Genomic DNA, 70,611 nt, shown 5'->3' on the forward strand with positions numbered 1-70,611 from the left:
TATCATTCAAGTATCATTTTTTATCATTCAAATATTAAAAATACTAAAAATATTTTAAAAAATCATTACCATGTTATATATATCTAAAATTAATTATGGAAAGAGAAGATAAATACATCATTTTCCTTTACATTTTATGAATGTGAATTTGGTGACTATCATTAAAATTAAGTTTAAAATAAAAATTAAAAATTTTGTTACCAACAACAAAAAAGGCCCTTCAGGTACCACGAGCCCAAAAGGCAAGCTCAAGGCTTTTGTACTAAAACATAGGCACGTAGTCCAACCAGGTCGTCATTCACTCCATAAAAATCAATGAAATAACAAAGTTGCTGGGAGGAGATTATTTCACACACTGGAGCAACATTAAATCAAAATGAAGCTAAAATGAATTTCACATAATGATAGGACCAGTCACTGTAATCACCGACGAATAAATATGGCTTTATTTTCCTGTTCTAACCAAATAATGTTTGTGAAAAATGAGAAGAAACTCTTTTGGTGCAGCAGCTAAAAGCCTCACCATCTTGATTTTGAGACAGCAAGTTTACGGTGTAAAGTGAGATGCAACACTTCTATCATTGAGCAGTACTTCCTGCTACAGGAAATAGGGGTAACAACCTGCAAGAACAATAATTCTAGTAAGGAGAACAATTTCTCCAGCCACCATTCAATGTTGGGACATCAGATCCACAAACAGTATCTTCATGAAAGGTAATCAACTATCAGCTGTTGGTTCGGGGGGTCCTCTTGCTATGGGCATTCCACCACCGAAATCAGCTCTTGGCTTTGCATAATCCACAAAAATAGTGCGTCCATTCAGTTCCTGCATGTAGTAACCTGTTATTTCTTCATTTCTATTCTAAAAAGAGTTGAATATGAAGGAGAAAGGAAACTAGGGCTTGCCTTTCCATCCATCTCAGTTCTGGCTTTCTGGGCTTCTTCTTCTGAAGCAAAGGTTACAAATCCAAAACCTTTTGATCTGTCTGAGACTCTATCCATTACAATTTTAGCTGGCAAAAGAAACTATGTCAAACACCATTTGAACATGTATTTACTATCTTAGAATACGTTGGCTCAATGTTATTGAATGAGTAGCCAAAGTTACCTTCAACAACTTGGCCATATTGAGAAAAATGCTCTGATAAGCCCTTCTCAGTGGTGTAAAATGACAGCCCTGGAACATAGTAAAATGCATACATGAAAAGTTAAACATAAGAACATATGAACAGAAGTTGCAAAAAGCACTTCAGGTATTAATGTACAAAAGTTAAGATAGACTTCATTTATAATTGACTGGTAAAGCTATTCAATTTCTGCTCAAAGGCATACATTGATTCTTCAAAGCCAACAAGTGACTAAAAGTTCACTTCTAAACAACAATGCAAGAGAGTACCACCCTCCTGTTAGGCTGAAATCTGACTTAGTAAACAATTGACTGTTACAACCGGTGATCTCTCCCAAGTGGCATCAGGTGGTTCTTCCAAAAAGGTAAGTGACTGAAGTTCACTTCTAAAAAACAATGCATGGGAGTGCCATAAGTCCTGTCTTGCTGAAGTCCAATATGGTAAACAGAATCTATTAATAGGCAATAAAGTCCTTAACACATAGGTTGTCATCTTGCCTGGATTTTGATCTAGCACCATTCTAAAATCAGCATTTCTTATGAGTACAATGTGTTTGGTCAGTTTATTCCAGCCCAAACCACAAACACCCAGAACTTAACTGAAGCTAATGTGAATGGAAATGAACAAACCCGTCAGAGGACAGGTTGGTACTAGATGGTTCTAGGTTTTGGTATTTTCAAGCCAAGCGTCCAAAACCTCGGTGTGTGTTTTATCTAAATCTATATTAATGAATACACTATTAACTTAAATTGTATCTTGTTACATATCTTCAGAAATATAGTACTTCATTCAAATGACTTGGGGGTTGATTCCAGGATTAACAAATGTACCAACCCAATAAAGCACCAATGGAACCTTGTCTGTCATTTTCCAAGCCTAGAATCAGACTGAGGTGATGCAGAAGGAAAGCAAACTGACCTGACATGGTTCTACCAGTCAGTTTTCCTGCTTCTCTCAAACCATTCTGCACCTAGCATTCTTTACAATGGCTTTTGCATACTCTTTTTCCTACAATCAATCTATTTATTATTTGATAAAAAAGAACAATTTTTTTTGTCACAAGAGAAGAACTGAACCAATGCCATGTTTCAGGAACCAGACATAATTAATGAATATTCTCACACAATTTATCTGGGATAAGGTAATAATTCTAGTATTTTTTATTTATCTTGCAGACAATCGATTCATGGACCTTGCCCCATAATTAGACAGGAGTTACAGGGTCAACTCCTCTATGTCTCCAGCTAAATAGTGGCTTTTGGCTCCTCTATATAAAGATTAAATGCTTTAAAAATATAAATATAAATTTTATTTTATTTTCTTTCCTATTTTCTATAATGAAACGAACATGAAAAAATTTCATTAATATTTTTTCTTTCCTTACTGTTTCTCCTTTCCCTCAACGTTTCTAAGGAACCTCAAAGAATAACCATACAAAGAATCTCAAATATGTTATGCAATTTTGAAAAATATATGCACAGTGGAAAGAAGAAAAAAAAAACAAACAAACAAACTTGAAACACAAAAGGTAGACTTGAATCAGGAAAAATAAAAAATAAACCGACAACGGTAGCAAAATTTACAAGAATGAGAATAAATAATGAAAACAGAACACTTCGAAGTTTGCCTCTTAAGCAAACGCTAAATAATCAAAACAAAATAAATCAATGAACAAATGGAAATTTTAACAAGCGTTCTTCGATTATGAATGAGAATAAATTCTACAAGAATGGATCAAAACAACAAAACTGATTTTACAGAAAAAAAAAAAAAAAAAAAAAAACCAAGAATAAAAGAAGTAGAGAAAGAGCACCTCCAACGAAAAGCTTGGAAGCGATTCCTCTGCAACAAATGAGAAGGGCTGGAGGAAGGAGGAAGGACGGTGATAAGTTAGTGAGGTTTCTTCGGCCGATTCGGGCAAACGCCGCCATGGATGTTTAATGCGAGGGAAGTGTCTAGGCTTGGGCTTTCAACTTTAAAAAGGGAGATTCTTGAGTGTAAGAATCGTGTGGGAAACAAGTGTCCTAGGGGAACACGTGTCACATCTCTTCTAATTCTTCGCTGGCTGCTCATCCAACCGTCGGACCATGATCACGCTCTTCCTTTCAGGGAGAGTAAACAATTAAATATGAATACGATAAAATTTTAGTAGTTTGTATCTTCTTATCTCCCATTTATTTATTTATTATTATTTATGTAGCTTTAGATTTTTGGTTTTAAAAAATAAAAATTATTAGTTTTACTATATGATTAAATTTATTCGAGACGAAGTGATCTTATTAAAAATATAAATAATTTTGAAATTCAAAAATTTAATTACATAAAAATATATGTGAGGTATTGCATTGAAGAAATTGCAACGGTCTTTTTGCTTTCTCAAAATGATTTAAGAATTACACGAAACCCTAAAATAACACATCAGATTTTTTTTGGTTACTCATCCTTTTTGTGAATCATAAATCTTTATAGAAAGAACCTATTAAAAAGAAACAACAAAGTAGCATGACATTAAAATTCCTCTTAAAGCATGATAGAAATATCAAATAAGCCCTTAAAATGAGTCAGAAAGATACTATCACAAAGGCGCCTCTCCCAGGATCAGATGCATTCACTTCCAAACGATCATGCGCCTTCAAAATCTTCAATCTCTCACAGGAAGTTCCTTCTGTGAGTGTTAAATGTGGTCCAATCACTATTTCAACAACTTGATTACTTAATTAACGTGGGTTTGAATACACAACTACCACATTCCACAACCTAAACTGACATCATACAGAGAACTGGAAATTGAGAAAACACTATTCCTACAATTACTAACATTTGATTTATAGGAAGATGAAGAAACAGATGGGGCCAAACAGGTGAGTACCGTTCTTCCAACTCTTCCAAGTGATCCAGCAACCCCCCAGCACAGCAAACATAAAGGGCTTATGACACACTGATGCTTTAGCAGTTCCCTTACACTGGAAATCATTATCCTACCATTAAATCTAAAGACTTAGCAAAAACGCAGATATATGCAGAACTAATCTTACTTGCATTCTGTACTCCGTGAAAATCTGCAGAGGGAAGGCATCACCAAGTCTTTAAACTACTCATGAAGTAAGCAACTTCAGCAACGCTTGGTGGACCAAGTCAATGAATTGATTGTCCTAGGCACAAAACAAATCCAATGAAAATGTCAATAACTGAGAAATTTCACATACAACATATTAAAACTGTTTTAAACCCTGAAATCAGAACATCCAAAAGAAAAGTAAGCACTCTCTGGCAAGATAGGGAGAGAATAAGAAATGAAACAAAAATGCGTTTTTTTTCAAATCTAACCATTCCATCTAGTTAATAACATTTGGAATACTGCTCAAATGGCATCTGGAATCCAGTAGGCAATGTCCATAATTGACTGATGAATAGACATGAAAATCCACATGTCTGCTTGCCTGTACACCCCTACAGATCAAATTTGGTTCCAAAACTTGTTCATCAAGGTAAGAAGATGAATTACCATTTGTCACCAATAGAAAAACTTTTCCAAAAACCCTTCCGGGAGAAAAGATGCCAGGAAATTGTGTTAAGCTAAGACATTTTTCTCTACTATTATATTGTATATGCTAGGGCTCTGGGCTCAATACTAACGACAATGCATTTTTGAGCAAGTTTTTTCAAACATATTCAAAGAATTTTTATATATCACAGTCCTAACCTTTTAATAAAGTACCATATGTTGTGAAAATAGAATAATTAAGCCATTTCTTATATGGCCTACTGGAATATGGGATCCATTCACACATGGCATATAATCACCTAGAAGACAGTATGATGCATTATGTTAATTGATTATAATGCTTAGCCAAAATCATATTTTTGGCTCTCTATGAATCTGACACCATTCCCATGTTTTATTTGACACTTATATCTGCAGCAATTGGCATAGCATCTATGATGGATGGACTTGTTAGAAAGGTGAAGTGCAATTCCAGCACAAAAATCATGTAAATCAAAATTAGAAAAAAAAATTTACTCGAAAAACTCAAGGTTACAAGAAGCTTCCATTAATTGTCTCAATGCCTTGCAACATTTTGACTTTAAAGAACACAAAAAAATTTCTTCCAGTAAAACATTAATTAATACTTATCAATAGAAGAAAGCAATACATGGTTCAAGCCATTATCAAAAAAGCTGAAATTTCCTTTAACAAAAGAGATGGAAATACCTGTTAGAAAGGTGAAGTGCAATTCCAGCACAAAAATCATGTAAATCAAAATTAGAAAAAAAAATTTACTCGAAAAAATCAAGGTTACAAGAAGCTTCCATTAATTGTCTCAATGCCTTGCAACATTTTGACTTTAAAGAACACAAAAAAATTTCTTCCAGTAAAACATTAATTAATACTTATCAATAGAAGAAAGCAATACATGGTTCAAGCCATTATCAATAAAGCTGAAATTTCCTTTAACAAAAGAGATGGAAATACCTGTTAGAAAGGTGAAGTGCAATTCCAACACAAAAATCATGTAAATCAAAATTAGAAAAAAAAATTTACTCGAAAAACTCAAGGTTACAAGAAGCTTCCATTAATTGTCTCAATGCCTTGCAACATTTTGACTTTAAAGAACACAAAAAAATTTCTTCCAGTAAAACATTAATTAATACTTATCAATAGAAGAAAGCAATACATGGTTCAAGCCATTATCAATAAAGCTGAAATTTCCTTCAACAAAAGAAATGGAAATACCTGAGCGAGCAATAAAAGAGCATCACGAACTTTGTCTCTGTTTATAACCGGTCCATAATTTGGAGAAGGAGAAGAAGTAGGAGTAAGAGAGGCTGGGGGAGCAGGTGGTGGAAAGGGTTGAAGCATTGGAGCACCGTATGGGCGTTGCAGATTCAAGGGAGGATGAAGACCAGCAGTTGGCATAGACGAAGGCATAGGTGGCATGATCAATGCGGACGAGGAAGAAGGTGGTGCAAAGAAAGAAGAGGGCTTCACGAGGTTAGTTGCCAGGTTGCTGCTGCTGATTGGGTCTGGAGTTTCATGGATAGGCAATGGCGGAGTGGAAGAAGCTGACCGAGGTAGGGATGGTACTTGCAAGGTTGGAACCGGGGAAGGAACGACACTTGGTGCGTGGGAAAATGAAGGAACAGTTATAGACGGCTGATAAGATTGTCCTGAATTTGCCACATTTGAAGTGTTACTTCCGATGTTCATAGCTGCCTGCAGATATAGAAGTGGGGGATTTTCTCTAGTCAGAGACACCAAAATGAATGATGTTGTAAGATTTACTCTTTGGAACATCATAGCTGGTGTGCATTTGTAAATGATAAAAAATATATAAAGAAAGAAAAGAGAAAAAAAGAAAGTTCAGTAATCTAATCTGATTTCCACTTTCTTTTTCTTTCCTTTTTCCCTCTCTACTTCATTCCATGTTGAATGATGCATGTTGTGCATTGGGAAGTCCAATGATCAATGATGTAAATTTTACATGTATACTCTCCAATAAAAGGAAATTTTCCAAATCAACAAAAGCTTTTGGTCCCATCTGAATCATCGCCTCCACAGCTTAAGTTCTGAAGATCTCAGAACATGTGCAAATGCATTTCATATACAGAGGAAAATAGACAAAGGCCAATTTGATTAATTGGAAATAACCTATGAGATGGGTATTAAATAAATATAGAATTTTTTGCAGACCTAAGATAGGAGATTTAAGAAGGAAAATTAATTATTCATTTTGATAGGAATGAGAAATATCAATAAGTTCTGAATGATTGAGAAACTAACATTATCATAACATCCACGGTCATTTCACTTAAAATAGAAAAAAACTCCAGGTGGTATAAAAAATTCTCATGTCTTAAAAGGACTCGATGGAATGATGTTGAGGTAGAGTACATACACCAAAGAAGTTTACAAATGTAGAATCTTCAGGAGCATCTGTGGTGGCAGAAGCAGTTGATGATGGCTCCAGCATGCCTTCCATGACTGCCATTGTTGGAACAGCTTCAAGTTCCTCAAACTCACTATATTTTAACAAAATGAATGAGAGGAAGAATTAGATATTGAGATTAAAATACAAATTTCCCAATAAACATAATCAATTAAAGGACACAACTATCAGTAACTGTCACCTGATCAATGAAGGACACAACTGCAAACAACTGTTATCTTGTGACAAAATTGTTTTTGATACGTAAAGATAGATATGCATAAATTAGTAATAGAAAAAGGTACACCAGAGTACACAAGACATAGGACACAGGACTAGAGTATACAGGATGTATACAAATAGTGCCTAAATTATCTTGTGACACAATATAATCCAATAGAAATCTAAATCCTTTGGTTCCAAGTGTACCTCCTGATAGAGACTAAAAGCACCAATTTTGAATCTTCAATGTACAGGATAACAGATATTCCTATTCACATCAAATTAGTATTGCCATTCTTAAGTTTTATTTTATCATAAAATTATTCACATTAGCTTAGTTCATTCTATTTAGGATTCTTGAATTGCTTATAAACAGGGCTGAGTACATCAAAGAAAAAACAGTTAATATTATTTATTTAGAAAAATTACTACCTTTCTTTTTCTCCTTACTTCTTTATATTTCTCATTTAATTTTTGTTTTTCTTCTCTTTCTTATCTAATTCATACTTCTTTTCTCACCTATTCTCTGTTTCTCCTCATTTTTTGCTATCTTGCATCAATTTGGTCTTAGAATTTTATTTTATTTTTTGATAGATAAAAAAAGATGTATATAAAGAAAAGAGGAGACACCAAAAGCAATGTCCTCAGAGCATACAGAGAGTATACAAAAGAAGCCAAAAGGCTCAAACCATAGGGGGAGGGATAGAAACAAAAACATGACCTGCCCTTACTTAGAGCCTAACCAATCAATGAAGCTTACAAGCGAAGAAGGGCTCAAATCCATAGACACCCTAACCCAAGACCTAAGGTTACATACAAAAGAATTTTTCAATCTTTGGAGTGAAAACTCCTCATTACTAAACACTCAAATATTCCTTTCCTTCCATACTTTCCAAAATAAACATAAGGGGGCCATTTGCCAAGCCTTTTTACGAACTTTACCCATAAAAGCCCCATGCCACCCAAGAAGAGTTTTCTTCATTGAACAAGAAAGAATCCAAGCCACACCAAAAAGGGAGAAGAGAAGATTCCAAAGAACCCAAGTCTTTGCACAATGAAGAAAAAGGTGATCCACCGTCTCTACTTCAGAGAGGCATAGAAAACACCTATTAGTCAAAAAGTGCCCTCTCCTTTGAAATTGGTCCAAAGTTAAGACTTTCTCCCAAGAAGCCTCCCAAGCAAAGAATGCCACCTTAAGAGGCACACTCGCCCTCCAAATACTACCACTAGGGAACAAAGGAGAATCTCCGGGCTCCAAGATAGAATAAAGATACTTGACCGAAAAGGTGTCATACCTCGAAGCTATAAAAATCACTCTATCTTCCACCTCCCTATGCACCCTAAAAGCTTAGATCTTTTGCAAAAAATGCTTCACCAACTCTACCTCCCAATCATTAAACACCCTTGAGAAAAGAAGGGTCCAACCACCCCCATCACCATCAAGGTTCCAAACATCCGACACCCAAGCTTCCTTAACATAGAAATGGGAAATAAGGACAGGAAGAACTCACAAAGTGGCTCATCTCCACACCACTTGTCCATCTAAAATCTCACTCTCTACCCATTACCCACTTGGTAGGCCTACCTACCACTCAAATAAATCCACTCCTTCCTAATTGCTTTCCATAATCCCACACCATACCTCTCATTCACTGCACGGGAATGCCACCCCTCATCCTCTTCACCATACTTGTGATTGATGACTTACTTCCAAAAGGCCTCTCCTTCATTGGCAAACCGCCAATTCCACTTACTTAAGAGAGCTTATATTCATCAGAGCTAGATTTCTCACACCCAAACCACTTTTCTTTTTTTCCAAGCAAACCATGTTCCACCTAACAAGATGCAGTTTCTGCACAAGAGCTCCACCACCCCAAAGAAAATCCATTTGAATCTTTTCTAATCTCAACCTCAATTTTCTTAGCATGCAAAAAAGGGACATGAAATAGATAGGCATGCTAGATAAAGTGCTTCGGATTAGAATGAGTCTCCTTCCTTTTGAGATATATTGTCTCTTCCACATTGCTAGCCTTTTTTGAAATCTCTCTTCAACGTCATCCCACACCTCCACTGATTTGAAGGGGGCCCCTAAAGGCATACCCAAATAGCAAAAAGGGAGACCATCCACTTTACACCTCAATTCCAAGGCCAAGTCCTCTATATTATGCACCCTGCCCACCGATATTAACTCGTTTTTTCTCAAGATTGATTCTCAAACCTAAGCAAGCCTCAAACCACATGAGAAGTCAGTTTAGATAAGTCATCTAGTCTCAAAACGCCTCACAAAACACCAATGTATCATCAACAAATAACAAGTGCAAGATTAGAATCCCCTCACCACTCCTACCCCTCACCCTCCAACCAGATAAGAAGCCCCCACTAATAGCCCTCCTCAACAGACAACTAAACACCTCTATGGTTATGACAAACAAATAAGGGAAGAGAGGATCTCCTTGTCTCAAGCCCCTCGAACTTTGGAAAAAACCGGAAAGAGATCCATTTACTAAAACAGAAAATTTCACAATGGAAATGCAACATTCTATCCATTTTATCCATTTCTCCCCAAAGCCCATCTTTCTGAGCATTGCAAACAAAAACTTCCAATTCACATGACCATCTGCCTTCTCTATATCCAATTTGGTCTTAGAATTAGATCAATTCAATATGCCTATCTGCACTTATAAGCTTCAATCGTGGGAAGTGCTCTTCAACAGGAAACGTAGAGCTTGATTATAATAAATATATATATATATATATATATATATATAAAGAGAAAGAAGAAAAAAAGAAGAAGAAAAAGATGGTGATTGTTTCTATGCAAGAAATTTTAATCATAATTATTGGTCGAGATAGTCCAAATTAATCGAAGACTAATTAAACAAATGATAAAGTATATTCTCATCAAATCTCGGTTAATATCTTTCTTTTTTTTTTTTTTTTTTTTTTGATAAATAAAGAGATTGTATTAAAAACCACCGAAGCAGTGGCAAAAAGTACAAGAAGGAGAAAAGAAAAAGAAAGAAAAACACCCCACGCTCCCTAGCAGCCTGCCAAGGAACGAAGAGCCACCCTATCCACACCCTTAACGAGAAGCCACCCACCCAACAAAATCAACTAAGGTCGAGGGACCATCTTTTATAGACCTCTTCGTCTCCGACCAAAGAAAATAAACAAAAGAAGCCTTGAGTCTTTGGATTGACAACTCCTTTTCCTCAAAAGCAACTTTGTTCCTTGTCTTCCAAACCGTCCAAAAAAGGCACAAAGGACTTGCTTTCCAAACACCCTTCCTCTTCTTCCCCACAAAAGACCCATTCCACCCCGAAAGCGTCTCCTTAACCGTGGCAGGCAGCACCCACTGCACCCCGAACATTGAGTAGAGCAGCACCCAAAGAGTTCTAACCTTTTCACAATGAAGAAGAATGTGATCAATTGATTCTTCATGTTTTTGACAAAGATAGCATCTGTTCGCTAGAGCCCAACCTCTCCTTTGAAGTTGATCCAATGTGAGAGCCTTTCCCCATGTTGCTACCCACCCAAAAAAACTCACTTTAGGCTGCACCGTAACTTTCCAAATAGCCGACGATGGAAAGGAGATTGGATGTCCTGATACTAATGATTTGTAGAGAGACTTAACCGAAAACATCCCACATTTAGTCTCTCTCCAAATCACCCTATCATCCACCCCTTGCTGAATTTGCTTCCTATTTAAGGCCACAAAAAAACTGCACACCTCTTCCAACTCCCAATCATTAAACGGTCTAGAAAACAACGGGCTCCAACTTCCCCCACCCTCATTGCACCTCCAAACATCCTTAACCCAAGCATCCTTGGAAACAGCCAATGCAAATAGAGAAGGAAAAGAAACACAAAGGGGTTCATCCCCACACCAAATGTCTTTCTAGAATTTTATCCTTTTCCCATTCCCCACAACGAAAACAAGCCTACTTTTCACAACTTCCCATTCTTTTCTAAGAGTTTTCCACAAACCCACACCATGCGTCTCCCCCCTTGCTTCCTTTGAACTCCATCCCCCTTGCTCCTCCCCATATTTTCCCCTAATCACTTGGTTCCAAAAAGCCTCTCTTTCCATAGCAAATCTCCAACTCCATTTGCATAAAAGAGCCTTATTGAGGATAAAAAGACTCTTGACCCCCAACCCCCCATTATCCTTCTCAAGGCAAACCAGCTCCCACTTAACAAGATGGATCTTCCTCTCAAGGGCCCCACCTCCCCATAAGAACTCCCTCTGAATCCGCTCTAACCTCAGTCTGACTTTTCTAGGCATAGAGAGCATGGACATAAAGTAAATGGGCATATTAGCTAGAGTACTCCGGATCAAAGTAATCCTGCCTCCTTTGGATATGTATTGGCTCTTCCATCTAGCCAATTTTTTCCTCATTCTCTCCTCCACACCGTCCCAAACAGCCCGCGACCTATACTGCGCACCTAAAGGCAAGCCCAGATAAGAGGTTGGGAGACTTCCAACCTTACAACCAATAGCTGCAGCCAACTCCTCCACATTATTCACACAACCCACCGGAATAATCTCACTTTTGTCAAGATTAATTCTCAAGCCCGACATGGCTTCAAACCACATTAAAATCCAATTTAAATGCAGCAATTGCACCTTGGTAGCACCACAGAAAACCAAAGTGTCATCAGCAAACAAAAGGTGTGACACATTAACTCCCTCACCACCCCTACTTCTTGCCTTACAAGCAGACACAAAGCCCCCAGCTACTGCCTTCCTTAGGAGACTACTAAAAGCTTCCATCACCAACACAAAAAGATACGGAGAGAGAGGATCCCCTTGCCTTAGACCTCTAGAGCTTTGAAAAAAACCTGAGGAAGACCCATTCACCAAAACGGAGAAGCTAACAGTGGAGATACACCACTTCATCCATCTAATCCATTTTTCCCCAAACTGTTGGGAATTGTCCCAAATTCCTAATTAGTAAATATTCCTTTTTGTAAAGAATATTGTATAGAATATTTCCAGGTTGATATATTATTGTAATATTAGACTTCCTTATAGAATAAGGAAGGTTGTTGGAAATATCTCTATAAATATTCTAGGTCATGAGGGGAAAAAGTTATGAGATGGAGATGGGCCTATAGAGACTATACGAGGTGGATAGAGATGTGAGGAAGAACGGGAGGTACCTGGTGGAGCGAGAGGGCTCGTAGTAAGGTATGGATACAAGGAGTGGGGAAACATGGGATGTTTCGGGAACCCAATAGTTGTATCTGGTTCTATCCTCTGTAATATTCTCTATTGTATAGTGGAATTATTCTCTCTCATCCGTGGACGTAGGCATGGTTGGCCGAACCACGTTAAAACCTCGTGTACCGTATGTGTGATTGTTTTATCTTTGTGTTCTTGAACTAACATTGTTGGCATCAAAGCTTTCGCTGGCACTACAATTGGTATCAGAGCTTGGGTTGAAGATTTCTGGAAGAGTAAAAGATCACAAAGCACACAAGATGAAAACAAAAGGAATTTTCACTGAAGGTGGAGTCAATTGCTCTTTCGTGGTGATATGATACAAAAAGGTTTGTGTCATGGAGAGATTGAAGATTAACTTCATGTAATTTGGTCCAAGGCGGAGATTGTTGGGAATTGTCCCAAATTCCTAATTAGTAAATATTCCTTTTTGTAAAGAATATTGTATAGAATATTTCCAGGTTGATATATTATTGTAATATTAGACTTCCTTATAGAATAAGGAAGGTTGTTGGAAATATCTCTATAAATATTCTAGGTCATGAGGGGAAAAAGTTATGAGATGGAGATGGGCCTATAGAGACTATACGAGGTGGATAGAGATGTGAGGAAGAACGGGAGGTACCTGGTGGAGCGAGATGGCTCGTAGTAAGGTATGGATACAAGGAGTGGGGAAACATGGGATGTTTCGGGAACCCAATAGTTGTATCTGGTTCTATCCTCTGTAATATTCTCTATTGTATAGTGGAATTATTCTCTCTCATCCGTGGACGTAGGCATGGTTGGCCGAACCACGTTAAAACCTCGTGTACCGTATGTGTGATTGTTTTATCTTTGTGTTCTTGAACTAACATTGTTGGCATCAAAGCTTTCGCTGGCACTACACAAACCCCATCTTCCTCATGACTGAAAACAAAAAGGACCATTCCACTTGGTTAAATATCTTATCATTTGGGAATTGTGTCCACCTTCAGATTTCAATTTTTCAACTAATGAAGCTACCCTCAAGCCCATATTCTTTTATTTAACTTCTTTAATTTTTTTTTTCTTTCCTTCAATTCCTACACACAGAGACACACAAAAGAGAGAGAGAGAGAGAGAGAGAGAGAGATCCTTCATTAAATTTGTTATTTCCACATCAAATCTTAATAATTTTGATTAGTTTGTTTATTATGATTTGAGAAGTATATCAATATATTCCTTAAAATTAAAATAAAAAAATAAAACTTTTATTTTATAGGTTTAAAAAAAAAAAAAAAAACTCATCCATAAATCTCATAATTTTCAATATTTTCTTCCTCTATGAACTCTAGTGAATCACAAAATCCATGGCAGCATTCTATAAACCAACTCTGCAGTAAACTTGAAAAGAATTTTGTTCTAAATTTACCAAACTACATTCCAAGATAGCTAGACAATTCTCTTAATTGTACATCAATTTAGGCTACGGCCAACTAAAGGCATCTATTTGAATCAGCTTTTTCCTCCACCCTAGGATAAAATAGGGGAGAGTCTCATGTTAGAATGCCTACTAATACTCAAAATCCTATACCTAAGGTCTTGCTAAGGTCTCTTATCCACACATATTGATGTACAATATAAGAACCTTAGAAGACCTATAAAGGGAAGTAAAGTCCAAAAGTCCAGAATGTCACATTCAATGAGAATCCTAATGATGGACTAGGGGCCACGGGTCAGACTGACTCATTCATGGGAGAACAAAGGAAGGATTTCTGTAGGCAACAACACCATTGGATCATGGAAACTTTTACCAACCTATTAGGCATGCACCGTAGACAGTTGTCCAGACATTCACATGATGATTTAGGTGATAAAGAAGGTTTAAGTAGATTGCCCTAGTTATCAATGGTTAGACCCTTATGCTTTTCTTGATTGGTTAGCTGACTTGAGGATTATTTTGAATATTATGACACTTCAGATACCCAGCCCCCCTTTGCCACAATGAAGCTAGTTGGTTTTGCAAAGTAATATTAGCAAAATATCCAGTCTAATCTAGAGGGTGCAGGTAAGGGACCAATTATCATTTGGGTTGAAATAAAACAAATATTTGAAAGAAAAATATCTCCCTGCATATCATTAGAGGTGGTTAGATCAGTCCAAAATGTGACATTCGATGAGAATCCTAATGATGGACTAGGGGCCATGGGTGAGAGTGGCTCATTCATGGGATAACAAAGGAAGGATTTCTGTGGGCAACACCACCATTGGTTCATGGAAACTTTTACCAACCTATTAGGCATGCACCTCTTAGACATTTGTCTAGACATTCACATGATGATTTAGGTGATAAAGAAGGTTTAAGTAGATTGCCCTGGTTATCAAAGGTTAGACCCTTATGCTTTCCTTGATTGGTTAGCTGACTTGAGGATTATTTTGGATAGTATGACACTTCAGATGCCTAGCCCCCCTTTGCCACAATGAAGCTCATTGGTTTTACCAAGCAATATATGCAAAATATCCAGTCTAATCTAGAGTCTGCAGGAAAGGGAAACAATCATCATTTGGGTTGAAATAAAACAACTATTTGAAAGAAAAGTATCTCCCTGCATACCATTAGAAGCAGTTAGATCAGTGGATTAATCTTAAGCAATCATCATCCAAGTGACAAACTACTTAGCTCATATTAAGGAGCTTCAACTGAGATGTGAAGTGAGGGAGGAAGTCCAGGTAACTATGGCAAAAAATCCTTCATGGGTTGAAACCAAAATTATAAGAGGTTGTAAGCTTTCATTGCCTTGATACTAGAGAAGCCTATCACAAGGGTTTAGAAATTGGAAAGTATCTTAAAATTCCTCATCCAGGATGCATGCCTTCTCAAGTCAAGGAGTCTTATCAGTCCAAGGATCATCTCATCATAAGTAGGAAACAACATGAGGACTGGTAATATTGTAAAACCTGCCATGTTGCTCCATGTGGAAGCAATAACATTGGCCAAGAAGCAACCAATGAGAGGGGAAGAGAGTCTATATTAAGTAATCCTCAGTCTAGTAGTTCTAGCGTAGAATAACACCATTATCATGGAAGGGGTCATATAGCTTCATGGTGTCCACATGGCACCCCAAGCTTAGAGCAAGAGCTTGAGGATTCACAAGAAGGTGAGAATAGTGAACAATTTTTAAGTTCATAACCCCCACCTGATTTAGGAAAAGAAAAAGAGTGGGCTACCAATGACACCATATTAATTTTCTGTGGTGTATTCTGTTTGCTTCTAAGGATGGCAATGAGTGGAATGCACTTGCATTTTTCACATTTATATTGAATGTGAGGATAAAATTTGCAGACTCATTATTAATAGTGGTAGCTCTATTAATATGATTTCTAAGTCTGCTGTTGATGGGACAAAACTGCAATCTAAACCATATCCATGACCATATAAGGTAGCTTTAGGTAGATAACAGTTTATTGCTTGTGTCTAACCAAGTATTTACTTCACATTAAAATGGGAGACTATTCAAATAGAACTTGGTGTCGTGTTCTTCCTAGTGTTGCTCATATTCTCTTAGGTCGTCCTTGGTTATATATGTGCTTGATGTCATCCATTATGGCAGGAAAAATACTTACTAGTTGAAATATCAAGGTAAGTCTATCTTGTTAAAACCTGCTGAACCCGCTAAAAAGGATAGCAAGGCACAACCTAGGCCATCAACCTAATCAAGAGGTTCCTCATCTCAGGCACCTAAAACATCTACTCAAACTCTTAAAATGCAGAACCTTCATATTTCAACACAAAAAGATTTTAAGAAAAAGGACAAGACCCCTTAATCGTTTGCTTAGTGGTTAACATTATCTCTCAAGAGTTTGTTAGCAGCTAACACTACATCCCATGATCCCATGCCACATACGACAAAGAATTGCATTAGATAATGAAAATTATAAACTTGTTAGTTGTTATTGATATGCATTTAGAAATTGGGAATTGAGTGAGAAAGATTGCATCATGATCCATATTTGCCCTGAGTAATACCCAAAACATTTCTCCAAGAAAGCTATTTTCTCAAGTCAATGAATTTTTTCATATCATTCACAAACTTGGACCTAAATATTTACTGATTTGACACACAATATGAATGTTAGTCCAATTTGTGTGGAAGCAAATAGGGGATGTGTTTGATGATAAGGTTAAGAGTTCCTCCATAGTGGTTGTCAGTTGTTTAGTTTCTGATGCAATATAGATTTCAGACAAGTTTCGCCAACTTGATCCTAATCTTCTTGAGCAATACTGCACCCATAACTCATCGGAGTTGAGTTCTTTTCCATCGGGTATTATCGATGAAGATGAAAATCACCAATTTCAAGTGTATTATAGGAAAAGATTAGGAGGATTCCCCAAGAGTTTTATTAACATTAGGAGTATTATTAAGGTTTTATTACTCGTTCTCTTACTAGTTTCATTGATTGCCTAGGTTCTAATTGAGGGCAAGTGATGGTTTTTTGTTCTCTCCCTCCCCTACTTGGCTAAGCCTTTTGGCGGCTAGTGTACACTTCCTGTATACTTTGGGACACTGTTTGGGCATTTTCCTTTTAATACATACTCCTTTGTTTTACCTATCAAATAAAATAAAATTAATATGTTATTTTATTTAGAATTCTTGAATTGCTTATAAATAGTGCTCAATACATCAAAGAACAAGCAATTACTACTATTGTTATTTAAAATTATTTTGAAAAATTGTAACTTTTCTTTCACTCCCTACTTCTCCATATTTCTCATGTAATTTTTGTTTTTGTTTTCCTCATCTATCTTTTGTTCTTTCTCATCTAATTGCTAATTCTTTTCTTACCTGTTTTTTCTCCCTTTTCATCAAAATTTCCTAATTATCCAATTTTTCTCTCCCTCTTGCTTCTACTCTATCACCTCCTTAATTTTATTTTGTATTTTACCGTCTCCATAGTTTCATAAACGAAAACCATGTCATCTGAAACTACCACCCCGCCTCACCCCCTCTCTTGGAAAAAAAAAATTAGAGGTTCTTTCAGAAATGAGTTATGGAATCAACTATTCAAAATAAGCTATCCCATGCATGCTACTACTTCCTAAACAAGCCCTTCATAATGTTAAAAGTATTTTCTTAGAATGCTTAATTCTCTAATTCCATTGAATTAGCTCTCTAATAACTGATGTCATATACTTCATCTAAATAATAGCATTTCAAATCCTTCCCCTTTAACCAAACTTCCCAAGGAAAACTGCTTCAGAAGATCATCACAATAGTGGATCTCCACCTCTTCCAACCAAAGTGGTTCTCAAATCAATTTCTTCCATGTTGATATTAGAATTCCAACCACCCTTCCCTTCACCTTATTTATTAACAACCTGCCATCCCCATAAACTATCATTCCACACCAAGTCTTCATAACCGTTTCCCTAAAACAGCTTTATTGAACAGCAGTTTCTTCCCTATCACTATTAGAATTCTAACCACTCTTCCCTTCCCCTAATTTGTTAACTACCATTCATCCCCATAAACTACCTTCCCACACCTTAATAAATATACTCATGAAACTCAATCCACTACAATGTGTTGCAGTACAAACTTTCTCCCATATTTCACACAGGATCAAGGGACAAAGAGCTGTGTGACTTGAAGATAATGATATATTACAATATTTGTGAAAAAATGTAATCTGAAAGGCCATGACAACAGAGAATCTAATAAGATTAAAACTTTAAAACTTAATCCAATTAAACAATTCTGGTTTTATTACTTCAAGCAATTACACATTACCTTTAAAGAATTAACTCCAAAAAGCAATGAGTAACACAAATTATCAAATAAGAGTGAAGCTATAAAGGTCAACCCACTGGGAAATTATGGTTTCATTACCTTAAGAAATTAACCATTACCTTTTGCTTGAAGATAATTTGGGCTTTGGAGGAACCTTTGAGTATGCATTAAGTATCCTGAACAAAGAAAGGATAAACAGCATAATGATTTAAATCACCCAATAGTTGTGTACGTCAGCAACCTCTAAAGAAGTAAAGATAAATATGCAAGTTCTTTCATATCCAACAGAAGGAAGACATAATATTAAAGGTAAAGAGAATCAATGAAACATCACTCATACAAAAAAAGGTCCCATGTAAAAGAAAGATCGAAAAGGGTTGTTTTATTGGTTTATCTTGTTTTAAACAATTTCCTCTAATGGATAGAAGGGTGATTGTGGCAGCATTGGTATTCTCATGATAATCAGGTCCAGAAGAACCTGAGCCACCAAACAAAAGGCCCACAAGTGAAGCATGACTGATCCCCATAGTCATTTGATATCTTCTCAGCACCATAGGCAGCAAAACTAAGACAACTTTAAGCACTATACAGAGAAAAAAAGAAAACGTGGTGGGGAATCTTCTGTAATGACAAAAGGGTCGTTTTACAAGAAAATTTGCCATAAGATCTTTCAACAACCTAAATCTGATCCATATATAAATTAAGCAAGCACCACATAGATAAAATCTAACATAGAAACATGTAATTCATTATTGACATAAATGAGAGAGATGTGAAAGAAATAATACCTACTAAAGAGATTTGCAACTTCCTCACATTCACGTGAATTGTAAAACCAAATACCATTGACTTCCTGGGCAGCATTTCGGTACAGTAAATATGGAACCTGAACATCATACTCAAAATCCCCTAAGAGATTCTCCACTAGATTATCTTTCCATGGGAAAAAGAAAAAGAAAAAAAGGACATGTCAAGACCCATTACTACAAATGCATAGATGGATACAAATGCAAATACCCAACAAGTAGCGCATCTAAATAGTAGTGAACATTCTAAAACACAAACATGTGACACGACTAGACACATGACAAGATGAGTTGTATGTTCTGAATTTTAAATTTAATAGTTAGAAGAGTCACTACTTAAATTGGTAAGGTTTCTTAACAATCATGCTTCTCATTTGCGCATTAAAAAAGATATGAAAAAGAATTAAAAGTCTCAATACATACATACATATATATATATATATATATATATATATATATATATATATATATAAGAAATAAACAAATTAATTGATATGGATTTCAAAGTATAAGTGAAGAATGAGGAATCCCTCCCCAATTTACAAAATCCCACCAAAAGAAGAGGTGGAGAAACCTTCTTCAATATACTAAGGAGAACTATACATTGGTTGAGTGCCACATGAGACTATAAAAGGAAAAGAGACTCAATACTCCTTACAAGTTAATACAATAAGGACTCAAAGCATTGCTCCTCTCTTTGCTATTTAACCATCTTGATCTAGGTACCAAATTATAATCAAGTTGGATAACATTGTGAGGAGTGCCCTTGAAAGCCATAGTAGTAGAGGCCCAAAAAGAAGAATAGAAATAAATTAGGTCCTATATCATCTCTGAAGAGTCCTTACATTTCTTTCCCACCACAGTATCAAAATTAGCATAAGACTAGTGATTTGCCATAGAACATTGCCTCTAATAGTACTCCCCGAACCCTAAATGAAATGGTCATCATATCTCTCATACTTCTAGGACGAACCCAATCTATCCTGACCAATTTAAATAGCTTATGGCATAGCCCCAAGGCCCCAATAGTCAATGAACCATGGTCTCATGTCATTTCATCTAGAATTAGATTGTAACAAATTTATAGCCAATCAACCAAGGTAAATTTATCCTGTTCAACATCCACCCACAAAAGATTCACAATTAAGAACAAAATAAAAATAGAATAAATTTGGAAAAACTGCCAACACTACATCTTAATTAGCCAAATGGTAGAGCCATTGTATGGCTGAGGAGAGGAACCCTTAATAGTCAATCAGCTTTCAAATTTCATATTGAGAATAGGAGGGGAACAAGCAAGGCATGAAGAAGAGTTAGGTTCTATGATGGTTCAAAGTCATGGTTGCAACCATTGACTCGGAGGGTCTTAAGGCATATCAGTCTCGACGTCTTAGCTTGGTAGCAGATGAAATCCAAAATAAAATAGTTAAAACTTAAAAAAAACTATAAAAATATTAGAATTTTTTTTTATATAAAAAAAAGAACACGATGAAATAAGCTTAAAAAACTAATAAAATAAAATATTATGGAAATTGGAATTCTTCAAAGAATTTCTAAAACTAAAATTGAACAAACCCAACTGTTTATTTACAAAACTCAAAGTAGGAAAAATGAAAAGTTGTAATTTATACCACCCATTAGTATTTTAAAACAATAAAATAATACATTAACTCTAAATGCTATTTATACCACACATCTTAGCATTTAAAATAATAATTACCTCCTTGTCTTAGAATCCCTAATTCCCAAACACCACCAACTCATACCACAAAGAGAGAGGAGCAACCCAATTTGGCAAAGCATAGAGCTTCCAGTACAATACACACCCACATGAGTGACACTATGGAGACAAAGCAAAGAGAGATGATAGACCAGCATGCAGGATCGCTGTCAATGGAGGACGAGGTATCTTACATTTCTCACCCATCACCATAGTGGCACCACCGACATGAAGATAATGCAGTCCATCCGTTGTGAAGTTAGCAATGAAATGCTTTCAACCTCCTCTTCTTATACACCTCCAAGACAATCAGGGGTTGGATTGAAAAACTTTTCAAAGACTTCATCGAGAGTTCATCTTCATCACAAGTCTTAAATCATAGGTCATTCAAAATTTTTCCTTTTGAATGACCACCTTTTATTTTTCAAAGATTTCTCAATTGTGGTTGTTGTTTGGTGTACTTTTGTTTTGATTTGAAAGGAAAAAAATTGATTTCTTAGTTTAACTTGGGAATTTTTTGGCAACATTTTGGCAACTCGGATGATTAATCAACTCAATTGAGTTTAACCAATTTATGGCCAAGTATTTGTGTTGTTGTTTGGTATTCTTTTATGTCCTCTCTCTTTTGGATGTGCACGTTGTATTAATCCCATGTACTTTAACTAGTTATTTATTTGGCGTTTATTTCGACAATCTTATTATTTGCCTATAAAAAATGTTGGTAATTTTAAAGGAATCATTAAAGGATTTTTTTAATCATTATCCAAAGAACCATTTGTGGAGAGAGAAGAAGGGAAATGGAGAAGGAGGGTAGGGGAGAAGAGACTTGTGGAAAACATTTTTGTAACAATTTCCAAGTTGTTCTCCATGTGTTCTCTGAAATTTTTAGCTATAGAAGAAATCGTTAGAGAAAGTTTCTCCAAAGTTCACAAAAGGCTTCACTTCAATATTTTTTTCAAAAATCAACTTCAAAAATGTGTTTATAGGCATACAAGTTTCTCTCTCAACAATTGTCACAAACTGAGTAGGCCACATCCTTTATGTACCTCATGGCTGAATTTGGATTGACTTCAGCATGGCCTCAACTCCTTACCAGTGCTTATAATAGGTTACAGGGTCCCCTATTATAAGCAGCTGCAGAAGGTACCCTTCTTATACACTTCAGATGTGGGGTTTGAATAAACTCATCAAGCTGTCAAGCACCTCCAAGTTACTTCCAAGATCTCTAAGTCACTTCAAGCACCTCAATGGTGCTTATAAATACCTTAAAATCTGCAAAAGCATCTAGAAAACTCCTCCAAGCACTCTAAAGTTCTGAAATACTCCAGAGCTAAATGAGAGTTTGGAGAATACAAAATCGTAGGTATCCAAAATTGAGGGTGATATGTGACAAAAAGGTAAGCTAGCAACCATTCAATTAAAAAATAATAATAATAATAGAATTATTAAACTATCAGTTGTCCCAAAAGCTCAAACAGGTAGGAAATGCGCTAACAATGTTCATTGAGCTGCCAACACTAACCTGATAAAGAATTAATAATAAAACTTCAAGAATTGAGTACTCTCAAGAAAATCATTCTAACAACTGTTATATGTAGCAAAAGGATTAATATAGTGGCAAAACAATCAGTCTAGTAACTAGTGCAGGCTCACCATCGCTCTACATTAATCAGACAACAGGACAACATTGATTTGACATTCTGGTTATATTCTATTAGTGGTTTATCACAAGCGCCTGAGAATAATGAAAGAGATTATATAGCAAGGGTAGAGATAGCCAGACATCTTCTTTAACAAAATAATGAAAGAACAAATCCAAACCTGTGTTTCTTCTGTTCATTACAATGAACTGGAACCGGGGTTGTGAGTTCCTGTAATAACATAACATCAACAGAGGGTGACTCAATTCCTTATGTACTAAATACCCATTAATATGTTGGAAAATAAATATCAACCCAGGAAAAACTACTACCTCTTCACGACAAAGAGAGATCCTTCAACGTCTTTGCGACTCTACAACCACAAGCAAAAACCTAAGTAAATAAATAATTCTAACAAATATTAATAAAAATTCACAAAACAAGCAAAGATTCAAGAAATTCAATGATAAAAAGGCAAAATGAAAGGAGGACTCATTTAATAGCTTACAAATCTTTCATTTAATTGCTTACAAAAGTAAGCGAAGCAAGAGAAAATAAAATCGAATTCAATTTCAATGTGAATTTGATTTCCATAAATTAGAAGAAAAACTTAGCAGTTGAATAAGACTCGACTAGATGGAGCTTTTTGATTCCATGGAAGTTTATAAAAGGAATAATCAAAGATTCAAAACCAGGAAATTTTCGTCATATTTTTTCACAATTCCTCATCAACCTAAAGGAACACCAAGAAAATGAAAAACAAACCCATTGATTGAGCTCAATATTGAATTCGTAAAAGGTAACATGCGCCGCCGTTATCAGAATCTCTTCGATGAAAGGATCCATTCTCTGAAGAACGGTGAGATTGAGGAGCTTGGTACTATGTTGATCGAGATTCGGCATCAGTTTCCCCGTCTGAGACATCTCCACTCTGACTCCGAAACCCTAAACCCTAGCACAGATTTTTCCTTCAGAATTTTCTTCAATTTTCCGGGCAAATCTTGAGGTCGGTGAAACTTCAGGAGAGAGAAACAGTGTGCGTCGCTGAGTATTGGAAACACTGCTCTAATAACGTTGTTTCTACTTCTAGTACCGTGTCAGTTACCAAATTAGCCTTGTAGTTCTTTATTTTTTTTCCCAACCTATTTTTATAAATTTTTTATTTATTTCTTACCAAAAAAAAAAACACAAAATTTATAACACAAAATTATATCATTCCAAAAAAAAAAAAAAAAACACTTTGCTTCCTTTTATTTGATCAAAATCCACCAAGTTATAACTAAAACATTAAATATTTTTTGAAAGACACAAATTTCAATATTTTAGAAAAAATAAAAATACATATATTTATTTTTCAAATAAATAGAAAAACCTTATGAAATAAATGTATCATATATGTTCCCATAAATTCTTTGAGATGTATGTGGATCTTACATGCATTTTATTCGATTGTAAGACTCGTTCTCACCTAAAAAATTATTTATTTTTTAAAAAAATTAGAATCCTAATCCACATTTTTCAAGTGCATTATTACTTAATATGTCTTTTTCTAGTTGTTAATTTTTCATAAATAAAAAACGAGTCTCATCGTCAAGAGAATGCATATGAAAAATACGGTCCATAATGCCACAACCCTGTAATGTTATAATTTGAATAAGGAACCTTGTATGACAAATATTGATAGATTTTCCGTTGCAAATTTTCTTGTACAGACAAATCAATTATACATAATTTTTTTCCTTTAACGATCACACAACAGAGTTGAAATAAAAAAAAGAAACCACGAGGAGAACATTCAATATGAACGGTTGGCTTCATCCTCTGATCAGTGCTTTCTGAGAGCCAAGGCAGACATCATAACCAACAACATGAAGATAACCACAGCTATGAATGATGCCACCACAGCCCCGCTCACACTCTGGCAGAAATCAGTAAATTGCTGACAGATTGCTATCCAGTTTGCGCTTGAGTCGCCGTTGTGTGCCAAGTAAACTATGGCAGTCGCTGAGGCTGCCCCAGCCGTGGTCAAAGCAAGCATCACCTGCAATCAACCGACACAGGACTTAAGGTGGAATTCTTTTTTTTTTCTTTCAAATACAATGAAGCTGAAGCTTACAGTGTCAGAGATGATCAGAAGCAGCCTTATTCCCTGCGCATGTGGGCGAAAGATGCTCACTAATGAAAAGGGTAGAGAGAGGGCGAGGTAGCCACTGGCTATAGCAGTCGCAACTACGAAAAACCTGCATTTACGTGTGTAATAGTATGAACTTTGATCAATAGGTTTGCATAGAAAAATGATTCCTTCTTGGAAAAAACTCTCCAGATGTAATAAAAATTACTCACATAAACGCAGGCAGGTCGTCAAAACTAGCTTGGAACTGGAAGAACTGGGTAAAGAAGGGAAGAGTTTCATCAGTAGTTCCCATGGTGGTAGCAGCGGCCAGTGTAGCTGCTATAGCAGCTAGCCTTAGGAGGAAATCGAATATAGCAAGCCCCTTCTTCCATCCTGCATTCGGGTGTGGGGTAGCTTTAGTGGTTGCAACAATGGGAGCTGCAATGAGAGGGGCTTTCCCTTTGGCTTCAGCCCTTGTCTCTGGGACATCGATTGTAGTTGCGTTGGCGCCGCTGCTCATTTTGTGTTGTAGGATATGTTTATGCGTCCGAGGGAAAGAAATAGGAGACAACTCAAAGCTTGTGATGAAGATGGCTGGATATATGGATGAACCTTATATATATATATATATATATATATAAACCAAAAGGAGAGAGTTGGTTTAAACAGTCGGTCTATAAAATTGTAAAGTGGGTCTATAATTCAGTTGTTGCTAATCTGAAATCACTTTTAATCCGAATTCAATAACAAAACAAACAGAGAGATGCAATTGGGCAGATGGGGAGGAGTTGGTGGATCAACATTCAAAGTCAAGTCAACCAAATGATATGTAATTAATACCCACTTGAACCATCATCACAATTGCTTCCTGCCATTTTTCACCTACGTATCAGAGTGTTGAGCTTCATAGATAATGGATAAGAATCATAAGATATCATGAAGAGGCTTTACTACAAAAAGTTCTATAATAAATGTGAAATACAGACTTGATATAACTAACCAACTTTATTCTCAATCAGCCAACCAAACCCACCTTCTCTTCTCTAACCCAATGTTGTAAGCTGCCATCATCCATCTCCCACTAAAAGAGATCAATAAAGACGTCTTTTAAGGTTGTCAACTTTAAACCATTTCCACTTAAAAGAGCTCTCAGTAGGTAATCAATAATAATTCCCAATCTGTCAGTGGGCCTGACCTGTATATGGTTAGCGAGACTGACCTGCATAAGAGCTCCTGTCTGGAAATTTGGAAGAAGACTTCGACCAAATCATGTCATAAATCAAGCGCAGTTGTCGATTGAGTTACCCTTGTCCTTTTATATGTAAGGACATCCTGAGAGTTGCATAGAAAAGGGGCTAAAGATGATAGAATTCTTAAGAAAGAAGATTCTGAAGAGAAGATAGTGGAAAAGGTTATTGGAAGATTGACAGAAAAGCTCTGCTCTACACTCTGTTTTCTCTATTGTATTTCTGCAGCTTAAGTATTGTTACAATCTGTTACAATCTGTTAAGCATGAGCTGTCAAGGTTAAACCAAAACTAATTCTTAACTGATCCTAACTAATCTTCTCTAACATCCCCCCTCAAACTTAGGGTAGAAAGGTTTTCTATCCTGAGTTTGTGTCTGAATTCAATAAATTGAGTTGAGGAGACTGTCTTTGTCAATACATCTGCAAGTTGATCAGCTGAGGGGACATGGCGAACTTCTACCTCCTTCCGAATGACTTTTTCACGAACAAAATAGAGATCAAGCTCTATGTGCTTTGTTCTTGCATGAAGAACAGGATTTGCAGACAGCAAAACCGTGCTAAGGTTATCACACCAAACCAAAGGAGGCTTAGCTAGGGGAAGTTGCAACTCACTCAACAATGACCTTAACCATGTGATTTCAGCTACCAAACCTGCAAGACTTCGATATTCAGCTTCAGTGCTAGACCTTGAAACAGTATGTTGTTTCTTGGATTGCCAAGATATCAAATTTGGTCCCAAAAATACACAATGGCCTGAGGTTGAGCGTCTATCATCCAAATCAGATGCCCAATCAGCATCACAAAATCCAATTAAATCAAGGTTGGATGATTTCTTCAAATGCAAACCATGCTGCAAAGTGCCTTGTAAATATCTCAAGATTCGTTTCACAGCCTTCCAATGCTCCTCTGTAGGATTCTGCATAAATTGACATACTTTGTTCACACTGAAGGAGAGCTCCGGCCTTGTGATGGTCACATACTGAAGAGCTCCTACTGTACTCCGATAACCATGTAAATCCTCCACAGGATCACTATCTCCAGCTCTCAATTTTAGACCAGTGGGCAGGGGAGTTCTGGCAGGTTTGCAATGCACCATTTTTGTCTTTTGGAGCAAGTCTCGAATGTATTTAGTCTGGGATAAATGTAGTCCATTATTGGTATGAGAAACTTGTATTCCTAGGAAATAATGTACTTCCCCGAGGTCTTTCAAGGAAAATTCTGAGTTCAATTGAGCTATGAGGGAAGTAATTGCAGCTGTGTCACTACCAGTGACCAAAATGTCATCAACATAAACCAAGACATAGGTAATATGACTAGGAGTGAACCTTAAGAATAGTGACTGGTCAGACTTGGCGGATACAAATCCAAAGCTCAATAATGCTTGATGAAGTTTCTCAAACCAGGCTCGTGGGGCTTGTTTCAAACCATACAAGGCCTTATGAAGTCTACAAACCAAATTAGGATTTTGCTCATCAATAAACCCTTGTGGTTGTTGCATGAACACCTCTTCTTGCAAATCTCCATTGAGGAACGCATTATTTACATCCAGTTGCTTGATTGCCCAATTCCTTGAGAGAGCAATGGTGAAGACAACTCTTATTGTAGAAGGCTTAACGACTGGACTAAAGGTCTCAGTAAAATCAAAGCCAGCTTGTTGGTGAAAGCCTTTGGCAACCAATCGTGCTTTATACTTCTGAACAGTGCCATCTGGATTTTCTTTAGTTTTGTAAACCCATTTGCAACCTATAGCTTGTCTACCAGCGGGTAAAGGAACTAGTGACCAGGTGTTGTTTCTTTGTAATGCATCATACTCAGCCACCATAGCCTTTTTCCACTCATCTTGTTGAAGGGCAGCTGAAACACTTGAAGGTTCTCTTACTGCAGCAATAAAAATTTTGGGTTTAACAATTCCACTCTTTGCTCTAGTAATCATTGGATGAGTATTATCAGCATCCTTGGCAATTGTCCTAGTCACACTTGCATCTGCAATGGAAGAGATAACATGTTGTATAGGAGTAGCAACTGGATTAGAAACAACTTGTGCAGGTGTTAGAGTAGTATCAGCACTATTAGGTGCATGTGGGTGAGTGGAAACAATATTATCCATTTCACTTATTGGTCTAGCTGAAGAAATGGGAGAAGTAGGAGCTGGCAGCATTGTTGGAGACAATATTGGAGGAGAGGCTGAAGGAGACAAATGAGAAGTAGAAGGGGAAACAGTGGAAGGTAAACAAGATGAAGCTTGAATAGTTTTAGAATAAGGGAAGGAGGTTTCATTAAAAATGACATCACGACTAATATAGACTCGACCACTAGAAGACATACATTTGTAACCCTTGTGTTTTAGACTATAGCCAAGAAAAGTGCATTCTTCACTCCTGTATTGAAGTTTATGGGTGTTATAGGGACGTAAGTTGGGAAAACAGGAGCAGCCAAAAACTTTGAGGAAGGAATAGTCAGGTATGGACTTGAACAAGACTTCAATGGGACATTTGTGATGAAGTACTGCAGTGGGAAGCCTATTTGATAGGTAAACAACAGTCCTAAATGATTCATCCCAAAATTTAAGGGGAAGAGAAGCTGTATGGAGAAGAGTTAAACCATGTTCAACTATGGTTCTATGCTTCCGTTCAGCAACACCATTTTGTTGTTGAGTGTGTGGACAAGAAACACGATGTACAATGCCATTTTCAGCAAGATAAGATTGAAAAGCACGAAATTCACCTCCCCAGTCAGTTTGCAAGGACTTGATTTTTAAATCAAATTGCAATTCCACCTAAGTTTTGAAGTTAACAAAGGTTTTGATAGCTTCAGATTTATTTCTGAGTAAAAATATCCAAGAAAATCGTGAAAAGGCATCCACAAAGTGAATATAATACCTATATCCATTATTAGATAATACCGGGGCTGGACCCCATAAATCTGAATGAATTAACTCAAGGGGTTTGGTATAAGTTGTATGAGACAAAGAGAAAGGAAACCTATGTATTTTACCCAAGCAACAAGAAGAACAGAAGTTGGAGTCCATTTTATTTATATGGGCAACATTACATTTGGACAGAACATTTTTAATTGTTGCAGCCGAAGGATGCCCCAACCTTTTATGCCACAAATCAAAGGTAGATGACAAAGAAGCTGTACAAACAGAAGGAGACTTCGATAAGCTTTGAGTTGGTCTGAGAGCAAGATGTGAGGAGTCAAAAGCATACAATCCATCTCTAACCTTCCCAACCATTAGAACAGCTTGGGTTACCTGATCCTTGACAAAACAGGAATCAGAATGAAATTCAAAAAATACTTTATTATCCTTTGCAAATTTGGAAACTGACAAGAGATTTTTGGTAATGGAAGGTACATGAAGTAAGTGATTAAGTAAAAGAGGTTTAGATGAAAAAGGAGATAAGAATTCAGATTGACCAATATGCTTAATGGACAAACCTGTTCCATTCCCAACATGAACCTGATTTTGCCCAGCAAACTCAGCACTTTTCATCAGATTTGCAGGATTAGGTGTCACATGGTTTAAAGCTCCAGAGTCCGGATACCAATTGTCATCACTAAAAGCTTCAGAAGTTGGGATAACACCATTTATTTGGGGTGAAAAGCTGAAATAAGCCCGAGGAGAAGGGTTCCTGCCTGACAGATTCTGTGGTACCTGGAAAGTATGGTCAAACCTGTAATAGCACTGTGCTACTACATGACCTATTTTACCACATAGTTGGCATGCTGGTTTCTCATTCTGATTATCAGAGTTCCAAGGAGGTCTTGCTTGAAAATTACCTCTGTTTCCTCTACCACGAAAACCACCTCTATTGCTTCTTCCATTGTAATTCCAATTGAATCCACGACCACCATTGAAGCCACCTCTACGACCAAAGTCTCCACCTCGTCCAAAACTACCATTGTAACCTGAATGATTACCTTGAGAGTTAGCAGCATAATAATCTTGCTTAAAACGATTCCCTTTTTCTACAGCGTTAGAGTTTGCAACATGAGCAGAAGGAGAGGAGTCAAGAGAACTGTTGTTCTTCTCAACTCTGGATTCATGAGCCATCAAGAGAGCTTCAATTTCTTCAACTGAAAAATCATCATTCCTCAAAATGACTGAGGTAACGAAAGACTCATAATCATTGGGTAAACCATCAAGAATTGATTCAACATGATCTTTGGTTGACAAAGAAACACCAACAGATGCAAGTGAATCAACACAAACCTTGATCTTGGCAAGATATTCATCAATTGTTGAACCTCCCTTCTTGGTATGCTGAAGTTGAGTCTTGAACTGTTTCGCCTTGGCTCGAGTCTGAGACGCAAAATATTGCTCTAATCGTCCCCAAAGAAGAAAGGATGTATCACAGCCAACTAATCGAGGAAGTATTGACTCAGAAACAGATGAGAGAAGCCAAGAGAGCAGTAGTTGATCCTGTTGTTCCCACTCGAGGAATTCCTTAGTTGCTTTTCCAGATCTCGCATCTTCTCTGGTGAGAAATTGAACTGGTACTTCATCATCACTAAACACAAATTTCTGTAGCCCATAGCCTCGAATCGCAGAGACGATTTGTTGTTTCCAGATCAAGAAATTCTTGTTATCAAGCTTCACGGACAGTGAGTGATTGAAGTTAATTGGAACAAAACGAGTGGAAGACAAAGCATTAGGGTTTGCTATTGCAGGACTGATATTGGCCTCCATTGAAGAAGACTCACCGCTCTGATACCATGATAGAATTCTTAAGAAAGAAGATTCTGAAGATAAGATAGTGGAAAAGGTTATTGGAAGATTGACAGAAAAGCTCTGCTCTACACTCTGTTTTCTCTATTGTATTTCTGCAGCTTAAGTATTGTTACAATCTGTTACAATCTGTTAAGCATGAGCTGTCAAGGTTAAACCAAAACTAATTCTTAACTGATCCTAACTAATCTTCTCTAACAAAAGAGAAAGCAAACGCACATCAATTATAACAAAAAAACAAACAAATACACTATCATGAACCAGTGTGCTCAACGCAATTCCCTTTTCTATGTTGGTACACCCAGACTGTCGCGGAAGCAAATACTTATCAATTATAAGCAGCAAAAAAATACACAATCATGATTTTAGCTTAATTGTTGTCGGTTTTTATCTTCGCAAGCCAGGCTGCTTCCTGCTTCTACTTTTTTCTAACAATGCAGGGGCATGTTCGGTAGAATTAGGAATACACATATCATGCCTATTTTTAATGATAGAAATGGAATTAACAACAATTGAAAAGGAAGTGAAAACTTATTTATAAACAGGATTTCAATTCATCCAGAGATATTTTAATTTCCTATTATAAGTTATTTTAAAAATGCTTTTCAAAAATTTAAAAATAAATTTTTTTTGGATAAATTGTTTTTAAAAATAATTTTTTATTTTGATTTTGTAAAAAATAAATTGTAAATTAGTGTATATAATATAAAATAAATTTGATTCGAATCTTATTAAATATAAAAACATTTTTTAATGAAAAAATAAATAAATTTTAATAAAATATGAATAGTAATATTATGTAAAATTACAAGTTATATATATATATATATATATATATATATATATATATATATATATATTATAAATATTATAAAAATATAAATATTAACCTTTTATAAAAGCATGATTACTTTATTTTGTTAAAAATAAATAATGATAATTTAAAATTAATAATTGCTAATAATATTTTGAAAAATTACTTTGCGGTCAAATTGTTTCTTGAGCCAAACAAAATATTAACTTGAGACTTGTTTTAAAAATTATTGTTGAAACTAACCATAGTTTGACAATAAATTTTAAATTATAGTTTCAAAAAACATTTTAAATATATGTTGAAAATGCTGTTTCAAATTTTTTTTAAGAGAATGATAAATGAAGGGTGAGAAAGATTATTTTAACAAAAGTTTCAAAAAAAGGGTTAAAATGCATTTATTTGACAATGGGATTATTCTTAACCTAAACTCATATTCTAAAGTTCTACAACTTCTCAAAAATCTAGATTTTGAGAATATTTTGAAACTATCATTCAAATGAGCCCTCTTGATTTGTTTGGTTTTTTTTTTTTTCACATTAATTTGAATCCATATTTTGAAAATCCGACTTCAGTACAAATTTAGAAAGCGAATTCAAATGCCAAAATGCAATTTTAAACCAAATTTAGGAGGAAAAAAAAAGAAGAGAAAAGTTCGTTTCTACACTTATTTGAAATAATTCAAATTTCATAAACCCAGCCATTAAATGTAATATCTAGAATGGTAAAAGATAATACCTAAAATAATAAAAATTAATAGTTGTCATGATGAGTCCACAAGATGGTCACAGATTACATCATTAAAAGATAGTATCTTTGACAAGAGAGTTTATAAAATTTTAATTATTTTTAAATTTATACATTAAATTTGAATTTTATAAATTCGAATTCCATTTTGTGATTTTTTTGTTTTTTTTAAATGTGTTTGGGTATATACATTTACGACTAAATGGGTCATTTTGAACCAAAATTCAAAACCCACGGCAACATCCATTGATGTGGTATAGAAAAATCAAATTTCAAATCTGCAAAAGCAACCGCTTATTCTTAACCGGTAGAAACCAGGTGAAACACCCAAGAGGCTGGAAGGGCTTTCAAGTACGAGGCATAAAATTGGAGTCCTTAAAAGCTTTATTTATTTATTTATTTATTTTTATTTTTTTATCGATGAAAGCATGATTTTCCTATAAAAAAAAAAATGTCCATTATGATTGCACTTTCCATCCACGCTCTGCAAGCGCGACATGCACTCGACTAGCTGCCTCAGCAGTGCCATTCAATGGAGAGTAGCTCCAGCTCTCAGATATCTGGAAAATCAAGCAACAAATTAGTAAGAAAAACATAGCACACAATGGTGGCAAGACCCATAAGCTGACAAGCATAAGAGGAACAGAAGAAAAATACAATATTTCTTCCAGTCACTCCCGGACTTCATCAAGCCCCTAATACAGGACATCCAGAGAGAAAACAAGAAGCCACAAACATAGTAGTTTAGAGTCTAGCCTCTATATTCCCATTGATCAACATCGGAAAAAAACATGATATATGGACATAATTACGAGAGGACATTCTTCTGCAATTTTTTCAATAATCAGCAGCATAGAACAGAACAATCACTTACATTCTCTTTACCAGTGAATGGCCGAACCACTCCTCGTTCCAGCAGAGATTTGTGGAAGTCCGCAAACTTCCATTTACAATGCTCAGCTCCAATTACATATACCGGCTTCCTGCAAAATTAAAAAAAGTAATGATAAGAACCGATAAACTTCAGTCTAAAAAATACTTTTAAACCAACCATTGCAAAGAGGGTGAAAACCATTATTTAAACATACCCAGTACTACAAGCCTCACTCAACATACTCACTGAATCAGCTGTGATGACAAAGGCATCAGCCCAAGACAAATGCCCCATATGTGGATTCGGTTCTAAGCAGTATCACACAAATATGTGTCAACTAATCTTCTGTAAGAGTAAGACATATACTAGAAAATTTAAGTTAAGGATCACTGAGTACCTTCACCATTCCAAATGTAAACCTTGGGATGATTACCAAGTTCTCTTACTAATATTTTGGATACCTGTCAATGACACAACCAGAAACAGTGAGCACCCATCAAGAAAATGTATAAACCGATCACTGAAAGCATTTATACCTTCTCAGGAGTTCTTCTTGAGAAGGATATCCTGAGGCTCCCACAGCTCCATAGAACATTTTGTAGTAAAACCGTTAACTGCTTTGCTAGGTCAGCACCATATCGACAACTGCCTAAGGAAAAGGACAACTTGTAAGAGATGGACAATCTTTCTATAACTGATTTAGAAAGTGAAACAGCAGGAATAAATTGAAGAAAGAGGAATTCAATTTGTGGTTCTCCAACTAATAAAGCAGCTCTTGCAAGTGAGATATCATATTTGAAGTAAAAGATCATAGTGCCACTTATGTTGCAAACCAGTTTCAAGTCTACTACACTAAACCACAAGTCAAAAACATGAGTTCCTTGGAGCTTTGAAGGTGCAACTGCTATCTCCACCTGGGTGGTGTCATATTGAAAATGTTTATAACAAACTTTAATGTGGACCAGTTAGTTTTGCATTGCAATGTTGCTTCAAAATTTTGGTCCTGGCTCTAAATGGTCATTGTTTTCTTCACCCCATACACCCCCACACATAACAGGGCTGTGTTCCCATTCTGGATCTTCAATGAAACCACCTCGATAAAAAATTATCATTTTCACTATATATATATTTCTTTCAGGGATATAATGAATATTTCCCCAAAAATAATTCACCAAAAATTTATCCGTTCAAATCAACTTAGAATCACTCTCAAGAAAAAGCCAAATGCACATTCAGAAAATTACTTGCAGGTCCTCCAATGTTAACCACCAACAAGGGCCTGGGCAGAGATGCCAATTTGTCATGCCAGGCAGAAGCAGCACTCCTAAGCGCAGCAGAATCAGCTTGATGAAGAGCTCCAACAGTCAGAACCTGATACTCGAAAGCTTAAACCGTGAGCTGTATCTTGAGCATACCAACCCAACTGAAATTATCCCAATGAAGTTAACCCCTTGAAACATACCACATGTCTGTCAGGAGGTTCACGAGGAGTTATCCACCTCCGGAGAAACCAAGGGATTTGTTTCTGTGCATGAGGGGTCAATGGATAATAATCATGACGAGGGGTAATCACCAGATCAAACCTATTCAGACCTGACCTCGGGTGTTGTATCTACAAATGCAATTAAAAAAAAAAAAATTGTTCAAATCAAGGCTGTAAAACTTTGAAGTACTTGGATATAGGAGCAAGTAATGCACTATAGCCAACTCAGTAAACATGGAAGAGAGAAATAATGAAAAGGTAGAAAAACCGTATGAATAATTGATCAAAACATATGTTAGATAAATGGTAGCAGAGAAAAAAGGATGTGGATTACTTCAAGAGCAAACTGATTACCTGCATAGCTGGCAAGCATTACTTATCATTTTCCTAAGAGCACCTAAGTTGCTTTAGCAACAAAAACAAAAAAATCCATTTAGATGTTGTCTCTCTTTCAAATGCTTAAGTTTTAATAAACTGATGAAGAGATTTAGTAGGCAAAAGTTGTTCCACTTGGACAGGACATAATTTGAAATGGAGGACATGGGAAGAGGCTCAGAAGATCATTCTGGGGTAACAGAAAGGAGGAGGATGACTGATCTCTTGCAATGAAGGGTTCAGGAGACAGCATGGCAGCTGGATGAGGTTAGCAGAGCAAGGAAGACAGTTTTCACAGGGAATGAGAAATGAAAGCAAGGGTTCCTTTGGTGGTTCTCAAGGGAAAACAACATGGTTTGTATTCTATCATGGATGGGTTTGAGTAAGAGAAGACTTCAGATGGGGGGATGTGGGTGGTGCTTAGAAGATCTAGAAGTTCAAAATTGTGGTCACAATGAGGAAGGAAAATTCTTTTCTGCTAGTGGTGTCCAAGGAGGGTGGACAAATATTTCAGCAAAGGTTAATCCCAAGAGAATGAGTGATGGTTGTGATGTTCTCATTGACATAGCTTCTTGCAGTGAGGGGAACCACGTTCCAAGTTCTTCGAAAGGTTCAATTGGTATGTTTCAAGATTTCAATCCCGTGCCTGGCATTGGAAAAGTTCAAAGATGGGTCAAACAATGATGAAAATTTTGTTAGGGGCAAAGATCTTGGATTTCTCTTGCAAGTTCTTAATGCCAAAGAGGTTGAGGAGACACTGGATATGGGTCAAGTATTTCAGAAACAAATATGTTTCAGTAGTGTAAAAACCAATGAATTGTCATCCCTAATTTACATACAAGATAAGAGAAAGATATCTCAAACCTGAACAACAAAAACATTTTCTGGAGCTAACTGTTTTATGTAGCTTGCAACAGAAATGGTATCCCTACCAGATGCAACCACCAATAATGGGCCATCCCTGAAAAAAAAACAAAACAAAAGAAGAGTAATTTAACATATCTGAACCTTTGAAAATCGTTTCACCTGTACTCGAGAAAAGTTGGAATCCATTTACTTGAGCTAACAAGTTAATTGATCATACAAGAAATCATTCACTTATGAGAATCAACAAAGATTCCTTCTTTATTAATATTTCTCCTTATCTGAGAAACCACATTCTTCACCTTGTGATGAATGACTATTTAGCTTCTACTTGCAAACTTCTTATAAACATTCTACAAACTTGTGTCTTTCTGTTGGAATTCTATAGAAATCCATTCATTGCTGTCCTGACCTCTTTTAAAAAATCCATCTTGTTTGTCTTATAAAAGTGATCCATCTTGAATGACTCAATCCTGGGAATCAGAAGTTTTGCAATTCCAAAATGATAAAACATCTGCTAGGGTTCTTCAAAACAATAAAAGAAAGAAAAATCCCTCGAAGGGAATAAGATTAGGCTTTGACCCAAAGCCCTAAATTTAAGAGCCACCTATACTTCCAAAGTGAATTAACTATTTTCCCATTTTTTCAGGATTTTATTCACATCAAACAAAGATGTCTCATGATCAATCTAAAACCATTCTATAAGAATCCTCTTTGTCAAGTCAAGCTACATCCATATATTTAACTCCTGCTTTGCAATAATGTAGGTAGAGAGAAAAAGAACAGCCAACCTTAATTTACCTAGAGTCCTGAGGTAATATTTGACTACATAAAGAATACTTATCAGATTGGATTAAAATCTATCTTGCATGCTCATTAGAGGAATTGGAGTGAATAAACCACACATGGCACAGCAATATATTCATATTGAGTTCTTGTTGATAATGGATAATTACACGTAATTTTCAATTGCAAGTTCATCTCCATAAAAGATGGTTCAAAAACTAGAAGTTGGGACATTGAGAACCAAAAAATGAGAACATACATCTCAAAAGTTTCACGAGCCATTTTTGAAATATGCTTTGCATCAGCTTCTAGGATATCCGACAAGCCTGCATCAACACCATTTTCATTAGAAAGACACGGTAATCAGTCCTCCTGGATTGGTAACTCAATTTGTATTCACTTTTCAAAGTCTTTAAGACCACTTTATGCCGAAAAAAAAATAATCAAATCCACCCCAATCATCAACAGCACATGTCATGTTCATTATTGTATTTTTCATACGTAATGTAAAACTGAAAAGAGTTATAAGCCTCCACTACCACATTTTTCAGCTGAAAGAGGGATCAATTTTTTCCCCCTGACTGTTTGGAATTGCTTCATGACATAGTCTAATTTTTTGTGGAGAGAAACTGGAAGCCAATGAAGCCGCTCATGTATTCCTCCTCTTGGTCTAGTAACACGCTGCCAAAGTGATAGTGAATGAGAAATTCTTGGTGAAAAGTAACAAAAGAATTAGTGACATTGTCAAAATAAGTTGCAACATGTTCTGCAAAATTACTTTCTTGTGTTTGAGAATTCGAACAAGACAAGTGCAAACCTTGAAGAAATTAGGGACCACTAGCAAAGTATCACAAGCCTACTACAGTATTCGCAATATGTTAATTTCTCTTCATCAATTTGGGTACTTAAGGGCGCTGACCTATACTTCCATTGGCCAAATCCAAGCTAATCAAATATAAAAAGATTCAATAAAACAAACAAACACTAGTTCCTGGTTTTGTTTGTCTTTGTTTGCTGGGAAACCTGAGGAGAAGAAAAGAATATCAAACTAAGTTTCAGGCAAAGATTGGACCGTGGGAAGATCAATGGAAAGGAAAAGAAGGATGAAAATTGATTGAGAAAATAGTTAAGTAGTTTTCAGAACTTTCGTTTCTTTTCCTTTCCTTGGTTCTTGAGAAAATGAAAAACTCAACTCAATCAACCAACAAATTCAGTTCCGTGGAGGTTTTAGTTCTTCATGGTCCAAGAAAAGCTTCTCGGCAACCAAACAGAGGCTAAGATTCAAAAAGCTTGCCAAAAAATGAATGAACAACAGTGCAGAATACAAATAAATATTGAAAACATAACATAGACAAATCAATGCAAGCACTGCAGTATTACTCACAAATAAGGATTGGTGATTGGAGAGCCCCAAAGCACGAACCAAGCCAATGCTCTGATTCTCTGAGCCTGCGAAGCCGTTTCCGATTACAATTGCTCGTCTGATTACACCGTAGAATCCACCTCCGAATATCTCCGGCCCGCCCATCGAACCACTAGCCGGTTCGGGAAGCCTGATCAATCTCGAGGGATCACCCACCCCTACCTGCTTTTTGCAGAGTCATAGTTAGGGTTTCCGTTTTCATTTTTTCAAACGTTAGGATTTGGATGGAGCGGTGGCATCGGCATATATGCGCCTGTATCACGCGCTCCATGTTTGCTCTCTCCACAGCCGTCCGATTAGTAGACCGTTGCAACAGGAATCGGAACCAGTGGCCATTGGTTGGGCATACTTGTGTAATGTGGGCCCCTGCTCTGGAAACTTATGATTGGGGGCGGACTACGGACGGTTGGCCAGGCCCATGGGTCCATTTTCAAAAGAACCACATCGGGTAATTGTGAAATGTGAATAATCTTCTCATTCTCTCTGGAACACCGAACACCCTTTGCTTTCTGAGTCTCTCTAGGATGTGGGGAAGTGCAGATGGAGGAGCTCCAGAAGTCACTCTCGAGACTTCCATGGGTTCTTTCACGGTCGAGGTCTGTCTCACTTTTTTTTTTCATTTTATTTGTTACTGTTTTTTTTTTCCCTCTCTTTACCGTCTGCTTGGTTCCTGAGAATCCGGGGAAGAAAATCCGGGAAAAAACGTTCTTCTTAAATCTATAAGTTCTCTGCTTTTCTCAAAAGTGAAAAACCAAAGCTCAACCAAACAGGTCGTTATATTAGGATGGGTTTAGTGGAGGTTTTTCGAATTTCTAGGTTCCGAATAAGAAAAAATCTTCAGATTCAGATATTTAATTCATTATGTAGTTTTTGCACATTTTCTCAGCAATCAAACAGACCGGTAGTTAAAAGATCCGTATATCTAAATTATCTTCTGCTTGTGAAACAGCTTTACTACAAGCACGCACCGAGAACTTGCAGAAACTTCTTAGAACTCTCCCGCAGAGGCTACTACGACAACGTCAAATTCCACAGAATCATCAAAGTATTGCTCTCGCTCCTTAGAGTGGGTGAATTTTTTTGTAAAGGAAACTCAATATGAGAACCTAGGGCAAACTAAAAATGAACATGTCCAAAAATTATGTGGCAGGTCTTTTCTAGGAACTTAATGCTAACATTTCTATTTTTATTTTGAGCAGGATTTCATAGTCCAAGGTGGAGATCCCACTGGCACAGGAAGGGGAGGAGAATCCATTTATGGGTGTGATTTTATTTTATTCTTTATGATATTTGCCCCTTCATTTTTATTGAACATCTAAACTTTGTGTTGAGTATTGATCTCGGACATCTCAAATTCTGTCCTGAAAATGTAGCAATTCTTCCAGAAAGAGACTAGTCATAACAAGATCTGAATTGTTTCAAATTATATCTTAGGACTCGAAGAACATCAGAGATGTGATTAAACAAACTGTTAATTTTAGATTTAACAACCATATTCAATAAATATTATTTAATAATCTTGAGCTTCCTCAAACTGAATATGGTTTTGAACGGTTTACCCCATCCCACAGTGTGGAATTGGTTGATAGAATTATTGTATCATTAAATTTTTAACACACTTTCTCTCTTACAATTTCACTTAATCGTGGCATTCTGATTAGTATCAGTGTGGAATTTTATTTTATCTATTGTTTTGAGATGGGATCAACAGTAAGGTATGGATAAATAACATAATGAATCAATGATAATATTGCAAACCTATATGTCATTCAGTTTCTCACGCCTTGCTTGTTTCAATTTCAAACATGCTCCCCATGCATGTATTAGCTTCTATGTTTAAAACTTTCATCTTATATCATGACCTGTTTCTTAACACGTTTCAGATCAAAGTTTGAGGATGAGATAAAACCCGAGCTGAAACATACTGGAGCTGGTATTTTATCCATGGCAAATGCTGGTCCAAATTCAAATGGAAGCCAATTCTTTATTACCCTGGCCCCAGCACAATCACTGGATGGTAACAATATGATCCTACTCAATAATTACCATTACAATTTATTTAATCTATCTTTATGGAATGTTCATGAAATGTGCAAACTTTTTTCTCCTGTAAATAGGAAAAGTGGGTCCCTTTTATCACCGGGAAACAGGATAAGTGTGAGGGCTGACCAGAAACTTGATTGTTTTTACACTCTTTGATCCACTTAATTAGCATACACCTTGTAAGCATTCCATTGTAGGATCACACCCAGAATACATTCTGCTTATCTGCTTGATCTAATTCTCATAGACTCATAACTTTGTGCAATCTTTGTCAGCACTTGCAGATGGGCTGTGAGCATGAAATTACATGATTAAAATTGCTTACAGCTTCTTATTCTTCTCCTTCTCCTTTGTTTATGTCCTTACTGTAGATTTTAAAAATATTGTTATCTGATATTTCTTCTTCTTATTCATTTATATCCAACATTTAGTGTACTATTGATATCCAAGAATGGATTTCTGGAAATTTTCTTCTGTCATTAGAATAATCACAACATTCAAGATATTATCTTGTCTAATGTCCATGATACCTTCTTGTTTCTTGTCCATTTGTCACTTGGTAGTTAGCCCTTTTCTTAAAAAAAATTTAATGTTATTTTTATTTTCATTTCTGGTCCTACACACACACACACATATATATATATATATATATATATATATGTATATACATAAATCCTTGCATCTTGTGTGATGCTTTTTTGGTAAACTGGCTGTTAGAATTATTGAGAACCAGATGACAGCTTTGGGTAACTACAAATTTGGGCAGATGTGTTTGCAAGCACCAGTTCATGAATGGACACACAATGGGGAAGAGGGCGTATTTAGGAAACATTTTCCATCCAGAATTAGCTTTAAGTGATTCTATATCAGCCAGACTGGTGTTGGGTTCCTGCAGAGGAACATGCTACTTGACAAATTAAAACCTGAAGTTCCTCCACAGTGAGATGGGGGATTTTCTTTAGGTGTTGGGTGTACATGTAAAGCTGCCATTCCCTAAGGAATAGGTTCGGGTGTGTGTATGTGCTTTTCCATGATTTATCTCTCCATTATATATGAAGAAAGATAACCGATTTAAAAAAGATCTGGTATTGTTTTGGTGTTTTATGTGTACATAAAAAATCAACTTTGAATGATAAAGGGAGGAAAAAAAGAATGAAGCAGGCAACATGATTTTTTTTTTTTTGATAGACAAACAGACAATTAAATTAAAACACGCCAAAATAGGGGGCGCTCCCTATGTACAGAGGCAGTATACAAAGAAAGTCAAACCCAAGGCAACAAAGGAGGGAAAAAACCTAGAGAGGACAAAGTTAACCAACACTCCAATCACCCAACAAATTCAGAAAAAAGAGATAGTCCAAGTCCATAATCTATTGAGACCACTCAAGAAGAGACTGTAGAAAGAGGTTCCTCAAGCTCGTATCTGACATCTCTTCCTCTTGGAACATTCTTCGATTTCGCTCTCCCCAAATACACCAAAACAGACAAATAGGCGTCATTCTCCAAACTACATTCCTTTTCTTCCCTAGGCCCTTAATTTTCCATTCAAGAAGCAGATTTCTTACTGAGTCCGGGAACACCCACATCACCTCAAAAGAAGAAAGCACCGAAGTCCAAAGCTCCCTTGTCTTACCACAATGAATTAGAATGTGGTCCGCCGATTCTTCATTCTCTTTACAAAGATTGCATCAATTAACCATAGACCAACCCCTCCTCATTAACATATTAACAGTAGAAATTTTACCCCAAATTGCTTCCCAAGTAAAAAAATGTATTCTTAAAGGGACATACGAACCCCAAACCTCCTGTGCTGGAAATAAGGGGTTGTTATCCACTTTTAAAGACCTATAATAAGATTTAACACTAAACTTTCCTTTCCTCTCAATCTTCCAAACTAAAGAATCCTCCCCTTTTTGAACCTTTACTGCAGAAATGTGAAGCAGGCAACATGATTGTTTTGGTACAATGGAGTGGAAACATAAAAAGAATGAAGCAGGTGATGCGATTGTACTAAAGGCGCTTCCATTTTGCTGAAATTTGTGTTGTAGCTCTTAGTTTTCATGTCATTCACTTTTGCCTCAAAATCTGCCCGACTTTACTCGGCTAGAACAGGAGCCCCCTTCCAGATAGATTTGTCATCATATGTTTGCCTCCATTTGTTTGCCTTCACATTAAATCTTCAATGAACCTATGATTTGGATTATCTCATTCTTATGTCAATCTGTCTATGATTTTATATACCATGATTGATAATATGCTTACTCAATTGGTTTTCCTGTATCATCCAGGGAAGCACACAATATTTGGAAGGGTATGTAGGGGAATGGAAATTATCAAGAGACTTGGTAGCGTTCAAACAGATAATACAGATAGGTAAGTCTTGCTTCCTTATATATGCAATCCAAGGCTATGAAATATTTATGTTTCTACTTTCTCTCTGATAGTGGTCTATGGAAAGCTAGTTTTAAGCTTTTTGTTAAGAGGCATATTTTCACGTAGATAAGTGAAGCAATAACTAACATGCCTTCCCCTGTAATTCCCAGACCCATCCATGATGTGAAGATATTGCGTACAGCGGTGAAAGACTTGCAGTGAGTCCAGTGCCAGGGGAAATCAATTGTTACGAGAAGGCATGTTGTGATTTTGATTGATTCACTGTTTATTGAGAATGTGATTCTAAGGCATTAGGATTATTACTGAAACCGAAGGATAAAAGAAATGTAGAATGGGATTACATTGAAAAATGATTTTGCAAGTCAGATCACTGTAAGCTTCGCGCACTTGATGCGTGCTCACCGCTACCATCTCTGATACTTCTCATGCAACTTGGCGATTATAACTTATGCTTTTGTAGTAACTGGTCGTATGGGTTTGTAATGACAGGGATAGGAATGACTGTAGCATGATATCTGAAAATTCACGGAAAAGAATTTGAGTAGATAATGGTCTTCTGAGATTTCATTGGGTCTAAGAGGAGAGATTAACATGTCCGACTAAATAAGTCAGAGGGCTTAGCCTTTTCCTTATCAGCCTCGGACTTCACGTACAAATGGTAGGAACTCGATGTTTCCAATCATTGATATTCTCAAAAGCATGCTTTTTCCACGTTGCAATGCATCAAAGAGGTTGACATAGACGAAGCTCAACAATCCTTGATTTGATTAGGCTATTAAAAAGATCCCCATTGGCGAACATGATGCTAATGGATGTCCAGGCCAACCCAATTTTAGCCCCATTTAACAGATTTTCAGACCAATTATTTGCTAGTTTTGGTTCTGCAGTTCCGCTTCGCAGATCACGTTCAGCAATCGAGCAAACATAAAATAAAATACAACCATGGGAATATTTAGACAATCCTAGGGGTGAGGGGGAACTCAATTCCAATTAACGCAGTTATTCAATCCAAAATTCACATCATTCTCACAAATTAGCTGCTCTATATTCAATATTTCACCATAACTCTATGAGGTTGTTCATACACACGAGGCAGGATTTAGAGCATTATACCACCCACAAGTGACCTGACCCACCATCCCACTTGCCACTTTCCATTCTAAAGAACAAAAGAAAACTCCTTTTTATAATTTACAAGCCACACCAATTTCTATGATTCGGGGAAAAAAATGCAATGAACCTGCCTAGTCATAACAGCCCGTAGCATACCACTTGTCTTCAAATTTGCTATCCTTGCACCTTACAAAGATAAATACCAACTACTGACTCCTGTCCGCATTCTTTTCCCAAAAAATGTTGAGATCCTGTTCAAGGTAACCACAGGTTTGACACCATAGTTACCGTCGGTCTCAATTCCAGTAGAAAATGCCATATAGTAAAATATAAGCCAGATGGGGCTTAATTCCAGACAAAGGCAATGGACATTTCTATGAAATGGCCCAAAATGACCCCATTTTCTTCAAATGCCTCAGGATGCACCTACTAAGATTGGATCGTATTCTAGATCAGCTCAACTTGCCTTCACCATGTGATTCAACTAACTCCATTTTCTTCACTAGTTGAGTGCTTCAACATTGATGACGGGACCTGATTTAATCCATTTGTCTTGATAGATCCAGAAGAATCATCTCTTGAGTTTGTGATCTTTGTTGGCTCAGGCAATTTAACAACAGGTTCTTCAGAGTTCTCCTGCTGCAGGATCTCCATCCGCCTCAAGGATGGCACATCACCTTTACAGTACCTGCGCCACATGCTCCGGTATGTTGACTCCAAAGCAAGGGCGAAGTTTGGTCCATTGCAGACAGGGGACTTGGACATTAAATCCCGGAGACTCATTCTCAAATTTGAGAGAGCTGTAATGTCAGAGGCCAACTGCAGAGCCAATTGGACATACTCATCTTCAGTTTTTGCAACCAGGCGTCCCAATCCTGTTTTGCAATTACCCAGTAGTCATATATTAATAGAAATTTCAGTAAAAGAGTACAACACACAAATGGAAAATGGATAATATTGGGATAGGAAACAGGAAAATTTTCTTTTATTAGAAATAAAAAAGAAAAGCTGATCAAAGGAGGGTACAAAGGAAAAAGGCTAAACCCAAGACCCTATATGCACAGCAGAACAAACCCTAGCTGAGACCAACCAGAACCAAATCAAGGAAGAAGTCCCACATAGCCCCTAGCTCTGACTCAATCAAGGGCTCCCCTTTCCTTAGTAATGTACATCCATAGAGAGCCTTTTTTTTGGTATAGAATGTCAAATCAAGCATGTCTCATGAACATGAAAAAGCACACAAGGCAAACAGTATTCCTTACCCCACCAGGAAAAACAACAGTTATAATCGTGACGGAGTTAAAATGAGGGAAGAGTTCCTCACCTACTTTGTTGAGAAGACTCACGCCAACATTATGTGCATGTACTGAACCAGCCATAGTAACACATGGAACTCCCATGAACAAAGATTCACATGTCGTAGTTGTTCCCGCATATGGAAAAGTATCCAAACTACACAGAAGAGAGAATACAAACATTAGCAACACCCAAGACTCCCACATCTTTTTTGGGAATATCCTTGTAAATAAGATGTGCATATCCAAGCCTACAAGAACAAAAAGAAGCTCAACTATCAACCCCCTAAAACTACAGAGAGATAAAAACAAACACCACAAGTGATTATCAGCATTCCATCAGCCACATATCATTTACACCTTAAAAGTTTCAGAAAGGGTCCTCAATTCTGGAAGTATGTATCAACCATACAATATCCTAATGGTAAGACTGTAAAATATCATTTTTCCAACCATACCAGCTGCTGCACTGTGCCAATACATGACAAGCACAAAACAAAGCTGGGACTACTGCACTTTGAGAGGACACTCTAATTGTTTTTTGAGGTAATACCAATGCAACTCAAATTTTTCAATGTACAACATCTCTATGGAAGGAATGCAACCCAAATTTTACCTAATGTCCATTAGAGCGTATGCTTGCATATGATCATGGTTGAGAAGAATTAATGGCAAAAGATCAACACGTAGTGATTCCAATCCCAGCTGCTCCAACGTTGAAAGAAATCTCTGTCTTACACTATCACAACAAAAAGGCTTACACTTTACCACAAGTCGAGAGTTCGGAACTGCACATAATATCCTTGCCCAGACTTGCAATACTTTAGGTGTTATCTGACAATGGACCAAAATAAAGAGGAAAAAAATCATAAAATCACAACTAATCATGAGGCAAATGGTTTCCATGAAGAACCATTTTACTATAATTAAAACCGTTAACTTGCTTCATCCTAAACCATACCTTAGCTAGATTATTAAAGCTACCAAAAGTAATAAAGCCATTGGAAAGTGCAGGAGTTGGAGAAACAGGCCCGGCCTCAGGGGAAGGCATATAACAAAGGAAGCATTCCGGTAATCGAACCAACTCCTCAACATGCCTAAGATATAACAAAAGCATCAATTAGTTAAAATGCCATATAAAGTTTAGTAAGATACAATCTGCATTGAATTTACACTGGAAAACGATTAACGAAACATGAAAATGTAAAACTAAAACCTACTTCTGCGACGTATCAGGAAGGTCTGCAAGTGAATCAGTGATTCTATAATCAATTGTAGGCAAACCAGTTGTGTTTGGGTAGCCTATCCAAGTCACCTACAATAAAAGCAAGGAAAAATAATATCATAGACCAAGCAAAAGCAGTTAGTTCTAGAAAGACTGATCTAGTATATCAAATAATTCATACCATGATGAAAACATGCATAAAGTTTATCACTGCATGCTATCAATAAAAATCCAACTCAAAATCCTTTTTTGGGGCTACTTTGCAAGTCTAAGTAACTGCATTAATTGGAAGATTAAAAATTTTCATTTACTCTTTCTGAGTTTTCAAAGATTTAGGCCAACAAGGAAATCTAAAAACTAGGCACGAGTCGTTTGTACCATAATTATACTCAACTTTAGAACTGCCTTAAAAACAAAAAACAAGAAACAAAATAAGCAGTGAAAATGACAATTAGAAATTACAGAACAATTTCCATATTTGGAGCTTCTGAAACAAATATACTACAAATTGATTGTTAGAAAAAAAAATTAAAAGATAGAATTCTATTATTTTTTATTTTTGTGATGAAGTAAGATGGTGTAAGAGCTAAAGAGTGATATTACAGAAAATAGAGTGGACAAGAACTTAACAAAGTAGCCAGGATAAAAAGAAAAGATTGCAACCTTTAACATACCTGAACAGGTGCAGGGCGGCATGCCATCATTCCCAACTTGTTATTAGCAGTATGACCAGTGAGTTCCACCAGGATGTCAACCTTATCTTCTCTGACCATGCTTGCAACCTTCTTCTCGTCAATTCCATATATATCTCTCCATACCCCACCCCTTTTTAAAACTTTGTCCCTAAACCTAATCGTTTTTGCATCTGCCTGCAACATCATATGAAAAAGCAATATAGATTGATCGATATGGATCTACGCATCTAATAATGAATTGTCAGAACAGCATTTTGAGTAGGCATTAGAAAAATCTATTCTTTGACCGAAAAAAGTGTAATTGTGGTCAAAGCAATCTTAGGTAAAGGTTGCACAATGTTTCCCGCAACTAAAATGGAGAAAAACAAATTATAATGCAACCACTAAGCTATTGTTGGGCTAGAAGAAATTCGTTGTGATGGTGTAAAAGCATTGGCAAATGCAGGACTGGCAGTGGCAGCAGTGACTTCTAAGCAAGGGTGGTGGTGGTGACACACAGGCGAGGGCAGTATGAACATAGAGAAAGGGGGCAGTATCCACAACTGAATACAACAGGGATACACATGCATCTAAACTAAAGGCTACTTGAAAATTGATTTACAGTACATGATTCTTAATCCATCATTGACATAACTAAACCAGATAGCACCATTTTTCACTATGAAATGCTGTTTCAGTAAATCACAGGTGACAGGAGTCATAGGTTAAACATAATTGATCATATTTTCATGTCAAACAAATCTTATTAAAACACACTACTTTCAAATAATTCACGCAACAATATTGTTCAAATACCAGTGGAAAATCAGGAACTGTACATGACGGCAAGATGAAACCCCTTTACTGTTCCATCAACTTGAAAGCTTTGAATTAGGCTCATTGAATTAAAATGCATATAATTCAAGCTACTGCAATGGTAGGATGTTGATACATACTTGCTCCTGAAAGAACCTTGCTCATAGCCACGTAACAGACTCCCAAACAAACCTAATTTATGCATCTACAAGGTCTCAAGAGCACAATTGAACCAACCTTCTTTGCTTCTCTTCTTAGACATAGTAGTAATATGATTTGCTTGTTTATCACAAAAAGAGAGAGGAAAAGAATAGTAATATGATTTGCTATATTTGCATTGAAATATTATTCACATAATTCCAAGTAGGATCAAATCCTTCGGAAAAAATGATGGTTCTAGCCCCTGAGGCCTGGCCCAACTGAAAGGGGGTTAGGGTGGAGATGTGGGAGGTTTCAAGCTCTTGTCCCAAATCAGACGTAAAAGAAAGATACAAATCAAAAAATTTGGAGATTGTATTTTTCTATAGCACTTCTCAGGCAGAAAACCAAGCACGATTTATTGTCAAGAATGCAATCAAGAATAATGCATTATCAGGATGCAAAATGAGCATCACCTTTGTGAATTTGCGGATTAAAAAAAATAAAGTATTTTCAATTTCCCTTGTAAAAGGCATTGGAATGCTTATATAAAAGAAATTCCACCAAACATACAAATGTAAATATAAAAGAAATCCCACTCAACAGCAAGCATAAAAATACAAACAATGGAACCCATGAACCTGCAGAGCAACAGAGATAAGTGACTTGAGCAGTTTTGACTGAATATTTCAAAATAGCCAATACCTTCACAACTGCTGAATAAACAACCACTTTGTAATTTGCATAGTCATGATTCACAAGGGGTGCTTCAATGAAATATGATACAGAATGCGTAAAATAATCTGGAGATACATATCCAACAACAAGGGGTCGTTCCGGATCTTTTGGATTGTCCCATGATGTGTACTGTGGATATAACCTCATAAATCGCCTGCCCCAGTCTCTGCAAGTGCGCATTTCAACTCAAATTAATCCTTACTAAAGATAAAGCTTTAAATTTTTCTAGTATCATACATCTTGATAATTCACAGATTACTAAGCACTTCCAAGGTGGAGAACTGCAGTATGAGATGAGAAAAAAGGGAGCATCACTTGCTAAGTGAATCACAATAGAATTTGAATTCTATGGTCATTCAACCAAGGTCCTTATTTTATAAACAATTTACATAAAATATTAGGTATGGAAAAAATGAAGTGCAAGCTGGCCATCATATATGGAAACACAAGTTGAAATGACATCCCCCACCACTTGGATCTTGAACACTGTCTATCAATTGGTTATCTTGGTGATCAGGATTGTGGGAACTCTTAAAATACGGGCCTTCCCCAAGGGGAGGCAAAGTATCCCTTACTTCGCCAAAGGGCTTGCTCTACCCTACTCGAGTAGATCGACATGAGAAAGAATTATTCAATCGCATCTTTAGTGGTCATCACTTACTAGTTGTAAAAGCTAAGATTCAAGAATTCTTGAATCAGGTAAGCACTAAGTTCTGTGATCTGTGAAAGTATTTACACAATTGCTAATTATTTGCTTTGTGTTGGAAAGAGATACAAAATTTGGTTTTCAGAGTGATTTTGGGGATGGAGATATCTACAAATGCTAAGAATTTTTTGGTCCCATCCAAGTGATAAATTGCAATAAAAGGAAACCGCAGTAAAATAAACAAGTACTTAAGCATTTATTAATTGTTATACAATGCCAATAGTAAATATTTCCATATCAAAAAAGGAAAAGGAAAAAAAGAAGCCAACAGAAAAACAGAACATTTTCTTTGAAGAATGGCATAGGTAAGGAGCAGATCAACTTAATTGCCTCTCACATTTTTTCTATCTTCTCTTCAGCATCTTATTCTCTTCCATACCCTTTCTCCCAAACACTTAGCACTGAAGGCAAGGTGTCTTGAGTTAAATCAGACCGCATTTGCAAAGAGAGGAGGTGACATTGCCTGGCTACTGCTGACTTGATTGATACAAAAGCTAAAGTCAACAATGTCCAGAAAGCAGGAGTCCCAAACCCTAGTGTTGGCCTGTCTAACCCCCAGCTGTCCAAATATAAATTTTTTTTTTGGAATTTCTCAAGTCAAATGGAGATTTTTATTTCTTGTGATTCTTAGATAAGGGACTGTTTCTTGTTTGATTTGATTTCTACTATAAGTTGTTAACCCTATAGACCATTAAACAATCCAAGTAGGACCAGGCAAAAAAAGGAGTGTGGAAAGTTCATGAAGCTTGTTTCCCTGCTATGTTCAGCACCTACAGAAGTATCTTCTGTCTGTATGCTCCTACACATGGCCTCAAATAGGGTGACCATGTATGTAAACTGTAGTTGATCGTGGCACATGGTCACCATCCTATACCTGCCGGGTTTGTAGCCTCAAGCCATCAATCTTTTCCTCCTCGGCAGCCTGTGAAAGGCTTGTAGTTTTGCATATTAAATAATCTTTTTCTCCCTCTTTTGGGTCTTAGTTTAGTGAGAGGGTTCTCATTTGTGAGAGGATATTTAATTTTTATTTTTTTTTGATAGGTAAAGAAAATTCATTAAGAGCCAAAAGGCAAGAGAAAGGGTATACACGGAGTATACCGTATACAAGGAAGCAAAAAACAAAAGAACAAACAAGCCTGACCCTTACTTGGTGGCTAACCAGTCAACAAAATCTATCAACGACAAAGTGTGATCCTCTATGTATACCCTAATCCAATTCACAAAAGTGTACAAAAAAATGGATTTAATATCTTGATCGTTCCTCTCAATATCATCGAAGGCCCTTCTATTCCTTTCTTTCCAAATGATCCACATCAGGCAGAGGGGGGCAGCTCTCCAGGCTTTCTCCCTTTTTTTGCCCACAAAAGAACCATGCCAACCCAAGAGGTTTCTTTTCACAGAGGAGTGCATCACCCAATGCACCCTAAAAAGGGAGAAGATCAGAAGCCATAACATTCTGGCTTTCTCGCAAAACAGAAGAAGGTGATCTGTGGTTTCCTCCTCTTGTTTACACAAAAAACATCTGTTGGGAATGCTCCATCCAAATCTGAGAGGATATTTAATGAAAGTGAAGTAGGAAGAGGGGGGGGCACACATATTGTCCTAGCCAAAAGAAACAGAGATTCAGCCTAGGGATCACCCTAAGATCTACAGTAAGGTATTGAGTTCTTGTTAATGGCACCTCATTAGGCTTTTTTCAAAGCTCTTAAGGTTTGATCGTTGTGGAGGCTCTCAATTGCCTTCTCAAGATGGCTAAGGTTGGAGGTTTCTTGTCAGGTTATTGAGTGAGGAGCAAAGGTGGGGCAAGGGTGAAAATTTCTCATTTTTAGTTTGTTGATGATGTTAATGATGATGTTAATCTTCACTAAGCGTTCTCATAACCAATTGACTTGTTTGAGTTGACTGCTTATGTGGTTAGAAAGGTCATTTTGAGGCTGAGAATTAATCTAGAAAAGAGCCAATCAATTCTAGTGGGGAGGATGGAGAACTTAGAAGAGTTGGCTCTAGAGTTTGGTTGCAAGGTTGGAGTGCTCCCATTTTCTTACTTGGATCTTCCTTTGGATGCTTTGTTTAAGTTTGTGGCGGCATGGGATGGGATGGAGAGAGGTTTCGCAAAAAACCTGCTATATGCACAAGACAATATATTTCCAAAGATGGAAGGCTTACCTTGATCTGGAACACCTTATCTGGTATGCCTATCTATTCTATGTTTTTGCTTTGCATTCCAAGGACAGTTGAATTGAGGCTGGAGCAAATTCAAAAGAGATTTCCTTTGTAGAGGAGGGACCCTCAAGCAAAAACCACAATTTGTAAGGTGAGCTATTGTTTGTTTAAACAGAAGTAAGAGTGGCCTAAGGGTTAGGAGTCCCTTGGCACTTAACAAAGCTCTTCTTTGTAAATGGAGTAAGCCTTATGTGAATGATTGAAGGGCTTTTTTAGAAGAAAGTTATAAGTGGAAGTCTAGTGAAGGAGGGGGTAGTGCTCCCATGAAGTGAGAGAAGGATATGGGGTAAGGTTATGGAAGGCCATTAGGAAGGATTGGGATCTTTTGACAAGTAAAGTTGCCTTCTCGATGAGTAATGGGTGGAGGCTAAGATTTTAGAAGGACAAATGGTGTGGTGATGAACCATTTTGTCCTACTTCTTTATTTGCCATTATAGTTTCAAAAGAGGTGTAGATGGCAGATGTTTGGAACCTATTCGATGAAAGGGGTTGTTGGACCCCTCTCTTCTCTAGGCTTCTCAATGATTGGCAAGTGGAAATTGTGGAGTGCTTCTTTTTTAGACTACAAGGGAGGAGCGTGTATAGGGAAGAGGAAGATGGGGTGACCTAGACAAAGTCAAAGAATGACAGGTTTTTTGTTAAAGCCCTCTACTCAGCTTTGGAATTGGGAAATTCAATATATTTTCCGACATGTGTTATTTGAAACTCTTGGGTGCTACCGAAGGTGGGTTTTTTCACTTGGGAGGCTACATGGGAAAAGGTTTTAACCTTGGATCATTTATAGAGGAGAGGGTGGTGGTCTTTGGCAAACAAATGTTTCCTTTGTAATTTAAAGGAAGAATCCATTGATCACATCCTTATTTAGTGCATCAAGAAAAGGATTTTGTGACATTTATTGTTTTCCCATTTAGCGTGTCTTGGGTGCTACCCTAATCAGTCAAAGAGCCGCTATTAGGATGGCATGACTCTTTTGTGGGTAAAAATACATAAAAAGGTGTGGCGTGCTACTCCATTATGCATCTTTGGATAGTTTGAAATGAAAGGAATAGTAGATCAGTTGAAAATGCGGAGTATTCTTTTCAAGGGTTGACTCTAGGCATGGTTTAAGTTGTTTATAGATTTTGGTCCTTCAACTTTAGTAGATGTTGTTGACTAGTTGGGCCCTTATCAAAAAGGGGTGTTTTTGGTTGCTCTTCCATTCATTTGATGGTGCCTTTTGACATCCGTTGTATACTTTTTGTGTACTTTGGAGTGCACTATTGATGTTTCCCTTTATAAATTTCTCTTGCTTTTCTTTTTTTTTTTGATCAATAAGCAAAAGAATTGAATTGCGAAGAGGCACTAAAATAGCGACCCACAGAAGTACAATATAGAGACACTCACCCCCTTACAGTTGGACCCAAAACAACAAGGAAAAACACAAAACCTTCTCCCTCATTGGGAACCCACCCAATCTATAAAATCTATTAAGGTCGAAGGACCACCTTTTATCCACAATTTGGTCTCCGACCAAAGTAAATACACAAAAGAAGCTTTCAGCCTTTGGATAGACAACAAACTATCTTCAAAGGCAATTTTATTCCTTACCTTCCAAATGACCCAAAACAAGTATAACGGTCCCACTTGCCACACCGTCTTCCTCTTTTTACCCATAAATTTCTCTTGCTTTACCAATTCAGAAAAAAAAAAAAAAAAACCTATCTTCTTCCCCCGCTTTTCCTGTTGTTGATACATGGACCTACCCTCAGACATGTTAAAATTGATATTTGACTTTTCAGATGTTGCACCAAATGATTTGCCCAATGATGTGCCAACAGTGCTGAGTGCTTAACATGTCACTGATTTGTGGTCAGGTTCTCCATTACCAGACCCTCCAGCATATTGTAGGAATTCATTAGGGCATACGGAGCTTAATCAGAGAAGTTAAGAGGTTGAATTTGAAAAGGTTTATTCTTGAAAGCTTTATCTCATTTTCCGACCAGCTTTCCTCCTGGGTATCTGTTGTATGTATGTTGATAGTCATGTGATAAATAAGATTATGGTTAGATACAAGTTTATGATACCATGACTTGATGACATACTTGACATAATGGCAACCTTGAAAATTGATTTAAAGAGTGGTAATCACCAAGTTAGCGTGAGGCCCAAAGATGGACAGAAAACAACTTGTATGACAAAAGATAATTTCAATGAAAGGTTGGTCATGCTATCCAGTTTTTCTGATTGCACTGGATTACAGCCTAGAGTCAACTTATAAATTGCAACTTTATCAGAGGTATTATTCATTTTACTTGCCAGAGTCAACAGTTTTTCCAAACCACAGAATATAACGGGGAACAGAAAAGGAAAGGCCCTTTTGACAAGAGGGAAGAATAATTTATTAAAGGTAACAATGGGTTTAGACCATTAGCCCATAGTTTAGCTAGAATCTTAGAGCCTTTTTATTTGATAAGGAGTTTTTTAGTAGTTATGGTCTATTTGTTTTAGCTTCTAAGTTGATAGGAAAATGAGCCATATTTCTACTAGGAAAGAGATTCTTAGTTTTATAGAGAAGTTCTACAAGTTTACCAAAACCTATATGGGCCTTCAAATTCATTATCAGAATTTAATGAGAGTTTTTATTAGCTATCAAGCTTCTTTGAAGGATTGGTCGTCTTTATCATAAGTAAGATCACTCAGGAACTCTAGGTATGATTGCCTATAAACTTTGGTGTGATGCCAAAGTTTTCATTTCTTTTTTAGTGATTCTTGACCCTTTAACCACATTCAACAAGTAAAAGAACTTCCATACTGATGGAAATTTAACAATTCTGCATCAAGTTCAGCTATAATCAAATAACTTCACTTGAATGGCCCTACATATAAGGAACAGGAAGTTGAGAACTTGATTTTTATAACATGATTAGCAGTTCATATGCAAATGCTGAAGAGAAATGAGATATTATGGGATGCTGTGGCTTAGACCTATTCCCAGGCATGAATGGATTATGCAATTTGACAGCATGAGCTTTGCAAAAACATTAATCTGACAAACAGGGGATAAACTCTAAGAGCAAGCAGACAGTCTGTTATCAAGGATTAAGAGTTCATGTTGAACCACAAAGAAGCCATGCAGAACAAACAACAAAAGATAAAAGAAACTTAGATGGTATTAAACTATGTAAATGAGGGGAACTGTGCACAAAAGAATGACCAGATTCTTTATGGCGATGTGGGGTGCAGAAATAAACTGAACAGCCTTCTATTGACTAACACACTTTCAAGTTCCTTAGTAATGTTTCTATTTTACTTGATAGTTAGCATATTATAAAAATGCTATTGCAAAATTAAACATGCCAAGTAGATATGATTGAACTGAAACCTGTGAGCCTCAAAAAGTTTATCATCATTTCCCTCGTTTATGTAATTCATTGCAAGCAACCGATTCTGCACAAATTGTCAAAAAATAGAAATAAGAGACAACACAACCATGAAATGTAGTGAATATATTTTAAATAAACATTCAACAAACAGGCATGTGTCAAGATGTACGAAATCACTGATATCAGTTGTGAATGAACATTTTTTTATTCCTGATTTCATTTTCAAATTTGAAAGTATGGCCCATTTCAAATAGTAAGAACTATAAAACACTGTTATTTGATAAATAACATATCTGACAAAAGTTTCCAATTTGAGAGAAGCTACCTACAAACAGTCCCTGCATATACAGAGAGAGAAGGAGAGAAAGAGAGAGAGAGAGAGAGAGAGAGAGAGAGAGAGAGAGAGAGAGGCTTTGATGTTTGACAATAGCTAAAGAATTAGAAATTGATATCAACATTCAACAAAAAATTATTTGGGCAAGTGGCAAACACAAAATTTCTTGGAGGAAACTCTGAGACTACTAGGATAGAGAACCAAATAAAGAGTTGAGGACATATTTTTTCAAGAACATTTTCCTCCAAGAGAAATGTAGCCACAAAAAGAATTAAGGAGTTGAATCCAGAATCCTTACTTCCTTTTACACCTTATAGCCAAGCCAGGCCCCCCCAACCTAGATTTTAGAACCTAAGCCTAAGTTATGACCAGTTAACTCAACACATGGAAAATGGAGTCAGATCAACTTGCTGACCATCACAAGTTCCATCATGTTTTCCTTTGCAAATCCTTCACTTATGCATCCCAGGTAATTAGAAAAGAAAGTGGGCACCCAATTCAAAATCTAAACTGTTAATTCACTTACACATGAACAAATATTAAACAAATTGGGGCTATCAATCCTTAGTAACCTTTATAGCTGGTCTTCAATTAACATACAGTTGAGGGAAGGGAGAGCCTCAGGAAGGGAAGAAGAAATTGAGCAAGGAAAGAGGTGGTGCAGCCAACTTGAAATATGGAATCCAAGTTATCCCCACCACAGTAGGAGTAGTGAAAATGAGTGATGAAGGCACCAAAAAAATCTGCTAAGATTACCTGACATTGAGCCAAAGAAACCTACAACAAAATAAATGTGAAAAATAGACTTGAGGAAGATGTGACTGTCAGGTTTTTTTCAGTTCCAGCAAGGATTATGATGAAAACAAAGTTCAACAAACATGGAGATGAAGAAAGTTAGGGAGGAATGAAAATCAACTAGTTCTTGTTGAGAAACAGAAACAGGATACCATTACCCAAAAGAGAATCAATATCAGAACCTAATAGCACGCAATTCACTTATAGGAGCTTCTACAGATCTTCTAAAACAAGTTACTCTTAAATCCCACAGAAAAATTTCAACACACAATTCAATTTTTATTTTATGTTATTTCCAAAGATAAATTTGAGAAATTTAACATCCACTTGAAAGTGTTTAAAAGAGTAACCTTACCTGGCCTGCATTGCGAGAATCAGGATCTATCTTAAGGCATTGCTCATATGCTTCAATGGCCATGGATATATTGCCAGCATCTCTGTAAAGAACCCCTACACATGAAGGATTTCAATAAACAAATTGATAACAAAAACAAGGATACAAAAAGACAACTTTATTCTCTATGGAAATAAAATGAACAAAATAAAACATCGAAGTAATAAAGTACCTTAAACCACAACAACAGATAAACTTATCCTAAAATAGTAGAATTCAGCATTAAAAGTATATAATGCAGTTCCAGCTTCCAAAGCCAAGTTGAAAGCAAAAAACATGAAATATTAAATACAACTGAGAACCTGAATAATTCCAAAAGCATAAGTGTCTCTTTTTTTTATTTTTTTTGGTGATCGGCAGATAAGAATGTGTGTGCATGCATGTATAGGGGATAGGGGGCCTTTTCCTTTCATTGTTTCTTTCTTTCTTTCTTTTTTATAGGCAATTAAGACTGTGTGTGTCTATATATATAAGGATATTGAATCCTAATAAACTAAAACCTAAGGACAAAATAATTCTTGCAAACTTCAACCAACATTAATTCGGAATTCAAAACAAGCAGAAGTTGTTACTTCTATAAAAAGAATTAACAGACCTAAACCTCTCCATTGGAGTCCAAAATTTAAAAGCATATAGCCAACAGCATAGGAAAATATCAAACAATTATAATTAACCATGGCCTCTTCGTCCAGGTGTATTCAACTTCTTCCAGTGCAACTCACACTAAAAGGTTAGAAGCTCAAAATCCCACATGAGGAAGGCTACAATCTACTTTCAGTAAGAAGGGTGCAGTTTCTGAATTCTTCAAGAATCACCAAAAAATAAAGATGGAAATAAAACAATATGTGTCAATTATCACTGATCTTTGTCTGTAACAACCTAAAGCTAATTAACTAAAAGCTACTGCTTTCCAGCAAGGTGTTTAAACAGCTTCCCAGTCCCTAGACACTCCTACTTTTCAAATTATCTTATCCAGTACATTACACAACCATGTATGGTGAACAACATATTGGACATTGCCACCTGAGTTGCAATTAACTTGTCTAGAGTTGTCATATCAGCAGTATATCTGTGTTGGAAAGTGGCACCTGTTCTCATTAAATTAACCTATCCAAGCCATGCATTAACTATTAGGGAATCCTCCAATCACAGGAAGAGTTGGTAAGAGATTGAAAATCCAACCAAACAATATCAATAGAAAGAGAAAGACCTAAATTATTATATGCTTCTGCATATGTAGGATTTGCAACAATAGCTTTCTCAATCATGCTGGCTGCAGCATCCATCTTACCCTGTAAACATTAAAGAATGCAAACAACAACTATCTCAGACAGAAAATCAATTAAACATCTATTGAAAGTACAAATAGATACTGAACCTGGACAGTGTAGACAACACCCAGATTGTTCAGCGATTGGGAGAAGTTTGGTTTGATCGATAAAGCCAACTGCAAAGAATAAATACTAAATGGTAATAATAATGCCATGCACTCTACAGACAGAAACTTAAAATTTTCCACAAGCATTGAATTTGCCTGATAGCACTCCACAGCCTTATCAAGGTTGTCTCGGTCTTTGTAAATTACACCTAAATTGTTGCATGCCTCCGCACAATGAGGATTAAAGTGAAATGCGAGTTCATAAAACACAATTGCCTGCATGAATATAAATAAATAAATAAATAAAACTCCCAAATTACCTTCTCAAGTAAAGCAATGAATCTGATGGAGGAATACCATGAAGGGAGGAGGTAGAGAGTGAGAGAAGGAGAGCATATAGTTTCCCTCTATGAACCACTTACCATATCAAACTTCAGCATTTCACCATAAGCAACCCCAAGATTGTACATAGCATCAGCATAATGCCAATTATAATACAGAGCCTTCTTGTAATATGCCACGCCTTGGTTGATGTCTCCTTCCAATTTAACCTATATGGAATTATCACCAAATCCAAAATAAGAAATAGAAAAATTAAACAATCTTGTAATTAGAAAATCAGAACAAAGTGATTTCTTTAAACTAGTGTTGGAAGTGATAAATCTTCACACAGTTTTGAGGGCATTTGATAAACTAACTTAATAACCTGATATGACTTAATGAATTAATTTAAGTCGTTTGGCACATTAAGGATGTTTAGTAACCTTCTTTTTTTTTTTTGATAGGATTTGCCTTATTTGTTTATGTTTCTTCCCTCTATTTTTCTTTCTCACAACCTCATCACTCAATATTCGTGAGGGTAATTATGTCAATCTAATAGTCTAGAAAAAAAATTGAAGTGAGATTTACCAAACCACCTTAACACTCAAAAGTAAAATTAAATAATAAGTTTTAAGTTAACATCTTAAGCATAATTTAAATTGAAGTTATCATAAATCATTCAATATTAAGTATTAATTTTTTACCAATCACCACCTTTATTAACACAAAAGAAAGTAGGTGAATAAATATAGTTCAGTGGACAATTATGACACAGTAATCGAGGAACTTCAACTTTTTACTATTCAAAACCCGATATATAAGCACTCTCAACTATGGCAAAGAACAACCTTGTTGACTGCCCTAGTTGATATCTTTAATATTCTTGGTTCAGAGAGATGAGGCCACTAGCAGTTCCCCGAGAATACATAGCCTTTGAACTAAAAAGGAACTGACCTCAACCCACCCCAAGGGAACTCAACATCATAGCTAAAACAGGGAATACATCAAAGGTATCAAATTATAAAGGCAAATGTTAAAATAACAACATACAGAAGGCTGATTACGTCCACATCAAACCTCTAATATATTTATCTTAGGGCTGAGCAATCGTTCATGGAAAAAGGGGTAAGAAGAACAAGTTACTCGCCAAGTTATAAGTCCAGATTAAGCCAGTACCTTTAATTGAACCACAATATGCAATCCTACAAAAGAAACTTTAGAGTAATATTATTTTATTTTGGAAGTTCGGAAAGATGAATAATGTTTTTCCCTTTTCCTTATTTTTTTTGTAGGCAGTAAGGACATCATTTAAACAAAAATTTTAAAAAAAAAAAAATGTGCCCTACTTTTAGGCACTCTTTTTAATAGTACCATTATTTGCCTATCAAAAAAATGCATCACTTATATTTCTAGAACTTCCAAAATCTCATATCTGTCTCTTCCACTAGGGGCAACCCACAGCGAATGAGAAAACTTAGCACTTCCTCTCAATTTGCTTACTCAGATCCATGAAGAACATTTCCCTAAGCTTTGAGCATAAGATTTTAAGATTCTAAAAGGTTCAAATGATCAAGTTAGATCATTTATATAATGGATGGAAATCTTGTTGGCTTTGATAACAAACATTTTTTACTTGTTCACACATACCAACAAACTCATGTGATATTCTGGATGCCTAGGTGATTCTATCCCTTTGAACAAGATATGAAATTAGGATTCAATTACTAATCGTGATTCTGACAGGAGTCACATAATTGAGTCAAAAATGAAATATAGAGGGAAAGTAAAACTTCAGTATATTACAGAACTGCACCTTTTGATGCAATATTAATTTAATTAGAAAATAAAGTTCAGGTGCTAACAAAAAGATGATAAACCACCTTCGTGCCTAAATCTGTCAAGGCTATTGCCATATTATTCTTAGCAATCTCAAAGTTTGGAGACACAGCCAGACACCTGAGAAAGCACAGCAATCAACCACCACATTGTCAATTGAGTTAAAGCTATCAACCAAATTCATCGAATACACGCAATGACCAAAAGTATAGAGTATAGGCAACTGACTATCAGACTACCTTTCATAACAAGTGATAGCGGATTCCAAGTCGCCACGGTTCTTAAAGATGACACCCATGTTGCAATATGCTTCAGCATACATAGGCCTCTCTAGTGCAGCCTTCTCGTAGCAACTAAGAGCCGTGTCATATTGCATCATTTCAGAATAAACAACACCAAGGTTGTAATATGCCGGCTGCATGCACAAACTCAATGCATCAGATCCCAAAACTGTATGAAATACAGAGAAATAATGGAAATAAAGGCAGGCAGCATAAGAGAGTGGAAATAAGAAGAAACATGAAATTACAGCATAATGTGGATCTATTTTAAGAGCTTCATAATACTTCTGTATTCCCTCCTGAGTGTTGCCAGCAAGCTTTAAGCTGGTTCCAAGATCTGTTAAAACAATTGCTAAGCATTCAGCAGCTGGTTTGTATGAAGAGTCTATTCTCAGAGCTTTATCATATGACTGCATCACAAAAATTAGTATTATGATCGTGTGAGTAATAAATATCAAATATAAAAACTTGCAAACAAGCGTAGAAGTTCTTTCTTTCTTTGGGTTGGGAGAGATACTAGCAGTGAATACATCAAAGAACATCAAAATATAGCACGTAAAAGAATACACACATCAAGGAAACCAAGAAAAGAACAGTCATTTGCCATTTTTGTAATTCACACTTCTTGTACGAAAAAAAAATAAAGAAAACAAAGGAATAAACCAAAGAAAATGATCCAACCCATCACAGAAGACACCCATAGTACATGCCACTAAAAAATAAAAAGGCACACAATGTTCTCCAATCCTTATGAAAGTTATTAATATGAATCCACCCTAGTTGACATAGGAATGAAAAGCAAGAAGCAACATCATCAACAATAGTGCAAACCAAATTCTCAGGTCCTTTTTCCTTACCCACAAAAATCCTTCTATTTCTTTGTTTCTGACTTGCCTTAAAGGATCAAAATTCTGTCACTCTCCACATAATTCTCCTCACAACCATATCTCATCCAGCCACCAAGTGACCCCATGTCTCAAGTATAAGGTCGAAATAAGTGAAGCATCATTTGCAAGGTATAAAATGGCTTGGGTATAAAGTCAGGCTCTGAGTACCCTTCTGCTTCAGTGGGTATGTCATAGGACACTTATGTTATGCCTTCTGCTTGTGTATCTGTTTGTTATCCATATTCCAGATTGTGGTGTCAGTGGTGACAACTATAAGTACAACATGGACTTTTCTGAAGTCACTCTAGCCCTGATAAATTCATCCTTTGCCAGACCAAATATGCCTCAGCCTGACCCATAACAATGGTCGCTAAGTAAACTTCAATCTGAATGGTTTAAATTTGGACCTAGTTTCATCCTTCACAATATCAGAACATAAAGGTGTCTCATGTAAATAATTACTAGAAGCAATGTGTTGCTAATGTGGAACACAAAATTTTACATTTTAAACCTATCTCTCCATAAGCTGGAATAGAACCAAGAGAAGGGAAGGAATGTCAATGAACCTAAGGACATAAGAATATGTTCTGTGAAGCATCAAAATCAAAGACCAATTGTATCCATGTGAGAAAAATTATGGAGGTGCCCCAGCATATATCTGCCTTTAGTGATATACCACATAACATGCTATGGCAGAGTAACAAACAAGAAAAGTCAAAATATGTTGCATGTTACATAAGTAATGCAACCCCCACTACCCCCCTTGCAAAACTTCCCAACCAAAAAAAGAACATCAGAAGAAGAAAAAAACCATTATTATACAACTAAAAATAAAACAATATTAAATTATGGTTATGCATCTACCTCAGCAGCCTCCAACAGGCGACCCTCGTCTTTGTACAAAATGCCTAAATGAGTGAGGGCACACAAATTTTGTGGGTCCTGCCTAATTGCTTCAGAGAAACTTTCAAAAGCAAGCCTTCCCATATTTTGCATTTGTAGGCATATCCCTTTGCCAATGTGAGCTTCAACATTTCCATTATCTTTTTCAAGTATATTTTCATACATAGCAAGAGCATCAGCAAACTTGTTCCTTGAGCGAAGAATGTTGGCATAAGAAAGTGCATCCTTCCCTTCAAACTTCTTTGGTAAGCATCCAGGTGAGGTAGAACTAGTACTAGAAGAAGTCTGAGAAACTTTCGAGAAACCATTACCTCCAACTGGTTCCCTGTCTCTCCCATTACCAACCTCTTTCTCCGTCCATGCCATTTGAAAAAAGCTATAAGATCAGATGCCTGTGTCAAAATAATCACAAAAATGAAAACCCTCATTATCCGACATTTACAATTAAACCATGCTTGCACAAGAAAAATAGAGAATTTCAAATTTAAGCAAATAAACAAGATGAGCACCATAGGCTAATGCCTTGCCTCAGTGCAATTTATAGACAAAAGACAAACACCGTTCACCATATAATGGAATAGCAAATCCTTAATTCCCTGCTTGGCTGCAGAAGAACTGCAGGAGAAACAATTTTTTGGAACTATCCAACAACCGCTCTGACACTAACCAGTTACGAAATTCAAAGCTCCCATTTCCTTTCCTATCTACCAGAGCATATAAATCAGAATTTCCAAATAATACCACCAACTCCAACTCAACTGTTCAAATACTCGCTCATAGAATCACAATAATAATACAGTATAGCAAAACATCCACTTAAAAAAATAAATATATTTAAACCACAGAAATGCCCCTAATAGTACCAAGTCCAAAACCCTAACTACAGTAGCTACACCATTAAAACCAAACTATTCAATCCAAAACCCTAACGAATAACCATTAACACCTCAAAACCCCAGTCCTAGCAACAAACATTCCATTTATAGAAAAAAAAAATTAGGGATTTTCAAACCAATGAAATCGAATCGACCTAAAATGATGCACCATTAGATTTTTTTTATTTAAAAAAAAAAAACAAAAAATTAGGGATTGGAAACTTACATTCAAGGGCTTCGACAATCAGTCGACATAGAAAAAGTAGAAAGACGAAGTGGAGAGTTAGAGGGAGAGAGCGAGGGAGGGAACGATGTTCGGGACAGAGGGGTACTTAGACCTCCGAGACAGTTGTCTGTGATGTGCGAGTATCCAGAGTCTCCAGAGGCCCGACTAGTGTCCGGCCGTTAACTACAACGATTGCATATAGGGACAGCTTTGGTATGATGACCTCGTTTTCCCACTGTATTTGCGGTAACGCCACCGGGCCCTACACCTAACCAGCCTAGGGCTCCTTGTCGGTAAAGGGCGCGTTCTCCAGCTCCCCTAGATTATTATTTTATACTGCTTCTAAGTTCTTAACTTCTAACCTTCCCCCACTTCTTTTTTTCTTTTTTTTTTTCTTAGTTTGGATCATCATAAAAACAAATATATAGGAAAATTTTAAATTTCAAAATTAAAAATGTACTAAATTCATTTAAATGGCTTTCCTATATGAGATGTTAAATGAGATTGGGCGAGATTTTGTTATTGGTTGTGATTTTTATACCATCTTTTTGTTATTGCCTTTTATCTTTTAAAGAAAATTAAAACGACTTAAACTCTTAGTTTAAGCATATTTTATGGGTAATTGTAATAAATATTAAAAATAATATTTTCAAATCAAAAATAAATGCTAGTTTATTTCTTGTATTAATACCATGGTGAGTAATCTTTTCCTGTTGCATCCAATTTTAAATTCTTATAATTGAATGTATATAATGAAATATAGGGTTATAAATATATAAAATCAATGTATAAGAGTATGAATAAACGGAATTAACGTACACATAACAATGATAGTATTCTTTTTATACATATGTACACTTCAATCTTATAATCTTAAATGGTAAAGTCTAAAAATTGAAAAAAAGAAGCAATCATTTTTTTATTGATCGATGAACCAATAGGAAAGGTAAAAGTGTGAGTTTTTTCAGGTACCTATCTTATCCCTAATGACATGAATTTAAAATTTAAATAGGCGGGTTTGGAAAATGTTTGAGATTTTTTTAAAAACCCAAGATTGATTTGAGGCAAGTTTGGATATTATCTCGTCTTGCCTATCCAATTATATATAAATTTAATTTCAAAAAATAAAATAATTTAATTTATATTTTCTTATTTTAATATATATATATATATATATATATATATATATAATAAAATACTTTCAAAATAAGTTATACAAAATTATAAGGTTTTAATTATTTATAAAACATATTTATTTTAATGTAATTAAAAATAATTATAAATTTTAAAAAAATAAAAAATAATAATAAATGGGTAAGGTGGATATGAAAATTTATCATACCTACACCGTTCCACCCTATTTAATTTTTTTAATGGGATAGGATGGAATATATTTTGAATTATCAGATGTACCAAGCATAATATTCTTCCAACAAGACTCATGCATATAAATGATATTATAGTCTAAGATTTTGAGAGTACAAATAAATGAAATTGATGTACAAGTGATAAGACATGAAATTATACACATGACAACACTTTATTGATACTATTTTGCCTGTATCTGTTGAAAAAAACACACTTTTATAATCATTAAAGTCTAAAAATGGAAAATAAAAAAAATAAAAAATAAAACAATCATTTTTTTTATTGATTGATGTACCAAGCATAGCATTTTTTCGATGCGAATCATGCATGTGAATGATGGTATGATTTAAGACCCATGCATATAAATGATATTATGGTCTAAGATTCTAATAGTACAAATAAATAAAATTGATGTACAAGTAATAAGACATGAAGTTGTACATGTGACAACACTTTATTGATACTATTTTGCTTGTACCTATTGAAAGAAATACGCTTTGATAATCATTAAAGCCTAAAAATTGAAAAAAAAACAAAAACAATCACTTTTTTATTGATTGATGAACCAAGCATAACATTTTTCTGATGTGAATCATGCATGTAAATTATAGTATGATTTAAGATTTTATTTTTTAACCATATTGATAGTGTCGGTGTATATAGTTTAAGCACTTTTATAATAATTATAATTTATTTTAAAAATAAAAATAAATAATAGTTTATTTATTGAACTACCACCAAGCCTTTGGCCTCCTCTTTTACCCTATATTTTACCCCTAATAGGCAACACTATGAGTCATCCTCTTTTACCCATAATTCTAGTGAAATCGATGCAAATGAAAAAGACATGCTCCCCAACTTTTATCTCCCTTTGTTTGTATTTCCAATCTTATAATAATTCATAGTAAAAACAATTAAAGAAAAAACCAGGGCAGGAATGATGGGCCTAAAGATTGAAAAAAGACATATCACTTGTATTTTTTATTTTTTTCTTGTTAACTGAGTAGTGCAGCATGGTATTTTTCCAAATGCAAATTGTATAAGCAAATAATATAAGAATTTTTAATGGTAAGATTTATTAATGCCTACTCAAATATAAAAAGAGTTCATGCAAAATAAATTTTCTCATATTGACAATATGATGACCCTATTAATATGTGGTCGAATGTTAAAAAAGTCGAGTCTTGTAATACGGTTATCGAGGCGTCACATGATTGTCCTTAGAGAATGATAGATTATAAATAGTTATAGGTTAAGATAGGTGAGGTCAAAGAATACTAAACACAAAAAAATACTATAAAAAATAGTAAGTCCCAACAACTAACGTCATTTGCAAGAACCAAAACATGAAATCTATACCCTCACAATTTTGTAGCACCATCATAACCATCTCTAATAAAGGCCTCATTCGATGTTAAAACAATGGCTCTAAGATCTCCAGACCCAAATAGAGGATTGGTAAGTGGACAATCGATAACAATTAAAAATGTTGTTTGTTGAATCAGATCAACTACAAAGCAAAAACATACTTTAACTTACAACAATGCAAATCGTACATTTTAATACATTATTTCCTCCATAACCCTTGGCATCAATACCGATATCTCCTTGGTGGGTACCTTAATGGAAGGAATCATCATAATTCTCCAAGTTATGGGCAAGACATATAATCAAAATAGACAAATGCTAGCATAAATTGGCTAAAAAATTAATAAATTGTCTTCTAAGACATCCAATAAGGATGCGAAATGAATAAATGGAGTGGAAGACATATATACAAATTTAGAACTACCATTGAGAATTTTGCAAATGAGTTTATCTTGTGTCACTAGGAGAAGCATATAATTAAACCAAAGCAACACTTGGTAATTGGCTCCTCATTGGAATAAATAGTCAAAGCTTTTTTCCATTAATTCTTAGTTTTTGAGGTCTAACCTAACCATTACCTTAGGAAAATAAAGATAGGAACTGCTCATATCGATGGTTGCACCAATTGTCCCAGAGGACATGTTAAAAAATGTTGATATGATTACTGGATAAAGGAATTAACAAATTGTACAAAGGTCACCCTTAGGAAATGGCAAAGGTAGCTAGAGTATGTTGGCATTTAGTTTGCCTAAATGTCCCCCTTTGCTTATTTCCATCATCCTTATTGTTTTTTGATTTCTCTAACAATAATTTCCTAATCCTTTTTAAGTTGTTGTACATGGATGAATTGCTAATTATGCAATAGTAACAAGGAGTGAACTAGATTAGTGGAAAAAGGAGATAGAGAATGTGATAAATACAAAAAAACAAGTAGAAAATGTTAAAGACGAACTTTATTTCTTTATGTTTTTTTTTTCTAGTTAGCAACATGTTTATATTCATCTCATTTTTGTTTATATGCAGTTTATAATTCACTTTATCAACACCATCCTTAGGAAGCCATTCAACTTGATGTTCCTATTTACTCAAGCTTTCCAAAGAAACATAACTTGAAATAAAGACCAATAAAATATATTAAACAATCTAAAAGAAAATGAATAAAAGAAAAAAAAAATACCTAACTTCACTGAAGAATAGTTAAGATAAAGTTTTTGAAAAGGTTCCTCCATGTTTTACTTCTAGAAGCCATTCCATAGGAATTTAGTTTGATAGAATAGATGAAGAGAATCTCATCTATGCCTAAGTCCAACTAGTACAAGTAGTTGAGAAGAGAGAGTCTCATAAGTATGTGCATTGTTGGGATAAAACTTTTAAAAAACATGACATGATGTAATAGTAAATGGATTATTTGAATTATCCTTTCACTAACTCATCTATGCATGATATATGTTGAGCATTTTTGTCTGATATCTCTTACATTATCCATGACTTGTATACATTAAGAGTTACATAGAATATCCAAGTCATGAGTTTTTGTAAGTAAATGATTTACTTATAGCTAGTTCATGGATTGAGACAATCCATTTAAGATTATAGTGCATTACCTCCTAATTAAATGAATAGCTAGCCTTGGTCATTAGGATAAGGTTCTCATGGTGAGTGCAATAGTGTGCATAACTATACATTTGATAAAACCTATGACTAATCATGATATTGGTTATCAGATAATTATGATTCACCAAATTACTATACTACATAAACTTTTAACCTTAAGGAGATATTAAGTTTGTACTGAAATTACTAAAAGACTTTGACATATAGGTGAACCACGAATTAATCATATATTTCCTACAAATTAGGTCACCATTGATGGAGGTTGATGACAATAAATATTTTTAATAAAGATATCATAATATCTCGTGGGATTGAAATAATGTGTCAAATTAAGTAATTTTAAAAATACGTGATTATGAAATTTGCAACCATAGTAATTTCTTAAGTGGAATTTGATATATGTTATTTATGAGTTAAAGTATGTTAGTTAATCACATAATAGGAGGATATGTAACTCAATGATTAGAAAGGTAACCTTAAGAAGTTGGTAACATATATCTTAATAGATTACGAATACTAGTTCATGGGGAATTTGCATGCAATAGGTAATAGGTTATAGACCTGAGTTTTGTTTCATTATAATACACAAGATATTAGATTGTGGTTAACTTTCTATGGGGGGATATTGAGTCAACTTCAAAATAGGTTTTTGAGAGTGTTGGTATCCTCTTATAATTCTTAATAGTCCATGTTCAAGCTTCATATTCATGATGGTTTTGTTTTGAGAGTATTTTAAAGTTTCTAATTCATATGCGTGCATAAGGGCATTTTGATAAAAATGCAAGGTCACATTGGATCATATGAATGATATTTTTGAACTAAAACTAATTAATCAATTTGAGCTCAATAAGTATACTTAATTAGTTAAGACCTAAGTGGCCTAGATTAAGTAACCCAAACTTAAGTTAGATTCAAATCACTCAAGCCCACAAAGAAACCCATATAAGTGCCCTCAAGAGTTTAAGACTTCAATCTTCCACTTTCTTTTTAAGGATTTGAGAGAGAAAACTTTAACCTCATATCCATAAAGAATACTTCTCTTCTATTGTGACAAGACATGTAAAAAGAGTGATCAAATGAAAAACTTTTCTAATTCAAGTAAGGTTAATCCTTGTCCAATATCATCACTAATCAAGTTACCATCGACATCATACAATTCACTGTATTCATCTAACGGAGCCATAGCCTCTCTCCACCATACTAAATTTTAAGATATTTCCACTTTGGTGTTAGACATTTAAAACATTTAAATAAAGGGACTTATACATAGATTCATAAATTCATATTTGGTTGATCGTTCACAAGTAAGAATGTTACTTAAAAAATGTAAAATGTAAAATGTATCATAGTAGACGACAAAGGCCTTGATGGGTGAAAAATTAGTATAACCTAGAAATTTAGGTTATCAAACACAATGACTTTTCTAAGACCATACCTATAAACACAAGTCCAGGCTTAAGGAATATAATAGGGTATATAATACAAAAGGACAAAACATGCAAAATAAAATAAGATTTAAGTTCGTATAAGGAGATGCTTGAAGCAACAATGATGCAAATATAAACATAGTAGACTAAGGAAATATTATTAAAAAAAAAACTAGAAAAATGAAGATTTAAATGAAAGAAAACAAGAAAGAATCTTAATAAAAGACGTCATGCCATACTAAAAAGCTTCTCAAACGATGCATGAAGTGAGGATCGTACTTGTTTTGGAAACTCCAATGTTCCAATAATGGAAGAGATAGTGAAGAAATTTAAGCTCATAGAAAAGCCAAAAAAGTAGGGCAAGCCATAGTCAATAATGGTTTCTCATTGCCTCTAACATTAAAAGAGTTATCATTTGGTCGACCTTTTGATCCTTGTGCGTTACATGACTGATATCGTGCATATCAAAATCATTTTTTTCTTGATCGCAACCTATGTCATCATGATTGAGAACAACTAATGAGTAGCAAATGAACCACATATTAAGTCATATTATCATTTAGTCAATCATAAATGGGTTCAAGCATGATAAAAGTTCATGTACTTGTAAGATGATGACCCTATTAGTATGTTGCCAAATATGAAAGAATAATAGTTGTGTGATTCACTTATCAAAGTGTCACAAGACTCTCATAAGGGAAGAGTAGATTCTAAATACCAAAAGATGTATTTGGTATTAGGAATGACAACGGGGTGGGTTTTTTCGGGTACCCGCCCGTCCTTAATGGGCTGAGTTTAAATTTAATAAACGGATTTGGGACGGGTATGAGATTTTTTTTTAAACCCAGGACAGGTTCGGATATTGCTTCATCCCGTCTTGCCCCGATTATATATAAAATTTAAAATTTAAAATTTTATTTTACTATTTTTAATACATAGATAATAAAAAAAATTTAATAAAATAAGTTATAAAAAATATAATAATTTTATTATTTATAAAATATATTTATTTTAATGTAATTAAAAATTTTAAAAGTAATTTAAAAAAATAAAAAATAAAATAAAAAAGCTAAACAGGGTGGGGCAGGTATGGGAGATGGGAATTGTTTTAATAAATGGGGCGGGGTTGGGATAGGGGCGACCCGTCCCGAACCCGCCCCGTTGCCATTCCTATTTGGTATGGGAGAATGAGGAATGAGAAATAATATTTTGTTTCCATTTTCATTCATTCTTAAATATAAATGGATTTAGTGATTCTAATTTTCAAGTTTGGATGTATTTAAGAATGTAAGGTTTGAATGATTATTTGTTTTTATTTCAATGTTAAAAAAATTATTTTTATTTTTTTAAAAACTCACACTATCCATAGTTTTCAAATATATATTGATGTGTGATTTTAAAATATATTTGTTTTAAAAATTTATAACACTATTGATTGTTGTTTATGAGAAACAATTTTTTAAAACAAAGTAAGAAGTTTAATCATTTTTAAAATAATTTGAAACTCAAAAATATATATAATGACTTTGAAAATTAGTAGACATAATTAATATTTTAAATTCTTTAATAAATCTTCTAATTTATAAGAATAATTTGAAATTCAAAAATTAATAAATTATTTACAGATTAAATAAATAAATAATTAAAATATCAAGTCTTTAGTTGAGTACTAAAAATATGCATGTAATGAAAATTTTGACTCATTTATACTTTAAAAAATTAAAATTTGTTTGTTTTAAAATTCATTTAAAATAAAATAGTATTAGCAATTATTAATTTTACATTATCATTATTATCATTATTATTTATTTTTAACAAAATAAATCAATTATGCTTTAATAAGATATTAATATCCATATTTTATAATATTTGTAAAAAAATAATTGATGATTTTATTATAATATTATTATTCATATTTCATTAAAAACTATTTTTAAAAAATTTATTTATAACTACAAAACTATATTTTTATTTTTAATAACACTTTAATTAAAGTTAGTTTATATTATAT

At 35.5% G+C, this 70,611-nt stretch overlaps 6 protein-coding genes across 12 annotated transcripts; 1 reads left to right on the top strand and 5 right to left on the bottom strand.

Annotated features, from left to right (window-relative positions):
- Positions 1-278: 278 nt before the first annotated feature.
- On the bottom strand, positions 279-3,494 carry LOC100247739 (small RNA-binding protein 11, chloroplastic). The gene is made up of 4 exons (XM_002276027.5): positions 2,941-3,494; positions 1,109-1,177; positions 907-1,013; positions 279-826 (listed from the first exon to the last, which is right to left on the bottom strand). The coding sequence occupies exons 1-4, from the start codon at positions 3,056-3,058 to the stop codon at positions 719-721; spliced, it is 402 nt and encodes a 133-aa protein (XP_002276063.2). The 5' UTR covers positions 3,059-3,494; the 3' UTR covers positions 279-718.
- A 112-nt stretch (positions 3,495-3,606) lies between these two features.
- LOC100242537 (mRNA-decapping enzyme-like protein) lies at positions 3,607-23,499 on the bottom strand. 4 transcript variants are annotated; one of them, XR_002030627.2, is made up of 9 exons: positions 23,179-23,489; positions 22,746-22,786; positions 22,595-22,644; positions 19,036-19,180; positions 18,367-18,423; positions 7,025-7,148; positions 5,863-6,342; positions 4,163-4,279; positions 3,607-4,090 (listed from the first exon to the last, which is right to left on the bottom strand). XR_002030627.2 is itself a non-coding variant. In XM_002281741.5 (8 exons), exons 1-8 carry the CDS (start codon positions 23,335-23,337, stop codon positions 4,223-4,225), a joined length of 1,113 nt encoding a protein of 370 aa, XP_002281777.1. In that variant the 5' UTR covers positions 23,338-23,499; the 3' UTR covers positions 3,607-4,222. The 4 variants fall into 4 exon arrangements, 2 of the variants coding, with proteins under 2 accessions (XP_002281777.1, XP_019077136.1); XR_009466441.1 differs by having other exon boundaries at positions 19,036-19,156; positions 23,179-23,486; XM_002281741.5 differs by having other exon boundaries at positions 3,607-4,279; positions 23,179-23,499.
- A 618-nt stretch (positions 23,500-24,117) lies between these two features.
- LOC100242602 (UPF0497 membrane protein 2) lies at positions 24,118-25,136 on the bottom strand. Its single transcript, NM_001397861.1, has 3 exons — positions 24,757-25,136; positions 24,530-24,653; positions 24,118-24,454 (listed from the first exon to the last, which is right to left on the bottom strand). Exons 1-3 carry the CDS (start codon positions 25,044-25,046, stop codon positions 24,239-24,241), a joined length of 630 nt encoding a protein of 209 aa, NP_001384790.1. The 5' UTR covers positions 25,047-25,136; the 3' UTR covers positions 24,118-24,238.
- A 7,291-nt stretch (positions 25,137-32,427) lies between these two features.
- Positions 32,428-38,138, bottom strand: LOC100259699 (mitochondrial fission protein ELM1). 3 transcript variants are annotated; one of them, XM_010655818.3, is made up of 11 exons: positions 37,828-38,138; positions 36,986-37,124; positions 36,703-36,769; positions 35,658-35,754; positions 34,398-34,547; positions 34,180-34,306; positions 33,472-33,584; positions 33,333-33,396; positions 33,150-33,243; positions 32,936-33,044; positions 32,428-32,621 (listed from the first exon to the last, which is right to left on the bottom strand). In XM_010655818.3, the coding sequence occupies exons 1-11, from the start codon at positions 37,969-37,971 to the stop codon at positions 32,520-32,522; spliced, it is 1,206 nt and encodes a 401-aa protein (XP_010654120.1). In that variant the 5' UTR covers positions 37,972-38,138; the 3' UTR covers positions 32,428-32,519. The 3 variants fall into 3 exon arrangements, with proteins under 3 accessions (XP_010654120.1, XP_010654119.1, XP_019077137.1); XM_010655817.3 differs by having other exon boundaries at positions 36,983-37,124; positions 37,828-38,135; XM_019221592.2 differs by lacking the exon at positions 37,828-38,138 and adding an exon at positions 37,261-37,562 and having other exon boundaries at positions 36,983-37,124.
- Positions 38,139-38,258: 120 nt separating this feature from the next.
- Positions 38,259-42,668, top strand: LOC100264827 (peptidyl-prolyl cis-trans isomerase CYP18-2). 2 transcript variants are annotated; one of them, XM_002281830.5, is made up of 6 exons: positions 38,259-38,462; positions 38,816-38,911; positions 39,066-39,127; positions 39,750-39,883; positions 42,198-42,282; positions 42,453-42,668. In XM_002281830.5, exons 1-6 carry the CDS (start codon positions 38,391-38,393, stop codon positions 42,502-42,504), a joined length of 501 nt encoding a protein of 166 aa, XP_002281866.1. In that variant the 5' UTR covers positions 38,259-38,390; the 3' UTR covers positions 42,505-42,668. The 2 variants fall into 2 exon arrangements, with proteins under 2 accessions (XP_002281866.1, XP_059595147.1); XM_059739164.1 differs by lacking the exons at positions 42,198-42,282; positions 42,453-42,668 and having other exon boundaries at positions 38,280-38,462; positions 39,750-40,333.
- Positions 42,669-43,326: 658 nt separating this feature from the next.
- On the bottom strand, positions 43,327-63,147 carry LOC100259643 (probable UDP-N-acetylglucosamine--peptide N-acetylglucosaminyltransferase SPINDLY). The gene is made up of 18 exons (XM_002281847.5): positions 62,824-63,147; positions 61,684-62,114; positions 60,181-60,342; positions 59,891-60,066; positions 59,696-59,771; positions 57,917-58,045; positions 57,651-57,770; positions 57,495-57,563; positions 57,327-57,408; positions 56,078-56,172; positions 54,593-54,657; positions 48,270-48,468; positions 46,611-46,805; positions 45,932-46,026; positions 45,673-45,808; positions 45,328-45,545; positions 44,741-44,868; positions 43,327-44,291 (listed from the first exon to the last, which is right to left on the bottom strand). The coding sequence occupies exons 2-18, from the start codon at positions 62,086-62,088 to the stop codon at positions 43,897-43,899; spliced, it is 2,745 nt and encodes a 914-aa protein (XP_002281883.1). The 5' UTR covers positions 62,089-62,114; positions 62,824-63,147; the 3' UTR covers positions 43,327-43,896.
- Positions 63,148-70,611: the final 7,464 nt, after the last annotated feature.

Source organism: Vitis vinifera, chromosome 8 (genome assembly GCF_030704535.1).
Source record: "Vitis vinifera cultivar Pinot Noir 40024 chromosome 8, ASM3070453v1".
In the NCBI taxonomy this organism is placed as follows: domain Eukaryota; kingdom Viridiplantae; phylum Streptophyta; class Magnoliopsida; order Vitales; family Vitaceae; genus Vitis; species Vitis vinifera.

Excerpts from the sequence above, each read along its gene's own strand:
- LOC100247739 (XM_002276027.5), bottom strand. The coding sequence starts at position 3,058 with ATGGCGGCGTTTGCCCGAATCGGCCGAAGAAACCTCACTAACTTATCA. Across the intron at positions 1,178-2,940 it reads TTCCAAGCTTTTCGTTGGAG|GGCTGTCATTTTACACCACT; the intron begins GTGCTCTTTCTC and ends ACTATGTTCCAG. Across the intron at positions 1,014-1,108 it reads ATATGGCCAAGTTGTTGAAG|CTAAAATTGTAATGGATAGA; the intron begins GTAACTTTGGCT and ends TTCTTTTGCCAG.
- LOC100242537 (XM_002281741.5), bottom strand. The coding sequence starts at position 23,337 with ATGTCTCAGACGGGGAAACTGATGCCGAATCTCGATCAACATAGTACC. Across the intron at positions 22,645-22,745 it reads TCTCTCTTTGTCGTGAAGAG|GAACTCACAACCCCGGTTCC; the intron begins GTAGTAGTTTTT and ends ATGTTATTACAG. Across the intron at positions 19,181-22,594 it reads AATGAACAGAAGAAACACAG|ATAATCTAGTGGAGAATCTC; the intron begins GTTTGGATTTGT and ends TCCCATGGAAAG.
- LOC100242602 (NM_001397861.1), bottom strand. The coding sequence starts at position 25,046 with ATGAGCAGCGGCGCCAACGCAACTACAATCGATGTCCCAGAGACAAGG. Across the intron at positions 24,654-24,756 it reads GACGACCTGCCTGCGTTTAT|GTTTTTCGTAGTTGCGACTG; the intron begins GTGAGTAATTTT and ends ACGTAAATGCAG. Across the intron at positions 24,455-24,529 it reads TTCTGATCATCTCTGACACT|GTGATGCTTGCTTTGACCAC; the intron begins GTAAGCTTCAGC and ends GGTTGATTGCAG.
- LOC100259699 (XM_010655817.3), bottom strand. The coding sequence starts at position 37,971 with ATGGGCGGGCCGGAGATATTCGGAGGTGGATTCTACGGTGTAATCAGA. Across the intron at positions 35,755-36,702 it reads GCTCGTGAAACTTTTGAGAT|GGATGGCCCATTATTGGTGG; the intron begins GTATGTTCTCAT and ends TTTTTTTTTCAG. Across the intron at positions 33,244-33,332 it reads TTACATTTGGAATGGTGAAG|AACCGAATCCACATATGGGG; the intron begins GTACTCAGTGAT and ends GATACTGCTTAG.
- LOC100264827 (XM_059739164.1), top strand. The coding sequence starts at position 38,391 with ATGTGGGGAAGTGCAGATGGAGGAGCTCCAGAAGTCACTCTCGAGACT. Across the intron at positions 38,912-39,065 it reads AATTCCACAGAATCATCAAA|GATTTCATAGTCCAAGGTGG; the intron begins GTATTGCTCTCG and ends TATTTTGAGCAG. Across the intron at positions 39,128-39,749 it reads GGAGGAGAATCCATTTATGG|ATCAAAGTTTGAGGATGAGA; the intron begins GTGTGATTTTAT and ends AACACGTTTCAG.
- LOC100259643 (XM_002281847.5), bottom strand. The coding sequence starts at position 62,088 with ATGGCATGGACGGAGAAAGAGGTTGGTAATGGGAGAGACAGGGAACCA. Across the intron at positions 58,046-59,695 it reads TGACAGATTTAGGCACGAAG|GTTAAATTGGAAGGAGACAT; the intron begins GTGGTTTATCAT and ends AATTCCATATAG. Across the intron at positions 57,564-57,650 it reads AGGCTGTGGAGTGCTATCAG|TTGGCTTTATCGATCAAACC; the intron begins GCAAATTCAATG and ends TATTCTTTGCAG.